Source organism: Sminthopsis crassicaudata, chromosome X (genome assembly GCF_048593235.1).
Source record: "Sminthopsis crassicaudata isolate SCR6 chromosome X, ASM4859323v1, whole genome shotgun sequence".
Taxonomy (NCBI): domain Eukaryota; kingdom Metazoa; phylum Chordata; class Mammalia; order Dasyuromorphia; family Dasyuridae; genus Sminthopsis; species Sminthopsis crassicaudata.
The window spans coordinates 51331770-51399369 of NC_133623.1; the positions used below are offsets into that span (position 1 = coordinate 51331770).

General features: G+C 45.2%; 1 protein-coding gene across 2 annotated transcripts; it reads left to right on the forward strand.

The window, feature by feature from the left end:
• The first annotated feature begins 24811 nt into the window (after positions 1-24811).
• ZDHHC9 (zDHHC palmitoyltransferase 9) lies at positions 24812-60718 on the forward strand. Of its 2 annotated transcripts, none has more exons than XM_074278272.1 (10): positions 24812-25033; positions 27100-27411; positions 48381-48541; positions 50337-50495; positions 53040-53177; positions 53884-53928; positions 54791-54897; positions 56130-56233; positions 57967-58063; positions 59153-60718. In XM_074278272.1, exons 2-10 carry the CDS (start codon positions 27245-27247, stop codon positions 59291-59293), a joined length of 1119 nt encoding a protein of 372 aa, XP_074134373.1. In that variant the 5' UTR covers positions 24812-25033; positions 27100-27244; the 3' UTR covers positions 59294-60718. The 2 variants fall into 2 exon arrangements, with proteins under 2 accessions (XP_074134373.1, XP_074134372.1); XM_074278271.1 differs by having other exon boundaries at positions 24915-25033; positions 53884-53932; positions 54795-54897.
• Positions 60719-67600: the final 6882 nt, after the last annotated feature.

Consider the following 67600-nt stretch of genomic DNA (forward strand, 5'->3'; position numbering starts at 1 on the left):
TCAAAAGGATGATTAGTATTGTGGATTTTATTGCATATAGCCATATTGCTATTCAAAATATTTATGCCAGTCTGTAGATCCGCTAACAGTGTATTAGAGAGCTTGTTTCCCTACAGTCAACATTTTTAACATTGAATTTTTTTTAAACTTTTTATTTTCAAAAAATATGCATGCATTATTTTTAACATTGACAGTTGCATAGCCTTGTGTTCTAAATTTTCCCCTCCTCCCCCCACCCTCTCTCCTAGATAGTAAGCAATCCAATATATGCTATACAATATTCAATATATGTAAACATATTTATACAATTATCTTTTTTTTAATAATATTATCCCTTGTATTCATTTTTCCAAATTATCCCCCCTCCCTCCACTCCCTCCCCCGAACGACAGGCAATCCCATACATTTTACATGTGTTACAATATAACCTAAATACCATTTTCTTGTTGCACATTAAGTATTAGCTTCTGAAGGTATAAGTAACCTGGGTAGGTAGACAGTAGTGCTAACTATTTACATTCACTTCCCAGTGTTCCTTCTCTGGGTATAGTTATTTCTGTCCATCATTGATCAACTGGAAGTGAGTTGGATCTTCTTTATGTTTAACATTGAATTTTGCCTTTATTTTTGGTTTTTTTTTTTTTAATGCCATTCCAGTGAGTATAAAATTAAGGTTGTTTGTTGTATATTTCTTTGATCACTGGAGAATTTGAGCATCTTTTAATGTAGTTGATTACATTTTGTATTTCATCTTTCCAAAATTGTCCATTAGAATCTTTTGACTATTGCTCCATAGGATAGTATGCAGTATTGGTCTTCTAGATATCTATCAGTTCTATATAGACTTGGAATGTCAGACTTTTATCTGAAAGATTTATCACAGATAGCTTTCCAATCTATTTTTGGTTTTTAATTTTTAGAGGTATTGGTTTTTATAGTGAAAAATCTGTAGATCTAGTCATCAGAGAAATCCAAATCAAAATAGCCTTAAAATAGGACCTTATACTTTCTGGTAAGGATAGACAAAAAAGTAAAAGTCTAAAATCCAACAGAATTTGTGATAAACAAGCTCTCTGCAATATAGTTAATGATGCAATAGTCAAATGAAAACATTTTTCACAGCAACATGGCAATAACGGTCAAAAAAATCACCATACTTTCTGATCCAGTGAATCTGTTTCTAGGACTTTTGCATAGAAACATCATTTAAGAAAAGGAAAGAGCGCTTTTCCCCAACGATTCCCTCTGCGTTTGCATCATATTTTTTCTCTCCATAACTGAGATAAATCTTTTATTCCTTTTCCTTCTATGGTTTTTATTTTTTATATCTAGATCAATGATCTAGCTAGTTTATTGTGAAATATGATATGAGGTATGAATCCAATACTCGGAAAAATATTTTCGACCGTCTAGTTTGTAGTAATGCAGAGGAATTTTGTTGGCAGTGGGCTGCTTTCTGTTCACTTTATCTCACAGATGGAGGTAATTTAGTTTAATTTAATTTTATAGGTATAGAATTTCTTTTCAGACACTAAAACAAAATTATCGATAGGTTTTATTCAGACACAAGAGACACTTCCCAACAAATACCCGAACAAAGCTTCCCACAAAGTAGATTCCTAAAACCCGTGAGTTTATTGATTGTTAACATAAAGAAAGGCTATTGATGGAGGGCATTTGAACAGATGTTCTGCTTGTGAAAAAACCAAATTCAGAGTACTCCTTTCTAACAGAAAGAATAAAACGCAGAGGCACTCTCCTGTTGCTAAGTAGCCTCAGCTTTCGGGGGTCCTCCCTGAACTTTTTTTTTCCTTAAGTGCCCAGGATATAAACATATGGCACCATTAAAAGCCAACCGATATTGTAGAACTCACATGAAAATTGAGAGGAAAAAAAAGCTCTGTTTCAGTAGAAATGGAGAGCGAGCTTTGTGTGAATTAAGCAGCCTTAGTAGGTCTGGACAATTATCGATTTCCTTTTTGCAATCTTTAATGTGTTTTCGCTGCATTTGAGGACCAGTAAAAGACTCTCCTATCTTCCTTTCGAACTACAAATTGCCCAAGGATAATAAACTAACCCATTCCGTCACCTAGTGGTTAAAATGATTACATCCTTAAGCAAAAGACTGGGGGTAGGGGGCAAACCTCTGATTATTCTGGGGAGGAATGAATGGAGGAGTCAGAGGATCTGAAAGACTGAAAGGATCCTAGAGGGCATCGAGTCCATTGCCCCGTTCCCAATTTACAGATGAGCAAAATGAGGCTTTCTGTGATGAAGGGACTCCACCAGAGTCACTTAGCCATTCAGGTAGTGAGACGGCCATTCAGATCAGGGTCTTCCCATTGCATAGTCAGGGCTCCATGTCCTGCCCCATGCCGGCCTCTCCCTGGGCACGTGTGGCTATTAGAAGAGAAGTAACTGGAAGGTGGGATTACCCTATAAGTAAAGTCTCCATTTTGATAGATGGGGCTATTAGCCCCCTTGGCTGTAAGGGGGCCCCTAGCCCAGCCCCCTATGTCTCCCCCTACAGATCTACCCACAACCCCCTACCAGCAGCCTCCCTCTCTGTGTGAATCGGCTTTATTCTCTCCCCTGCTTGTGAATGGTGATATGTTCAAACTATAGTATTCCAATGTTTCCATAGTAACTAATGCACATCCACGGGAGAAGGAGGAAAGCTTGAGAGAGAATAACATTCCCAGAAAAGAAGTGAGGGTGAAGGTGCTTTAGCGATGTTATTACCTCTAGTTTAGGAATATGAAGATATGAATCTCCTTAATAACAGGGCTGCAAAAAAGTTGCAACAATAAAACTTGCTGGTGGCCATTTCTGTTCTATCTTCCTATATAATCATCCCTATCCAAAGCCTTTTAGTGCTTGTCTGCCCAAGGCTATTGCACAGAGTGAAGGAAATGGCCATGGCCATGGCTCTTCTCCTTTGAGCCTATGATCAGGGCTGGAGCCTAGTGGCAGCCTGCTCTTTTATCTTGCCTGATTGCTGGCCATTTGGAGGAGGTTGGACCTTGAAGGTGGTCTGTTTTGCCATATGAAATATAGATTGGCTTTGCACCACATGACTTATAGTACTCACACCTTAAGGCCGTGTGTGTGTGTGTGTGTGTGTGTGTGTGTGTGTGTGTGACTGCGATTGGGAGGGACTTCTCTTTGTCTTCCTTCTTCCCATTCCCTTTCTACTCTTATCTTTCAGAGGAGTCAGTCTTGGAAGGAATCTCCCGGATCATATTTCCAACCATTTAATTTTCCCGAGGAAGGAGCTTAAGGTTTTATGGATAATAAAATCACAGAATCAGGATTTGAACCTGGGTTTGGGGAGGGCCCAAATCCAGAGGACTTTCCTTTATTTCATGCTGCATGTTCTAGTTTTCCCTCTTCCCTCCTTCCCCAAACACATCCTTTCTTTCCTCCAACCATTTGTTTTTTCCAGTCCAAATTACAGTATCCTATATACTATAACATATTTCACATGGATGGGACTGCCTGCCATCTAGGGGAGGGGGTGGAGGGAAGGTGGGGAAAATTCGGAACAGAAGGGAGTGCAAGCGATAATGTGGTAAAAAATTACCCAGGCATATGTACTGTCAAAAAAAAAAGGTTATAATTATAAAATTAATTTAAAAAAACAATGAACCCCCCCCAAATTACAGTATCCTAGACATGCCTGTTGAATAGAATAGCAGAACTGGGAAGACCTTAGAGGTAATCTGGTCCACCTTCTTCATTTTACAGAGCAAGACATGGGGCCCCCAGAATGAATCAACAATCCATCAGAGGATTCGATTAAGCACCTACTATGTGTCAAGCATTGCAGATGAAGGAAATGCAAGGCAGTGCCTTCAAGAAACTGACAATTCTATTGGGGAGATAAGAGAATGCAAAAATACATACAAGATAAATGCACACGGATGAAGGGGCCACTAAGAACTGGGGGGGGGGGTCCAAAAAAAAAGGCCTCTTGAAGCATTTGAGCTGAATCCTGAAGAGTGCGGGAGTTCCCGGAGGCAGAAGTGAGTGAGGAGGGAAAGCATTCTGGATATAGGGGGCAGTTTGTGAAAAAGCACAAACACAAAGTGAGAGCTGGAATGGCACATTTAGGAAGCATCATGTGGACCAATTTGTCTTGAATCTATAATGATTGCCGTGTCTGTTGGGCTTCTTTCTCAGACCCCATGCAACTTCCTTCCATATGGGTTGCTTTTAACTGTCTGTGGCTGAATAGATCTTGATAGAAGGTAGAGGAAACTGCTCACTTCTACCTCTGCTTAACAAAGTAATTGTTTACCTGAGTCTTCAGACTCCAAGGCAGCCATTGTGTCAGATAAAGAAACCCCCCTCCTGGGACAGTGAGTAATGTGTAATAAACCTGGAAAGATAACCTGGAACCAAACTGTGCAGGGCTTAAAGTGCCAAACAGCAGATTTTGTATTATAGACTGGAGTCAGCAGGGAACCACTGCAGCTTCTTGAGCAGAGGAGTGACATGGAGCTATATTTGAGGACTATCAATTGGCAGCTGTGTAAAGGATGAATTGGACAGGGAAGAAGCCATTAAAGACACCACTGCCATAGTCAATAAAGAATGGTGGAGGCCTGAGCAAGGGAGTGGTTGTGTGATTGGAGAGAAAGGGACGGATGTGAGAGATGGTATGGACAAGACTTGGTCATTAATTGGATTGGGGTGAGACAGAATGATGGAGCGTAAGGCACTAAGTGGTGCTGCAGGGGATAGAGCACCAACTTTGGAGTCAGGAAGACCTGAGCTCAAATTGGGCCTCAAATACTTACTAGCTATGTGACCCTGGACAAGTCACTTAACCCAGCTTGCCTCAAAAAAAAAAAAAAAATGATGGCGCAGTTAGGAGGAGAGGTGGATTTCATGGGTAAGGTAAGGAACTTTGTTTTTACCTTGAGTTTGAAATCTTTCCTTTTTCCCTCTCCCTCATTTCCTTAGTAACATCCAGTGTACCACCATGCTTCCACTTGCCCAGACTTGGTATCATCCCTGATTCCTTATTCTTTCTCACTACCCCATCCAATAAATTGGCAAGTCTCATATTATCTTCCTTTGGAATATGTCTCCTCTCTACCCCCTTCTCTTCCTGCTCAATCTTTCTACTGCATTCTGACTCTATCAAGTACAAGCCCTCATCACCCTGTAGCTGGACTACTGCAGTAGCTTGCCGGTTGGTTTCTGCCTCAAGTCTCTCTTTTATTCCAATCTATGGAAATCATCTTCCTAGAAGGCAGCTCTGACCATGTCAATGACCAGTCAGTAAAGTCCAGTGGCTCCCTGGAGCCTCCAGGGTCAAATAGAATAGTCTGTGTTTGGCTTTCAGAGCCCTTTATAATCTCTTCCTTTCCTATTTTCCAATCTTCTTGCACCTTATTCCCCTGATATACTTTATAATCCATTGATTCTAAACTTCTTGCTGCTCCTCACTCAGGACACTCAATCTCCCTACTCCATTTCCCTTCCTCCCTCCCTTCCTTCCTTCCTTCCTTCCTCCCTCCCTTCCTTCCTTCCTTCCTCCCTCCCTCCCTCCCTCCCTCCCTCCCTCCCTCCCTTCCTCCCTCCCTCCCTCCCTCCCTCCCTCCCTCCCTCCCTTCCTTCCTTCCTTCCTTCCTTCCTTCCTTCCTTCCTTCCTTCCTTCCTTCCTTCCTTCCTTCCTTCCTTCCTTCCTTCCTTCCTTCCTTCCTTCCTCTCTCCCTCCCTCCCTTCCTCCCTTCCTTCTTCCCTTCCTCCCTACTTCCTTCCTTCCTTCCTTCCTTCCTTCCTTCCTTCCTTCCTTCCTTCCTTCCTTCCTTCCTTCCTTCCTTCCTTCCTTCCTCTCTTCCTTCCTTCCTTCCTTCCTCTCTTCCTCCCTCCCTCCTTCCCTCCCTTCCTTCCTAGTGAGTCCCAATTCAAACTCAGGTCCTCCTGACTCCAGGACTGGTGCTCTATGCACTTCAACACCACCTAGCTCCTTACTGCACTCATTTTCACCCATCTAGAATTTTCTCTCTCTTTGATGCCCCTGGCTTACTTCAAGTCTCAGTTAAAGTCTTGCCTTCTGCCACAAGTCTTTCCCAGTTGCTACTTAGTTTTAATCACTGAATGGGTGTTGCCTCAGTTACCCTGAGATCTGTTGAAGACCTTAGCTTAAAAAGGCCAAGCTCTCCCATTTCATCCAGGGCCATTTCCAGTTGTCCTGATCTGTATCTTGACACTGGACCCAGCTGGCTCTGGAGAGGAAAGTGAGGCAAGTGACCACGCCCAGCCCTCCCATACTCAAATCCAATCTACTTGTAAGTCATAGCACCCCCTCCCTGATGGGATGGCCCTCTCCTAAAATGAAGAATAAACAACAGCATTCCAGTGCTCCTTGACCTTATTGTTTTCCCCCTGAAATTCTCTCCAATTTATCCTGTATGTGTCTTATTTGTACATAGGCGTCTGAATGTTGCTCCCCCATTGGACTGTGAGCTCTTTGGAAACCAGGACTGTCTTTCGCTTCCCTATCTCCAGCACTTAGTTCAGTGTTGGGCAAATAGTAGGTATTTACTAAGTGTTTGTTGATTTAATTTGCAAATCCAGTTGGAGATGTCTAAAAGTCAGTTGGAGATGCAGACCTGAAGCTTAGGATAGCAGTCAGGGAAGATAATTGAATCCATGAGAATTACCGAGGTCACCCAGAGAGACTGGAGAGAGACAAGAGGAGACAGCCCAGGCCAGAAACTTTGTGGTGATCCAGACACGAGGGACTGAACCCAGAGGATGATCTTGCAATGGAAGCCAAGAGAATTAAGAGACAGCAGTGTCAAGCAAGCCCAGGAAAGAGAGAGTGTGCAAGAGGAGAAAGGAGTCAGCAGTGGGAAATGCCACAGAGCTCAGGGATCACAGAAGTATCTTGGCCAAGTTGGGTATGGGCAAGCAAGGGCTACCGTGAGGTCTGCTTCCTAGCCTCTTGTGCTTTTCATAACCTGCTCGTCTCTCCTTCTGGTCCATTCTGAAAAAGTGTGTGTGTGTGTGTGTGTGTGTGTGTGTGTACATCCACTGTGTATACATAGATAGATGTGGGCATACATGCTAATTTATTAAAATAGAAAAAGGGCTATTTTTGTGGAAAACCAACACATGCTCACCCAACTAGCTAATCTCCTGCCAAAGATGAATAGATTTTATGGCGGTTACTTGTGAGTCTAGAGGAGCTGACTTTTTTTTGGGGAATTAAGCTAATGCTGTCTCTACAAAAGAAGGTAACTTGTCACCCCAGAAGCAGAAATTAAGGGTGGAGGCGTGTGTTGGGTGATGGGATCAAAGGCCTGTGAATAACTTCAGATAGCATTGGCCAGGACTGGGCTGGCCTGATGGCCTCACCGGACAGAGAGGGAAAGGAAGCCATACTCCTTATTTAGATGTGGCCACATCACCTTTGGAAATTTGGCTTGGCTTTAACTTCACTACTAATGAATTCAGAAAGCAGCAAGGAAATGTGGAGACAGACAGACAGATAGATAGATAGATAGATAAAGAGAGAGAGAGAGAGAGAGAGAGAGAGAGAGAGACAGAGACAGAGAGAGACAGAGAGAGAGAGAGAGAGAGAGAGAGAGAGAGAGAGAGACAGAGACAGAGACAGAGAGACAGAGAGAGACAGAGCAGAGAGTCTAGAGATTGAGGTTCAGTGATAGAAATGAAGACTTCCTAGAGGGTCAAGGATCATACAGCTAGAGAAATATCTTACTTTTGGCTATGAGTGGCAAGGGGTCTCTAACTGCAAGAGTCCCCAAAATGAAGATGGTTCCCAAGAACAGACGTAAAAAGGGTATATCTTCATACTAGAGGATCTGCTTGGAGAAGGACATTTTATTTTTCTTTGTATATATGTTGATTAGCGTTGAAGAAGCAGTGGATTTGGAGTCAAACAATCCCTAGGGTCAATTCCTGACCCTGGACTAACTCTGGATAAATCACTTCATTTTTATGAGCCTCAATTTCCTAATCTGTAAAATGGGGATAGAATGACTTACACTCCTACATCTCAGCATTGTTCTGAAGAAAGTGCTTTGTCAATGTTAAAGTGCTAAGAAATGGGAGCCATTCTTATGACACCCTGGGGGTGAGGTAATATTTGCAGGACAGTTTTATTCTGTCTAGCATTCTTTGACCCCACACTAGCTCAAGGGAATTGAATCTATTGAATCTGACACAGAAGTATAAGATAGGAACAGTTCTGGAGTGGAGAAGTCTTCTGTGTCACCCCACCGTCAACCCCTCCTCTGAATCTTTAACTCTCCCATTCAGTCAATAACTTCTACTGATTTCCTTCTTGTCACCCAGGCTCACAACCTAGGGATCATCCTTGAAGTCTCACTCTTTTCATCTCTCATAGCCAATCTTCACCAAGACTTGTCTTTTCTACCTTCATAGCTTCTCTCCTATATACCCCCCTCTTGGTGAGAAGCAACCACCTCCGAACGGGCCTTCATCACCTCATCACCAATAGTCTGAACTGCTGAAATAGTCTTCTGCTTGGCTTTCCTCATTCAAGGCTCTTTCTACTTTAGTCCATCCTCAAGTCAGCTGCCAAAGTTATCTTCCTAAAGCTTATCTGCTGAATCACACCCCCCCTTCCACCCCAATTTAATAAACTCCAGTGGCTTTCTAGTATCTCCATGACCAAACAGGAAATTCTTGGTTTGATATTTAAAGTCCTTTATAAATTGTTTCCTTGCCTCTTCAGGTGCTTACATTTTATTCCCTTCCACAATTAGAATTGGAAAAAACTACTATTTTTTCTTTGTTTTTCTTCCTGCCTTTTTCTCCTCCTCCTCCTTCCCTAATCACCTCTCTCTACTTAGGGTGTCATACCTTTATATGTGAGTGCTCTGTCTAAAGGAATATAATTTATCTTGTAAAATATTTGGGGGCTTGGGGCCTAGATTATTTAATTTTTTTTTTTATTTTTCTCAAAAATCTGGGAGAAGTCACTCTTCTTTTCATTTATGAATTCTTGAGACAAAGCCCTGAAAAATCAGGCTTTAAAAAAAATTGATTTATATTGGATTAGTTGCCATCTAGGGGAGGAGGTGAAGGGAAAGGGGGGAATTTGAAAGGTTTTACAAGAGTCATTGTTGAAAAATTATCCTTGCATGTCTTTGGAAAATAGAAAGCTTTAATAATAATAATAATAATAAAGCTTGATTAAGTCTTTAAACCTAAATCACCTCAGCTTTCATTGAATGGCCAACAATAGACCTCAGCCTAAGTCTCTATAGCCCATTGTTTAGTCCTACAGTGAGTGCAAAATAGCAATTGTTTTCTGTCCTTGCCAGAAACTCTGAGGATCTTCCCCACCCTGAATGATGCTTTTTGTGATGCTAAAGTAGGCCATCTTTTGTCTCAATTCTTACCTAGTCCTTAGTCATTGAATGGGTGTTGCCTCAGACAAACTGAGACCAGGGAAAGATCTTAATTTAGAAAGGCCAAGGTCACCTACTGCATGCTGGGTGATGCCAGTCATCTTGATTTTTGTCTTGACACTGGACTCTGACGACTTTGCATGGCTCTGCCTCACTTAAATCTCTACTATATGATGATCAATTCTGATGGACGTGGCTCTCTTCAACAATGAGATGAACCAAACCAGTTCCAATAGAGCAGTAATGAACTGAACCGGCTACACCCAGTGAAAGAACTCTGGGAGACGACTCTGAACCCTACATAGAATTCCCAATCCCTCTATTTTTGTCCGCCTGCATTTCTGATTTCCTTCACAGGCTAATTGTACGCTGTTTCAAAGTCCGATTCTTTTTGTACAGCAAATAATTGTATGGACATGTATACATATATGTAACTTATACTTTTAATGAGGGAAAGGAAAGGGGGAAACCCCATTTCTCGGCACATAGTAAGATAATCCCACGAGGCACAGTGTCCCCTGTAAATGAATTTACAAGCCCAAAAACCTAGATTGATAAATAAAAGATTTATTGTAGAACTTTGGAAGTAAAGCTCAGTTAAAAAGACGCCAGGGCTAGAGGTGGCCGCTGGGCAGGCAGGAACCCTTACACAGTCGGTAGGATACCATGTGTTGGCTGGGAGGGCTCCTACAAAGAGAGCATTCTGACTCGTTTCTTTTATGCCTAGAAGATGATGGGCGGTACCCCTAAATTCTTGGCGGGCTTTTCAGTTAGCTCAGATCAGGTGAGGGCTGGGGGAGGCTGAGCTGATGGTGGGGCTGGGCCCGGATATTCAAAGGGTGCCTTTGACCAGGATTTGTGAATCAAGGTCAGCCATTCCTTTCCATTCCAAAGTCATTCCTCTAGAAAGGAATCTTAAAGGGACCTCAACCTCCATCACTTTAACATATGTAACATATATTGGCCTACCTGCCATCTGGGGGAAGGGGTGGGGGGAAGGAGGGGAAAAGTTGAAATAAAAAGTTTTGCAATTGTCAATGCTGGAAAATTACCCATGCCTATATCTTGTAAATAAAAAGCTATAATAATAATAAAAAAAGCAAAAAAAAAATTAAGGCTAACTCATTTCTAAAATATATAGAGAATTGGCTCAAATTTATAATAATCCAAGCCATTCTCCAATTGATAAGTGATCAAAGGATATGAACAGACAATCTTCAGATGATGAAATTAAAACTATTTCCACTCATATGAAAGAGTGTTCCAAATCACTATTGATCATAGAAATGCAAATTGAGACAACTCTGAGATACCACTATACACCTGTCAGATTGGCTAAGATGACAGGGAAAGGAAATGATGAATGTTGGGAGGATGTGGGAAAACTGGGACACTGATACATTGTTGGTGGAATTGTGAATACATCCAGCCATTCTGGAGAGCAATTTGGAACTATGCTCAAAAAGTTATCAAACTGTGTATATCCTTTGATCCAGCAGTGCTACTACTGGGTTTATATCCCAAAGAAATCTTATGAGCAAGAATGTTTGTGGCCAGAAACTGGAAACTGAGTGGATGCCCATCAATGGGAGAATGGTTGGGTAAATTATGGTATATGAATGTTATGGACTATTATTGTTCTGTAAGAAATGACCAACAGGAGAAATACAGAGAGGCCTGGAGAGACTTACATCAACTCTGATGCTGAGTGAAACGAGCAGGACCAGGAGATCGTTGTATACTTCAACAACAATACTATATGAGGATCAATTCTGATGGACGTGGATATCTTCAACATAGAGAAGAGCTAATTCAGTTCCAATTGATGGACAGAATCAGCTACACCCAGAGAAGGAACACTGGGAAATGAAGTAAGCTGTTTGCATTTTTGTTTTTCTTCCCAGGTTATTTTTACTTTCTGAATACAATTCTTCCTGAGCAACAAAAGAACTGCTTGGTTCTGCACATATATATTGTATCTAGGTTATACTATAACATATTTAACATGTATAACACTGCCTGCCATCTAGGGGAGAGGGTGAGGGAGGGAAGGGAAGGGAAAAATCAGAATAGACGTGCATGCAAGGGATAATGTTGTAAAAAATTACCCATGCATATGTACTGTCAACAAAAAGTTATAATAAAAAAAAGAGGACTTTATATACACTTCAACAACAATACTATATGAGGATCAATTCTGATGGACATGGCCCTCTTCAACAATGAGATGAACCAAATCAGTTCCAATGGTTGTGATGAAAAAAGCCATCTGCACCCAGAGAGAGTGACGGGGGGTGACACTGTGTCCCCTTTAATCTGTAAAATAATCACTCTGCCCCTTTGATTCCTGGCCTCCATAGCGTCTATGAGAGAGCTTATTTCCCAGGCTGGACTTTTCTAAGGCAAATCATCCCCTCCTCCAATAGATCTTTTGGAGAGCAGGATCCACATTCAGGAAGTCTTCAAAGTGATTTTCATTCAATTGGGAGATCTGGGTCTGATGTTGAGTGGCTTGAAACTCCAATATCTAGGCCTGGGAGCTTTAGCTTCAGACTCCTATAAAGGACGTTTCTAAACTCCACATTTTTTGCAGCAGTCCTAAGCATTATGCTTTGCTCCTAAACTGCCTGCCAGGACTCTTGTCTGCTGTGAAGAGACCCTCTTCTCAGTGCCAATAAACTGCCTTTTTTGCCACTAATATATTTTGGGTTCATGAATTCTTTCACACTGAACCTGCACTGACCAGAAGGGGATTCCCACCTCAACTCTCTGCACTGCCCCTAGAATAGCATCAAGAGGACTGTGGGAACTGAGTATGGTTCACAACATAGCATTTTCACTTTTTGCTGTCATTTGCTTGCTTTTTATTTTCTTTCTCATGTTTTTCCTTTTTGATCTGATTTTTCTTGTGCAGCAAGAGAATTGTATAAATCTGTTATGTGTATATTGGATTTAACATCGGGGGCAGCTAGGTGGCGCAGTGGATAGAGCACCAGCCTTGAATACAGCAGGACTGGAGTTCAAATCTGGTCTCAGACACTTAACACTTCCTAGCTGTGTGACCCTGGGCAAGTCACTTAACCCAGCCTCAGGGAAAAAAAGGATTTAACATAGATTTTTACTATATTTAATGGGATTACTTGCCATCTAGGGGAGGGGATGGAGGGGAAGGGGAGAAATTGGAACATAAAGTTTTGCAAGGGTCAGTGCTGAAAAATCATCCATGCATATGTTCTGAAAATCGAAAGCTTTAATAAAGAAAAAGAAAAACAAAACAAAACAAAAAAGAAAAAGCTTTAATAATAAAAAAAATGAAGGTCAAAGAAGAACAACAATACACATGCCCTTTAATCCTTTAATACACTGACTTCCTGACTTGCTTAATAGAACATTCTATCTCCTGACTTTGGCATTTTCCCCATACCTGGAGTGTTCTCCCTCTTCACCTCTTCTTCCTGACTTTCTTCAGAACTCAGCTTAAACCTTACCTTCTGCAGGAGGCTTGTATATTCTCCTCCACTTCAAGTGTCTTTCCTATGAGATTGCTTTCCCGCTATTCTGTATGTATTAATGTATGCACTTAATTTTTTTTTTTTTTACAAGGGTGATGTTGCAGTGGGTAGAGTTCCTTGTCTGGAATCAGGAAGATTCCTCTTCCTAAATTCAAATCTGATCTCAGACACTTACTAGCTGTGTGACCCTGGGCAAGTCACTTCACCCTGTTTGCCTCAGTTTTCTCATCTGTAAAATGAGCTGGAAAAGAAAATGGCAAATCATGCCAGTATCTTAATTAAAAAAACAAAACCTAACTCAAATGGGGTCACAAAGAGTCAGACATAAAACGACGGAAGAATAACAATGATTATTTTATATGCTATTTCTTCTCTCTCACTGGAAAGTGAACTCTTTGAGGTCAGGGACCCTGTTTTGCTTTTCTTTATATCCCTAGCACTTAATCTTGTTCCTGGCACATAGAAATCCCTTAACAAATGCTTCTTGACCGACTCCATTTATTTTTCTGTGTGTCCAGGGAACTCCTAAATACCTCCCTTCCCCTTTGTATTTTTTGAGGTCCGTTGTGATAATCTATTCCACCATAAACCAAAGCGAATTATGATTCTATATTTCATTGGTATTGGGACCTCTAGTGAGAAAATTCTCTTCCAATACAGACAAACAACTATTCTGTAACTTGTAATGTCACCCATGACCCTAAGAAATGTAAATGACTTACTTGCCCAGGGTCATACAGTCCACGTGTCACAGACCAGACTGGATCCCTAAGTCTGATGCTAGCTTTCCAGCCTCTTGTCATAAAGTTTTTGTTCCCGACACCTTTTTTTTTTTTTTTTTTCTTTTGAGGTAATAGGGGCTAAATGACTTGGCCAGGATCACACAGCTAGTATCTGAGGTTGGATTTGAATCCCTGACTCCAGGGGCCAGTGCTCTAGCTACTACACCATCTAGCTGCCCCCATATTTTGTGGGAATGCACTCCCCCGCTTCCCCATACATTAAAGAACAAGTCCCCCTCTGGATTCCAATTTCCTCTGCTGGAAAATGAAGGTTAGATGAGGTGAGTTGTGGGGTCCCTTTCATATCTAACATTCTCTGTGTCTGATGTTCTCCTGAAAATGGATACTTTCATGAGACGTGTAGGCACTGTGGGTTAAAACAATTTTTCCTCCTTTATTTCAATGCAATTTAGAATAAATCACATCAGTTGAGAGCAATATCACTAGAGAAATGGATTTCCCCTTACTTGAATATCTGGTTCATATTTGGAGTCAAACAAATTGCTAGTGTATCCTTCACACTTAATTTTGGAAACACATAAGCTACATTAAAACGGGGCCTATTTAGAGCTCGTACAGGGTTGCTTTGAGAGACAGATGCTGTAATTTTATGCGGTACATGATGTTCCGGCAGATTTGCCCCACTCTCAAGCAAATTGACCTTAGGTGGTAGCTGTTGGCTTAATTAATTCATTCATTTGGTTGGCCTTTTACAGTTATGATTGCTGTTCTGGACAGGGCCATTGGGAAATGATTGCTAGTGCTATCTTTGCTTTCCCTAAACTCCATTACCCCGGTAGGCAGGGCATCAGGTATTTGTCCAAAGCCTGATGGGTAGGCTAATCCATTTATAACCGAAGAAAAGACAGCAGTAACACTGGCAGGGTGAGAAAGGCCATTCAGAAAACTAAGCAAACAGTGAACAGGCACAGTGATTGAATAAGTAAGTATTTACTCTGCTGCCAAGTGAAGAGGGAGGTGCAGTTTGGTGAAGACCATGGTTTGTTTACATAGGGTGGGATCTGTGGGCGTTTGTTCACTCTCCCAATTTAGGAAATGCTTCATGGAGGATGGAGCTTCCCAAGACTGTGTGATTGATGGAAGGGAGACCCTGGTTCCCTAATCCCGTAAAGGCTGGCTAACATGAGGTCTTGTTTTCTAGAAGTGCTGGAGACGAAGGAGGATGAATAGAAAAGGGCCATTGAATGGGATTGCTGAGAAAGAGGGGAAGGGCTCCTGGGGGGGAACCGGAGGGGTGGAGTTGGACCCTCTGGGGACCTGGAGCTGCAAGGAACCTTAGAGATCTTAAAGTGCCATGAGATTTTTCACCATGATCACTTGAAAAAATAATTAGATAGCTGGATTTCAAAATAATTCTAATTCCCTGGGTTTTATTTTATATATTTAAAGACATCATTCTGAGAAGAGATCCTCAGTCTTCAGATGGCCAAGGAGGTACCCGACACATTTTAAAGAGGTAAAGAACCTCTGATTTTACTCCCCCCATAAAGCGGGGCTTCTTAAACTTTTTCTACTCGTGACTCCATTTCACCTGAGAACCTTTTACTCGACCCCAAGTCTGTAAAATAGGTTTACAAATCAAACATTTACCGCTAATAAATCACAATTTCACAGCCTCCACATTTGTTCCCTGACCCCATGTGGGGTTGTACCCACAGTTTAAGAAGATCTGCCAGAAAGAACCCCCCATCTTACCCCACTGTAAACAACCCCTCATTTTAGGTAACAGAACCGGAGAAATGACTTGTCTAAGATCACACAGGGAGTAATTAGAGCCCAAATTCAAACCTGGGTCTTCTCCAATTAAGTCAATAAGCATTAAGTGCCTAATATATGCCAGGCATCAAAGCCCCCACTGGGAATACAAAGAAAGGCAAAAGTAGACACGCAAACAACTAGGAAGAACAAGCTATATATAGAATACATTGTAAATCATCTCAAGGGGAAGGCAGCAGAATTCATGGGGATTCAAGAGGATGGGATTTTTGCTGAGACACTGAGGAAGCTGGGAAATGGATGGAGGTGGGAAGGGAGAGAACTCCAGATGTGGGAGAAAGCCGGTGAAGATGTGGAGCAATGGGTATAGCACCGAAGGAGTGCTCTGTCAGTACAGGAGAAGGGCCAAGAAGGGACAGTCAAGTGCAATCCCAAGCATTTCTTCTCTTTCAACGTTCCCTCTATGTCTACTTGTAGAAGTTATCCCACAATTTTGCAGAGCTCTTTTCCCCCCTCACTCCTATCCGCAAAGTTGCAGCAAGCCCCCCAGGCCTCTCTGGTTTGGAGACTTGGCTTTTTTGTTGCTGGCAATCCTTGAGCAGACCCTGCTCCCTTCTTTTTTCATTTTTATTTGTTTTTCTTGAGGCAATTGGGGTTAAGTGACTTGCCCAGGCTCACACAGCTAGGAAGTGTTAAGTGTCTGAGGCCGCATTTGAACTCAGGCCCTCCTGACTCAGGCGGGTACTCTATCCACTGCACCATCTAGTGCCCACTTATTTGTTTTTTTAAAAAATTTATTTTATTCTGAACTTAAGAAACAAGCATTTTCATAACACAGTAGAATAGAAAAAAAATGATTGCAATGAAACTGCAAATCTCTTGTTTATAACTTGCTATTCTTTTAAAATTGATATTAAAGTTATCATGTAACTTTTTTCTTCCCCTCCCCCCCACCCACTCATGCAGACGCCCCCTTCTTCCGGTTCCCTACTCTTACCCTGCCCTTCTCCAGAGCCTACTGGAATCTTGTATAACTACAATGCAATTCCCCCTGCTTATCTGTCTGCTCATAAAAACGGAGATGGGAAACCAACTAGTCTTCCCCTTCCAATGAGCCCCTGGCCCATTTTATTGAGCAACCCTGTTTTGGAGCCGCTTTGACCCCAATTGGACACCATTTTGACTCTGAGGAGTGTTGGAGAGCTGTCCGGCCTGACCTCTGATCTGAAGGCGGGCCATTATCAATCCATTCCTTCTATCACTATGGCTTAAAGGCCATTGTACTTGAGATCTGGTGATGGCCCTGCTCATGATGTGCCCTTGTTGCACCTGTCTTTCTACCCCAACATGTCCCCTGTTAGGTTAAACCTCCCTTTGAGGAAGGTTTTTACCTGTATGGTAAAAGCAGGCCTTTACCTGTAGGGAGGCATTAGGGTTGCTGAGATGCCTTGTAACGCTCAAATTCTGGGATTCCGTGGTACTCTGCAAGTTCTGCTGACTGAGTAATCCTCCTTTCCTATGGCCAGGGGTCACTCCTGCCTATTCTGGCTCTTCTTCCTCTTCCTCTTTTTTGGGAGGCAATGAGAATTGTGATTTGCCCGAGGTCACACAGCTAATAAGGCTGGATTTGAATTTAGTCTTCCTGACTCCAGGACCAGTGCTGCCATCCCCTTCTCAAGCCCTATCCCCATCTAGGCCAGTTCTGTCCCTCTTCGACCCTGTTCTCTTCCCACCAAATCCTCTCGTGCCCTCTCTCACCTCTTTCACTCTAAAGGGACCTGGATTTCTACTAAGGATACCACGCCTGTCATAACATGGAAAACCATTCTTCCCATTCCCTGTGACAACCCAAAAGGAAGGAGTGAGCCCGCGCTGATCTCTCAGCGCCACTTCTAGCCCTTAGCTTCCACAACAGCCTCGCCTTAGTTAAGAAACGCTCCTTTGATTTGAACTGAATTATTGAACGATAGAGAATGGGAGAAAATACCTTGCGACACAGCATAGCAACCCATGTCTTGGACAAAACCAGATATTGGAGAGGGTGAGGGAAACAGATGTGCTGAAGAATGCCTGCTGGCTGGCTGGGAGAAAGGGGAGCTAGGTAGAGAGGAGAGGCAGAAAGAGAGAAAGGAGAGAGACACACAGAGACAGAGGCAGGAGGGAGACAAAGAGAGACAGAGATAGAAAGGAGAAAGAAAGACAGAGAAGAGACACAGAGACAGAGACAGGAGGGAGAGAGACAGAGACACAGAAAAGCAGAAAGAGACAGAGACAGAGAGAGACAGAAAGGAGAGGGAGCCAGGGAGAGAGAGAGAAACAGAGAGACAGAGACACAGAGAAAAGAGAGAGAGAGAGAAGAAAGACAGAGACAGAGGAGACACACAGAGACAAAGACAGAAAGGAAAGACAGAGACACACACATAAACAGAAAGGAGAGAGAGATGGGGAAAAAGACAGAGACAGACACACAGAGACAAAGACAGAGAGAGAAAAAGAGACAGTAATAGAGATAGGGAGACACAGAGACAGAGATAGAAAGAAGAGAGAGAGGAGAGACTAGAGGCAGAGACAGAAAGAAAGAGACAGAGACACACACAGAGATAGAAAGGAGAGAGAGAGAGACAAAGGGAGAAGATACACACGGACAGAAAAGTAAGACAGAGACACACAAAGATAGAGACAGAAAGGAGAGATACAGAGAGAAAGAGAGAATGAAGAAGAGAAGAGAAAAGGAGAGAAAGTAAAGATAATACCTTGTTCTTATGTAGCATTTTACATATTGTTAAAAATGTCCTTTTTTAAAAATAGATATTTTCGGGTTTTGTTTCAACATCATCTAGTTTTCTTCTATAGCCTTTCTCCTCCCCCTCCCAGAGAGGCAACCCTTATAACAACACATTTTTAAAAATAGAAAAAGAGGGAGAAGAAAAATATTCAGCAAAATTGATTCTCCCCCCCCCCATTATATGCATACTCCTGGACCCACCACCTCTGTAAAGAAATAGGAGGAGGGGCCAGCTATTTTTCACATTTCTTGTTACCAAATTTGTCTTTTATAATTTGGCAACATTCAGTTTTGATTGTAGGGATATTTGTTCTTTCCATTTATATTGTAGTCATCATTAAGTTTATTGTTTCCCTGGCTTTGCTTGATTCATTTTTTTGAAAGCATTTTCAATCAAGAGCTCAGAGGGAAATCTAGCCCAACCTGCTTATTTGAGAGATTAGGGGCCGGGGGCCCCAACAGATGCATGAAAATCACAACTTCAATAACTTGAAGAGCTAGGAATCAAGAGAGGTTCTTTGAACCCCCACAGATCATGGATCCGTCTGTAGAGTTTGTGTCCGATGGGATATGGTGTAGGTGACATAGTCCGGGGAAGGCCCCCTGGATGAAGGGAGCCCAGCTATGACCTGCCCGTCAGGCCGGGGGTCTCCCCTCGTGGTCAGTCTCGTAGACTCTTGGTTCCTACCAACTGACCCCTAGAGGTAGCGATTAACTCGAGAGGGTCGGTGAATGATTCCAGAAGTGAGACGGAACAGAGCTGATAAGACAAACGTCTATTAGTGAGGAGCAGGGCTCCAGATTCCTCCTTTGTTGCTTGGATTCCTGTGTTGCCTCCGGTGGCCGGGCTGTAGTGGATTGCTTTTAGAAGAAACGATTCCCTTCGTTTGACATCATAGTATAATTTCTGGTGATATTTTGTTATTTCCCTCCTTCCTGGTCACAGCATCAAGGTTTTTCTCAGTCAATCTTATACTTGTTAAAAACAACAACAACAACAACAACAACAACAATAAACAAACCAAATCCCAGCTCACTTTCAGGAAAAAATACCGGGCCGGTGATGATGCCAGTGATCTAGCAATACTCGAGTGTGTGGTAGTCTCCTTCTAAGGCCTCCTCTTGGGCACTGCCCTCAGTGCCCCAAAGAAAACCAGTCTCGTGCGACATTAGAGTGGCACCTCATTTTTCAGCTGGGTTCTTTCCAAAACTCAAATCAACTCCCTGAGGATGAATATTTCTGCAGATGAAGGGGATGAAAGTGTGCCAAAGACTCTGAAATATATGTGTGTGCGCACACATATAATATAGAAATAATTTTATGATTGTGTCAAAGGATGTGATTATGAAGAAGGAAGTGCTGCTCCATGCTTGCCAATTTAAATTTTATGTCATTTGAGTTGAGTGCTGGGCACAAATACTGAATGATGGGAATATACTAAGCCCGTGCGGCTGCATACAGAATTTCAGAAGGGAATGTGGTCCAGAGACAAGCAGGTACAAAAAGAAGAGGAGCCTCCCAATATGTTGGGGGCCTTTTATTCCGGGACCCCCGGGTTCTCATATGGACCAGATCTCTTCTTTAATAGCACAGAGGAAGTGTATCTGAAGATGGGAGACTTTTCCTGAACACTAGGGCAGAGGGGCAAGCATTTTTCCTTTTTCCTGCTTCTCTAGGATCCTAGTGTTATGACACAGTTCTCTTTTATTGTCCTGACTCAGTTTCCCTAATTATCCTGACCCAGTCCCACCTCGGTTTTCCTAAGTGTTCCGCCTTAGTTTATAATTGTCTGCTCAGTTCTGAGGAAACCACCCCTCCCTCTTTATCAGAATATTTGGTAAGGATAAAAGATCTTATGTTTTAGAATATCTCCCCATCTCCGAGGAGCCTCCCTCCATTAGGTCATCCCATCTCTGGAGGCTCACCCCACCTGTATTCCTATTCCCGCTCTCAGCACCCTGACTCTGCCCCTGCCTCAATCTACCCCCTGAGTCTGAGCCATGTGTATATAGATCATTGAGAGCTCACATTGTTTGGCGGATTTTTGGAAACGATAGTCTCATTCAGCCCTGGGACCAAACCATGGATCCATTTGGTCCCAGTAAATCTCTCCCTTTTAAATAAATTATTAAATACTCCCTAATCTCTATCTTGCCTCAGTTTCTCTGGAGATATACTAGGAGCTGAATTTTGTAAGCATTGATCAAGTACCTACTGTTTGCGGAAGATCCAACCCAATTGCTCATGGGGCATGTAGAAAATTTCCTGGGGCAGAGTGAGGGAGTGCAACTTACATGTAGTCCTCATTATTGTTGTAGTCGCTGGTGGTCCTTCATTATCGAAGAGGAGCCATGTGGACAGGAGGGTGATGTCTTGATTTGCAAGTGAATCGGATTTCAGGGAGGCAGGGCTGGGCAATGTCATCAGCCTCCCCCTCTCTCCTCCAGTTATCAGAGTCCAATGGCAAGACACAGGTCAAGATGCCTGGCAATGGTCCAGGATGCAGGGGGAGACCTTGGCCTTTTAAATTAAGGTCTTACTCAGGTCTCAATTCGCCTGAGGCAACCATTCAGTAATTAAACGCTAGGTTAGAACTGAGACAAAAGATGGCCTAGTTTGCCTGGAAACAATCTGGGAGGGGAAGACCCTTGGAGTTTCAGGCCAGAACAGAAAACAATTGCTATTTTGCACTTACTCAGAGCCATCAAAACCCAAACAATGGGCAACAGTGGCTTGGGCTGGGACCTATTATTGGCCAATCTGTGAAAGCCAGACTGATTGGGGTTTAAAGGCATAGTCAAGTAGCTCTATTTGAATCACAATGGGCTTTTTCAAAGCCTATTTTTTTCCCCAGCTATATTTCAAGAAATAATCAATGAATTATCAGGAGACAAAAGAGTTAATTGTCCCAGGTTTTTGAAAAAAAGATTGGAAAAATAAATAGGGAAAAAAAATCTAGCCCTCAAATCCCCAAATGCCTTGCAAAGTACAAGGGAATCAAAAATTAGATTCTTTGGACAGAGCACCCACATGGAAGGGTATGGCTGCACATGTGGATAGAACAAGAGAAAGGGGAGGAGGAGGAAAAAGAAGAAGGAAAAGGAGAAAGAAGGAGAAAAAGGAGAAGAAAAAAGAGAAGAAGGGGAAATAATAATTATTATAGCAGCACTGGTCAATTCAAAGTGGCCAATTGGGTCCCCAGGGGGGGCAGCTACTACTACTCACAGAACGTTGTTCATCCTTGGTTCAATGAATTAGATTTGAGGCAAGGGTTATGCAACGTCATCAGAGTCCAGTGGCAAGACATAAATCTAGATGACTGGCAACGGCGGTATCTTAGCCACATACACATATAAATCCATGACCTGGTGGTGTGGTTTAGATTATAGGGACCATCTGAAGGGACCCTTTCCTTTTACAGAGGTCCAGAGAAGTTGTGGAGTGTCCAAGGGGGTCATCCAGATAGTAAATAGAAGAGCTAGAATTTTCCCCAAGATCGTTGGACTTCCAGTTGAGTGTTTCTCCCCCACCTCCCCCACACCATTACATTCACCAACTCCAATTTGTTCAACTTGTCTCCAGTTAATGGTAGCCTTCTTGTTTTCAGAGTTTTTGCTACCACAAAACAAATTCTACCATGAATATTTTGGTATATGGGAGACCTGTCTGCTAAAAAGATTTCTTTGATCTCCTTGGGGATTCATGTTCAGTAGCAGAACCAAAAGATCAAAGGGTATCAACTTGTTTCAAAGCCCAAATTATTTTCCCCAAGAGTAAGGCCAATTATATAGCTCCATCAGTAGTGTAGTCGTGCTTTTGTCTTCTTGTAGTCCCTCCAACACTGATTACTTTAGTCATTTTGCCAATTTGATTTGAAGATGAAACCTCAAAATGGTTTTATTTCATACACCTTGTTATTAGAGATTTGAAGCATTTTTAATATAGTTGTTGATAGAATGTCTTTCTTCCTTTGAAAAATTGTCATATTTTTTGATCTCTTATCTATCCACAGGCCAGGGAGTTTAGGGAAGGCTTTTTAAAGGATGTGACTTTTAAGGTGGACTTTAGAAATTTGGAAGAAAGGCAACTGTTGGGAAGGAGCTGGGCTTAGGCATGTAATAAGGGAAGTAGGGCTTTTACCTGAGACTTCTGGGTAGAACTGCCCTGGAGAATAGTAGGGTGGGGCCTGAGGGAAATCTGTTCTCCCAACAGCCAAAGGGATATTTGTTGGATTTTCCCTTAAATAATACTGATCATGGAAGAATAAACAGATGATTATCACCTGTAGGAGTTCCAAGAGGCATCAGATGTCAGTCATCTAGCATGTATTTAACCCTACTATGTGTTAGGACCCAGGGTTCTCAAACTACAGCCACCAGGTTATGGCAAATGGGCTGAGGGGCGGAGACCTCTGTGAGCTTTTGTTTTGACTATAGTCCGGCCCTCCGACAGTCTGAGGGACAGTGAACTGGCCCCCTATGCTGGAGAGAACAAAGAAAGGCAAAACCCAGCTCCTGGTCTCTAGGAGTTTTGTGAAGTCTAATGGAGGAGATAACTAGGCTATGGGCAGAACGAATTGGGGGTCATCTCAGAGGAAAGGCACCAAGCTTCAAGAGGGCTGGGAAAGGCTTCTTGCAGAAGGTGGGACTTTGGCTGAGACCTTCCTTCAGGAAGCCATGGAATCCGGGAAGTAGGATGAAGATGGAAAGCTTTCCCGGCTTGGGGGACAGCCCAGGAAATTCTTGCTTCCCAGATGCCGAGCTTCTCCTTCTATAAAATAGGTCAGACCATTTTTTCACGGGAAACAGAACTACCTAATAAGCTCTTTGTCTTTTGGAAATTCTTGAATGAAAGCTGTCATGAAGGAACCGGATATAATTATCCTTATATGGCTCTTTGTCATTCCAGCTGAGATGAAAATACTATAAAGGAGAAAAAGGCAGTGTGGTTCAGTAGTAAGGGCCCTGGGCTTGGAGTCAGAAGCCAGAGAGACCCGAGTTCAAGCAATGGCCCTGCCTGGTTTGACTGACCTTAGACTAGACAAGACACATCTCTCAGCTTCAGTTTCCTCTAGAGTGAAACTGGGGAATTGGACTAGTCGGTTTCTAAGTTTTCCTCAAGCTCTATCGATGAAATAATTCTCAAACTTGTATATAGTCTCCAGAGCAGCATGGTAGACTTCCTCAACTTGACCGTTTATGAAGTGCCCAGATATGGGGGAGGGGGAACAGACTACAATCTAATGGGGGAGGAAAAGAAAAAGAAATAACTGTGATACACACTATTTCATGCTCAGTAGGTTAGACATCTGCCAGACTGCATCATGGGAACACAGGACATTCATTGGAAGCCCTCTCAAATCTGGGGAATTCTTTTCCTCGTTCCTCACCCCCCCCTTGCACCCCAAGGGCTGGGAGCATAGATATTCTAGTCTCCTCACAGTGGGGGCAGGGCGGGGTGGAAGAGCTGGAATTCAGCCTGTCTCCTTCCTTCTCCTTTGGTGATTTCTTGATGTTCCATGCTTTATACAAGTGGCAGAAGGTGGGGTGCCTTTGAGCATCGAGCTGAAGAATCTTTCCGGCTAAACTTTGATTTTGCTTACCTGCCCTAAAGCTCATACCCTCTGAAAAACTTAGCTGGGAGCCTTGGCTTTGGCGGCGGTGATCATGCACACACTGCACTGTGAACTCTTCCCTCCCGTGTCTTTGGGCAAGCTTTAGCTATATTTAGAGGGGGGGGGGTGCAGATTGGAGAATGGAAAGCAGAGCCCCAGGCCCATCTAGACATAGGATGGAAGAAGTAGAACTGGGAAAGACTTTTGAGGTTGTTTCCTCTGATATATGTTAAAGATGAGGAACGGGGGAAATGACTGGGGTAAGGTCACACCGGCAGTAATTGGAAGAACAGGGATTGGGGTGCTCTTTGCTCTTTCCATAGGTGCTTTCCAAGTCCCTCCATTTTTCAGACACAGAAAGTGGCGGGTGAGGAGTTTAATGCCCGGCCAGTGGGGAGGAACTGGGACCTCTCACTTGAAAGTCGGGGCTGTTTCCTGCTGTTCTCCGGGGCTCCTCAAGGTTGAGGGAGCCTCGCCTGAGAAAGGACTCGAGATGATTTCCTTATGTTTTGCAAAGTGAAATTCCTGGGTATCATTTTCCAAACAAGGAGGAGGCCTAGAAGAAGGGAGCAGGGAGGGGTAGAGGCCCGATGGGGGGGGGGGCTGGTCTTCAGTGTTCCATTCGCTGCCGACTGAGGGGCCTCCGCTCACTCGGTGGTCCCGGTCCCGGCGTGCCCATCGCCAGATGCTCCCCCCCCCCACCGCGTGGGTTCCGTGACCAAGTGGCACTTCACGCCCATTGGCACTAGGACCCGAAGGGCAAACTGGCACTGGGATGGGGAAGGGGGCGGGGGGAGCGAGGAGGGGAGGAGGAGGCGCCGTCGAGTGGCATGCCTATTAACTAATAGGAATCCGGGGCAGGGGGGCGGGGGCGTAGGCGCCCGGAGGGGCCCGGCCAATGGCAGGCGGGCAGCCGCTGGAGCAGCCGGCTGACGTGCGGAGCTTTCCATTCCTCCAGCGGTGGACTGCTGCCGCAGCTGGCCGTGGCTCCCGACGGCAAAGGTCCATCCCCCCCCTCCCCCCCGGCCCCCTCCCGGAGGAGGAGGAGGCGGAGGCGGAGGCGGCGGCAGCCCGGGGCTCGGGGCGGGGCGGAGGAGCCACCACCTATCCCTCTGCCCGCTGCCCAGATCGCTCGCTCCCTTCCGGAGGAGGACGCCACCTTTCCCACCGCAGTCCCGGTCGCCAGGTAAGCAGGGGGTCGCGCCCGCCGTGGCGGCTCCCCGCGGCGCCGCTGCTCCCCGCTCCCCCCGCCCCGGAGGGCCGGCCGGCCCGGGACCCGCCTGTCCCGGATGCTCGGCGGCGGCTCGCGGAGCCCGGGACCCGGACTCGATGGGGGGCTGTGGCGGTGGCCGTGGCCGTGACCGTGGCTGTGGCGGCACGTGGCGGTGCGTCCCGGGGCGCGCGGCTGTGTGTGTGTTGTGCGTGTGTGAGGGCGCGCGTGTCTATATGTAGGGATGTCTAAGCGAGTGCGTGTGTCCGCACGCCAGCCGGCTGGCGGGGGGGGGGGGGGGGAAGGAGCGGCTGGGGGGTCGGGGGGCCGGGGGAGGGCTGCGCGGGCTCCGCGGTGCGCGCGCGCGCAGTTCGGGGGGCGTCCCCTCCTCGCCTCGCCTCGCACTCGAGGGGGCGCTCCGGCGGGTGGGGGTGCTGGGTGCGGGCGGAGGGCGGAGGGCGCTCGCGCCTGAGGCTGCTGGGCCTCGGGCCGGGCGGCCGCCGTCCGCTGGCCATTTCTTCTCCGGCTTCGGAGCTTTGTTCTGCTCGACGCCACCGGGCGGCCGCCTGCTTCTCCGTGGTGCCCGGGGCCTCCGCCCGGCGGGGCCCGGGACCGCGGAGCCCGCGCGCCCCTCTTGCTCCCCGGCCCCTCCGGCAGCGTCCCTTACACCATGGCCTGGAGCCGTGAGCGCCTGCTGGAGCGGGGCCAGCCCCGCGGCGGCAGCGGAGAAGGAGGAGGAGGAGGAGGACGAGGAGGACGAGGAGGAGGAGGCCGCCTCCTGTGGGTTGTTTCTCCTCGGCAGCCTCGCGCCCGCCCTCCTTCCCTGGCTCCTTCTTTGGCTCCTTCCCTGCTTCCCTCCCCGGCTCCCTCCCTCTCTTCCCAGCATGTGGCGGGGGTGGCGGCGGCGGCGGCGGCGGCGGCTGCGATGCTCCGTACCTCGGAGGAGCGGGGCTGGGGAGGGAGAGGGTGGGGATGGGGGAGGGGGAGGTTCCCATCGGGAGCGCGCTCAGGGCCCGGGCAATGGAGACGGGCCACTCCCGACTGTCCCACATAGCACCTTGCCCATTTCGTGGCTGCCGCCGCCGCCGCCGCCGCTGCCATCTTTGCTCCTTCCTACCTCCCAGCCCTCCCCCACCCTCTCTCCCACCTTAGTGAGTCAGTGCCCTCTACCTAGTGGTCCCCATCTTCAGGAATGTGCTTTCATTCAGCTGCCATGAAGGCTGGACGAGCTAGCCAGACTCCTGTAGTTTCCGGGACCCGGCGAGAGCTCGGCCGATGTTTGGTTAGGGCAAATCTGGTTTGTGCAAATACATTGTGTGTGCATCGTGTGGCCGGGGCCAGAAATTCCTCTCCATGCCAGAGGGTGACTTATCCCCTCAAGTGAGTCATGTTTGGTGGTAAATAGAAAGGAGGTGAAAGAACGGGGACCTGGGCCCTTGAAGGACAAACTCTGGGCTTGTTTACCCCGGGCTTTGGGTAGATGGTTATAAAACCGGATAGTCGGCTGCAGAGAAGCACCTGGGAAGCAGAAAGCCCGTTCCTTGGCAACTCAGTTCTGGTGTGAGTGGGCCAAGTCCTCCAGGTCTCCCAGTTTGGGCCACCGAGATAAAGCTCCCCATTTTCTAGTCGGCGCTAACTGGGGCGCAGAGGTAGGAGGCAGAAGAATAATTCCTTCTGAGAGAGAATTTTCCAAAGCGTTTTCACATGGCTTGTCAATTGAGCTTAACTGCTGCGGGGCGGGTAACAGAAGCATCTTCATTTTGAAGAGCAGGAAAATAATGCCCGGGGAAGTTGCTGGGAAATTGGGACTTGGGCCCTTTGCCTCCAAAGCTAGCTTTCTACTAATTCCATGCTTGTAAGGCACTTCCCTCCCTCTCCCCTCCCCCCTCCCCCAAATGAACTAAAACCCTCCTGCTATCTTAGCAGATACAGATTAGGGCTCAAGCACTCGCCTCTCCCCCTCTCTTGGAAGCACAGCCTCCCGGAAAAGGATACTCTGATTATCTCCTTTTTATGTTTTCTTGTTTCACTTTTTTTCCTAGGGTTGAAAGTCAGATTTTTGATGATGTCTGGCTTGACAGAAGCAGCAGCCACCGGTGCCACCAGAGCTGTGGTTCTGAACCTGGACTTGACCCAAATCCCATTTCTCCTGTGACTGAAGGCAAGCTCAGGAGGTGTATTGCAGCCATGTCTGTGATGGTGGTGAGGAAGAAGGTGACTCGAAAATGGGAGAAGCTCCCGGGCAGGAACACCTTCTGCTGCGATGGACGCGTGATGATGGCCCGCCAGAAGGGGATCTTCTACTTGACCCTCTTCCTCATTCTGGGAACCTGCACGCTCTTCTTTGCTTTTGAGTGAGTTCCCCTTAGGGCAGACTTGCCTGATTCTAGTACAGCGTGGAGGCAGTGGAGGGGTCTTCACCGGAGAGAATGGCAATGGATCATTCCCTTGGTTTTTGGCCCTTGGAGGAGTAGGTCTCAGAGCCACGGCAATGGGGGGAGGCAAAGGAGGGGAGGATCTTGTTTTTTTACTGCTTTTTTGATTTAAGAAAAATATTAAGATGCTAACTCCCACAGTGCCGGATCTGGGTTTGTCCTAGCACCTAAGTGAAATGTATCCTTTGACTTGGGCGACTGTTTCTTTGTTAAGCAATTCATTCCTTGTCCTTTCGTCCCTTTCCCAGATATCTCTTGGCCTCATGGTGGCATTTCTGCCTCCCTGCCCCCCTGCCAAGTTCTAAATCTTCTTTCCCACTTGGTCCTTTTTTCTCTGCCCCTCTCTACAAAACACCAACCCTTCTTTCCCCACCAAAAAATTACCCTTTCTCTAGCCTTGGCTTTAAGTAAGTCCCAACCCTCTTCTTTCCCCCCCCAAAATACCCTTTCTCTATCCTTACCTTTAAGTCCCAAACCACCTCTTCTCCCCCCAAAAAACCTTTTCCCTATCCTTACCTTTAAGTAAGTCCCAACTTAAGTCCCAACCCTCTTCTTCTTACCCCCTAAAATACCCTTTTCCTATCCTTACTTAGCTTTAAGTAAGTCCCAACCCTCCTCTTCTTATCCCCCCAAAAATACCCTTTCCCTATCCTTAGCTTTAAGTCCCAAACCACCTCTTCTTACCCCCCAAAAAACCTTTTCCCTATCCTTACCTTTAAGTCCCAACTTAAGTCTCAACCCTCCTCTTCTCCCCCCAAAATACCCTTTTTCCCTATCCTTAGCTTTAAGTCCCAAACCAACTCTTCTCCCCCCAAAATACCTTTTCCCTATCCTTAGCTTTAAGTAAGTCCCAACTTAAATCCCACCCTTCCTCTTCTCCCCACAAAATACCCTTTCCCTATCCTTACCTTTAAGTAAGTCCCATACCTTTAAGTCTCAATTTGCTTCAAGTCTGAAAAGCTTGTAAGTGTAGACTAAAATGCAGTTAAGTCATTAATGGGTGACATTGGGTTAGTGTTGTCAGGATATTTGCACTGGAGTGGAATGAGCCTTTATTAAGCACCTACTAAGTACCAGGCTTTGTGCTAAGTGCTTTAATCCTCATAGCAATCTTGGTTGTTACTTTTCATTTTAACCTGGAAAAAAATCCTTAACAGAAGTAATCCATAACAGACTCTTGGCAGTCAGGAAGGGAAGATGTTTTTGGGACAGGGAATTTTACTAGTTCCTTTCTCCAGAAGCACCTACCTCTTCCATCTATATCTGAGACCATTCTGAGTAGATTTTATTTCCTCATTTAGGCAATAGTGGGTACTGAACTCCTCCAGGATGGTAGCTTATGTGATATAGCTGGGGCATCATGGACCTGCCTTACTCTTGCTGAGGCAGTTGCGGGCCTACAAGAGACTTTGGCTGTAGGCATGATGTCCAGGATGGGAGCCAGCTATGGCCACAGTGATGTTTTGGACTCATTTTTGTAGATAATTAAAACTGGTGTTCTCTTGGGTTCATTTTCTGGGTCTACATCTTCCAAAGCTCTGGTTTCCCTCAGCACATTTGTAGGGACACTCAATGTCTGAGTCTGAGGCTTGCTTTTGTCAGTGACAAACATGAGCCCGAGGAACGATATTGGATGAATCAGAGCTCCTTTCTAACTGAACTGGATGGGTGAAATCTTTGAGCCTTTTGTTAAGGGTTCCTTTGCTACTGCTCATAGGAACTGTTTAAAGTACTTGGGGAAGTAGGCTCTCAGGTGACGAGATTGTAGCAAGCTCTGAGTTTGGTGATTATTGAGCAGAAATATATACACTCACATTTTCTCTTCCCTCGTCCCTTGTTATTGCTCTTTCTGTCTCTGGTTCTGTTTATTCTGTGTCTACCTTGTTTCACTATGTTACAAGAGTGGAACTCTTGTGGATCCTGTCGAATTACCAGCTGGTGTGTGTGTGTGTGTGTGTGTGTGTGTGTGTGTGTGTGTGTGTGTGTGTGTGTGTGTGTGTGTACATTTCCTGTATTAAATGTTATGGTTAGAGCCATTTATGGAGGCTGTTTTCAGCCCTTGAATAAGCTGATAGTCTTTAGCCTCCTGAGTCTCTGGTTTGATTGGTTAAGAGAACTAATAGCCCAGAGTTCCAGCCTGTGCTTCTCAGCTTGACAGACTTTGGCCTATGTTGCAGAGCACCTTCCTGCTTTGGTTCCCAAAGGCCTTTGGGCAGAGCTACAGCATATAATTAGCAAAGTTATTCTTTGACTGAGGCGGGTTGAGTATAGTCCTTTGGTTCACTGAGATGACATTCTTTCCCCACCCCTTATCTCTTGGGATTAGGGCCCAGGTATGAAGATTAGGCTTGTGCAGAAACCCTTCCGAGTTCCAGCTGGCTATGTCAATATTTTTCTTTTGGAGAGGAGGTTAGTACCTGAGGGGAAGGAAGTAAACACAGCAGCTGAGAAGGAGAATGGGGAAGTTAGGGCTCTAACAGGCAGAAGTCAAGCCTAGAGCCCTTTCTTAGGTTTTTACGGAGTCTGGGAGGGCAGTGGGGAGAGAAGTGAGGTCTCTGCTCCCCTTGCATGTTGACCACGCTTGTAACCTGTGAGTGTCCTCTTCAGGACAGCTTCCATAGTCATTTATAAAACTCTTTCTCCACAACAGTCCTGTGAAGTATAAAGCTTCTCATTTTGTGTATTGGAAAAAACAGTCTCAGGAGGGAAATATCAGATCTCTGTTCAGATCTTTACTCTCTTACTAGCTGTGTGATCTTGGATTTTGGGCAAGGTAATTCTAAGTCTCAGTTCCCTCCCTTATAGAATTCAGAGACGAGTGATCTCTGAGATCCCTTCCAGCTCTACGACTCATCTCTGGGCACAGTGGTAAGGAACAGAACTAGGACCTTAATCCAAGATTTCTTACTCTGACTCCTTGTTGACCTCTTTCTGTAGTACCATTTAAGCCCCGATCTTTTAATTTCTGTATTCTGTAGAGTTCCTGTCCTGCCCCTTAAGATTCTGAACTCCAGATTCTGGGGTTTAGGGAACAGACTCTGTTGCCTTTTTTTTTTTTTTTTTCTGAGGGTGAGGTTAAGTGACTTGCCCAGGGTCACACAGCTAGGAAGTGTTAAGTGTCTGAGACCAGATTTGAACTTGGGTCCTCCTGAATTCAGGGCTGGTGCTCTATCCACTGTGCCACCTAGCTGCCCCTCTGTTGCTTTCTTAGCATGATAGAATTCTAGAACCTGACAGGTTCTAGTGATAGCCTGGTTTTCCTGCCTTCAGGCAGGTGAACATGTTTAAACTATCTACATCAGATAGTTGCCTGTTTTTATCTTCAGATTGTCTGCAAACAGGGACTCCGCATTCTATGCGATATTCCATTTTTACCTCTTGGTTTTATGGAGTCTTGAGTTTAACAATTGTCCTCTGTCTTTGGTGGCTGTTGAAGGGCGACTGTAAATGGCTTGAGTGACACTATCCTAGCTGTGTGTCAGTCCAAATGGACAAGACCACCCTACGTGGCTTTTTGGCTTTACTGTTCACTGCCACGAACGGGCAGCTTCAAAAACAGTTTTCTGAGAACAGATCCTGAAATTTCTGATGGGCAGCTTGGAGATATGTCCTTTGTTCTTTCTGCCTCAAGAACTTTCAAGGTGTGTGGAAGAAAGTTTCCCCAACAGTCTTTTAAATTTAAAGGTGAAAAGCTTAGTAATGTTTAAAAGAAGGGGATTTCCAAGTCTATTTTGGGGATGAACTGCTTGTGTGTATGTGTATACAATTCTAGTTTTGAATCCATAAGAATCTTTGCTTGTTTCTCTCTGCCCAGACTAGATTTGGTATTAATGTGTTAAAGAGCACATGACCCCAGCCCAGATCTCAAAATCTGAGTTGGAAGGGACTTTACTGTCCTAACCTATGTCTGAAAAAGAATCTCCCCCTGACATCTTTAATAAGTAATTCTGCCTTCATTGAAAGACCCCAATAAGAGGGAATATACTACTTCAGCTTTGTCATTTTTCTCTTTTTGGGGTGTGTGGGAAGGGGAGGTGGAGGTAGGGCAATCAGGGTTAAGTGACTTGCCCAGGGTCACACAGCTAGTAAGTGTCAAGTGTCTGAAGCTGTATTTGAACTCAAATTCTCCAGGGTAGTGCTCTGTCCATTGGGCTGCCTCGATATTCTACCCTGTCATTTTTCTTTATGTGGATAAGAAATTTGCCCTTTTCAACATCTTCTCATTGCTTTTACTTCTGTGTTTTGAATAGAACAAGGGTTCAGGTCAACTGGTTGCCTGTGAGCTGTCCAGCTCCTGGGTCAACCTACTTAGGTACATTCAACCTTGAGCTGGCCTTGAAGGTTGTGTGGTGAGCTCCCTTCTTTCAGAAATGGGCCCATAGAGGGAAAGGGTCTTTCATTCAAGGTCATTTAATGAGTCAGGACACAAACTGAATTTTGAACTCAGGTCTTTTAACTCCATATTCAATGTTCTTACTACTACATAATACCCTTCTCTTAGGAGATGATAGGATGTTAGATCATGAAATGTTAAGAGGACTTGGCCAAGATCACACTGCTGGCATAACTGAGAATAAAACCCAACTCTGATGCCATTTTCTACTATCTAGTCCTTGGGAAAAGAGCTGTCATCCTATTGACTTTGAGATTAGACAATTGGGAAACAAAAACAAAAAGATTAAAAAATTGGGAAGCTGAAGACTCCACAAACTTATTAGAGGCCACATGTCCTTCCTCAAACTAAAGCATTTGGCTACTGTTAAGCATGGCTTTGCCCGTGTGGTGGCAGAACCACACAACAGCTGACTTTGGGCGTCGCCTGGATGAAGCACCCTGACCTGGATATTATGGTGGGACCTTTGAGTGCCACTAAGAACAGCACTCAGGAAGTTGAGTTGTAGTCTTAGAAAGCTCTCAGTGCTCAGCTCAGTGTTGACTCACTGAGGTAGAGTGAGACACTCCCCTTTTCCAAATCATCATCTAGCTCCAATCCCAGCTGCCACATCCAACCCTTCAGGAGCTGTCAACTCTGATGAGAACACCTTCCTCTGAGCTTATTTAACTTCCATTGCTGAGGCTTGTTTTGTCAAGGCCATCTTTTAAAGTGAAGGGGATATGTCTACTGCCATAGGTAGTCTCCTACCAAGGAAATCTGAGTCCCTTGAAGTATTTCTTTTCTTCCTTTTCCTCTTCCTCCTTCATTTCAACCCCTTTCCCCACACTGAGAAGGCAAGTAATATATCAATTAGACATATGAAATCATGCAAAACATTTTCACATTAGTTATATTACAAATACAAAAATAAAGTGGAAAATTATACTTCAATTTGCAATCACAGTTTACCAGTTGTTTCTCGAAGTGGATAGCATTTTTTCATCACAGCCTTTGGAATTGTCTTTGATCTGGGATACTGATTAGAGTAGCCAAAATCATTCACAGTTAATCATCATTGCAACATTTTGTTCTTATATACAATGATCTCCGGCTTCTCCATTACTTTGCATCAGTTCATAGAGGTCTTGCCATGTTTTTTCCCCAGAACCCCCCCTCCCCCTCCTTGTTACTTGTTTGATCACAATAGTCTTCCATCACAATCACAGCAACTCATTCGGCCATCCCCCAGTCAATGACCATCTCTTTGATTTCCAATTTTTTGCTACCACAAAAAGAGCAGCTGTAAATATTTTTTCTTTTCCTTTGATCTAGTAGTGATATTACTGGGTCAAAGAGCAGGTGCAGTTTTAGAGCCCTTTGGGTATAGTTCCAAATTACTCTACAAATGGTTAGACCAGTTCACTGCTCCACCAACAGGTCATTAGTGTCCCTATTTTTCCCTCATTCCCTGCAGCATTTATCATTTCTGATAGGTATGAGTTGTTTTACTTTTCCTTTCTCTAGGCGATAGTGATTTAGAGCTGTGATTTCCCGCCCCCCCGCTTGAAAACAGCCTGTTTAGATCCTCTAATAATATATCAGTTGGGGAATGGATCTAATTTTTTGTAAATTTGATTCAGTATGCATTTCAGAAATGAGAACTTCACCAGAGAAACTTGCTGTAAATTTTTTTTGATATTATTTCATTGTTTATGGTACCTTTTTAGTAGAATGCAGTTTCCCTGGTTATCCCTTTTAGTTTTCTTTTTACTTTTGCTTTGTTTGAGATGATTAATGCTACCCTTGCTTTTTTTTTTTTCTAGCTAAATCCAGCTCTTCATTTTAACACTGTGTGTCCTTCTGTTTCAAGTTTGTCTCTTGTAAACAACATATTGCTGGATTTTTGTTTCTAATCCATTCTGCTATCTGCTTGTTTTATGAGTGAGCTCATCTCATTCATGTTGACAGTTATGATTATTAATTGTATTTTTCCATATCCCATTTTATTCTGTTACTTTTCTCAAATGATTTTATACTTTCCCTCCTCAAAAGTCTATTTCTTCTATCCACCTTAATCTGTCCTTCCTTTTATCATCATTTCCCTATCCCCTTGTCTTTTATCCCTTCCCTTTCTATTTTCCAACTAGGTAAGTTATAATTCTATATACAACTGAGTGTGTGTGTGTGTGTGTGTGTGTGTGTGTGTGTGTGTGTGTGTGTGTGTGTATTCTTTCCTCTTTGAACCAATTCTGTGGAGCATGAGGTTTTAAGTATTGCTTGACAACCTCATTTCTCCCTCCATTGTAAAAGCTCTTCCTTGCACATCTCTTTTATATGAGAAAAATTTCTCCTTTTTACCTCTTCCTTCCCTCTTTACCAGCCCTTCATTTTTTGGCCACCATTCCAAGATAATCAACTCACATCCATATTCTCTATGCAGACTTTTTCTAACTGCCCTCGTAGTGGTAAAGTTCTTTGGAGTTACATGTATCATCTCCCCATTATAGGAATGTAAACATTTTAACTTTCTTGAGACCCTTGTGATTACTTTCATGTTTACCTTGTTGTGCTTCTTTTGAGTCTTATGTTTGTCAGTTTTTCTATTTAATTATGATCTTTTCATCAGGAATGCTTGAAAGTTCTTTATTTCATTAAATATCCATTTCCCCCCTGAAAGATTATACTCAGCTTTGCTAGATAGGTTATTCTTGGTCTGTAATCTTAGCTCCTTTGCCTTCTAGGAATATCATATTCCAAGCTTCCTGCTTCTTTTAATATGGAAAAGTTGCTAAATCTTGTGTGATCTGGCTGTGGCTCTCTACAATATTTGAATTGTTTCTTTTTGGCTGCTTTCAAGTAGTTTCTCTTTGACAAGGGAGTTCTAGAATTTGGCTGTAATATTCCTGAGAGTTTTCATTTTGGGATCTTTCAGAAGGTGATAGGTGAATTCTTTCAATTTGTGTTTTACCCTCTGGAAGAGGGTAAAAGATGTTGAGGCAGTTTCCCTTAATAATATAGAGCCTATGGAGGCTCTTTCTTTGATCATGACTTTCAATAATTCTTAAATTGCCTTCTTGATCTATTTTCCAAGTCTGTTGGTTTTCCAATGAGGTATTTCACATTTTCATTCTCTTGACTTGATTTTATTGTTTTTTGATGTCTTGGGGTGTCATTAGCTTTTTTTTTTTTTATTTGCCCAATTATAATTTTTAAGGAATTCATTTCTTCAATCAGAATTTGTGCTTCTTTGCTTATTTTGTCAATTCCCTTTTTAAGGAGTTGCTTTATTCAATGAACTTTTATACTTTTTAAATACCATTAGGTCAATTTTGTTTTTTAAGGTATGTTCTTCAGTAATTTTTATGCCTCTTACCAAGTCAATTTTCTTTTCATAATTTGCTTAATATCACTCTCATTTGTTTTTTCAAGTTTTCCTCTATTAGTCTTATCCCTCTCTTTAAGTCTCCTAGGAATTCTTGTTGAGTTTGTCCAACCAGCATTTTTCGAAACTTTATTTGTAGCTATTTATCCATTGTTGTCTTTTTCTGAATTTGTTATGGTCTTCTGCCACTCCAGTAGCTTTTTATGATCATTCTTTTTGCTGTTGTTGTTTGCTCATTTTTCTTGCTGATTTCTTGACTTTAAACTTTATCTTAAAGCTGGGTTCTACTCTCCTGGGAGTGGGAGGGACTATGCCAAGCTTCAGGCTTTCATACCACTGCTTTCAGAGCTAGTTCCAAGGATCTGCAAGTTTTTTGGTGGGGCTTTCAAGATGATGTGATCCTCAGAGAAATACGGCTTTCCTGTTCTGAGCTCTGGTCTTTATCTAGGAAGTCCCTGGTGCCCTGCATCCATAGGTGGTAGTGCTTCTCTTTGCCACAAAACTACCACCAGTGCCATTAATCTCCTGTGACAGATCCCCAGCATTCCTCTCTGCTCTGGAAGCATGAGCCAGAACTGTATATGGGAAATAGGATTGTCTGTGCCAGCTGTATCCAGTACCATCAGAGGGTCCCCTGCGATCTCTTTCTGATCATTTGCTCTGATCACCTTTACTACCTCTCGGCTGAGAGCTCCTGAAGCTGTGGCCGCTGTTGCCGCTGCGTGTGTAGGCTCTGGACAGGCCTCCATCCCTATGTCACAAACAAATTTTTCCCTCATTCCTGCTCCTAAGATTTTCTTAGATTGGAAAAATATTTCACCCTGACCTTTTGTTGCCTCTGTTACTCCAAAATTTGACTTCAGAAATTATTTTCAAGCTGTTTGGAAGGGAATGTTCAGCTGGGTTGCCTCTAATCTGTCATCTTGGCTCCACCCCCTCATCTATTCATTTTAGGCAGTGGGGAGAAAGCTGGCCTTTGGAATCTATCTGGAAATACTGTTAGTGAAGGGATAATCATGGGGCTAGCAGGCAGCTGGCACCCCCATGGGCACTGCTAGCTGGCACCCCCGTAGGCACTGCTAGTTCTCCCCTGTAGGACTGGTTTGATGAGGATGACTTGGAGTAGTCAAGCAGTAATTCATTATTCCTCTGATTAACCCTGACTAACAGTGGTAGTCCATCATGACAGATGGACACATGCTTATTCGACCAAGCTCAGCTTGCCGAGTCCGAGGAGACACAACTGAGCTCTGATATATTTCAAGGAGTTGTGCTTTCCTCTGTATGAGAATTCCGTCACGTACCTCCAATCAGAACCCTTCTCCCTCTGAGTAGATGATCTTCAGGAGTTGTTGGGGCCCAAACTGTCCATCAGTCCAGTCCTCTGGGGATGAGTCTCTCTCTCTCTCTCTCTCTCTCTCTCTCTCTCTCTCTCTCTCTCTCTCTGCACCTGGGTAGGCCTGTCTCCAGGCAGCAGACACAGCCAGCCTATCCTTTGCCAGTGTAGACCTGGACCCTTTGTAAATTAAGAGGAACACTGAGCTTGTTTTTTTTTTTTTTTTTTTTTTAAGTACCATCTTGAAGAGCTCACAGTGAGGGAGCCGAGAGGGGGGGAGAATACATCAGTGGAGGGGACCTTGAAATAGTTGAACTAACAAGAGAAATCTGAGGTCTCTGAAAGCCACTTGTTCCCATTGAATGCAAGTAGTGACATAGAAGAGGATTGAATGGCTTTAGTAGTGATAAAAATAAGTTACTCCAAGATCTCAAACTTGTGGTCTGTTCAAATTTAGGGTTTAGCCGGTCTAAGATTGTGTAATACTAAGGGACAACCTGAAACCTTATGCATTAGGACCAACTGTCCTCCCCCCAATAGTTCTTTAACCTGTTAATAGGACTGTCATCTGGATTTTTAAAGTATTTTTAGCTTGTACTACCCCAGAGGCACATCAACCCCTAATTCCTATAGACCCTGCCCTGTGTAAAATGCATTTTCCATAATTTTGAGACAGTTTCTAACAAGATGAGTAAGCCAAAATAAGAAAGCTTTCTAACAGTTAAGCTGTACAACAGCTGAGTGGGCTGTGGTCTTAAGAAGGTCTGTGTTCCATGTAAAATGTATGGGATTGCCTGTCATCGGGGGGAGGGAGTAGAGGGAGGGGGGGGATAATTTGGAAAAATGAATACAAGGGATAATATTACAAAAATATATAATAAAAAAATAAAATTAAAATAAAATCTCTTTCCCAGGAAATACTTCCAGTGTCTAGCTTTCTCACCTTGCATATAGTAGAAATTTAATAGATGTTTATTTACTTAAACTGGAAGTATCCAGACAATGGATTTCAGGGATGCTAAAACATCTCGATGATGAGCAAAGCTTCTTAAACTGTGGGTTGGGAACCCATCTGGAGGTCTTGTAACTGAATGTGGGGGGCTTGAGATGATGATTTATTTGGTCATATTAAATGGTCTATTTGGAGACCTATTTTATAATATATATATATATATAATATATATATATATATATATATATATATATATATATATATATATATATATATATATATATACACATATACACACACACCTGGGGAGTCAAGTATACATTTCTCTGATGAAAAGGGCTCTCAAGTGGAAAAAGTTGGAGAAGGTCTGCTTTAGAGGAAGACCTTCCTCAATTGGATGGTGCCTTCGAAGGTTCTTTATGGCTCTTCTAAGTGCAGAGAGACTTGATTTTTGTGTAAGCCCCTCACAATGAAGAGAAACTGCATTCCCCACCCCGCCCCTTCCCATCCTGCTAAGATGTTTAACCAATGCAGGGTAGTAGTGGCTGCTTGCATTTCTCATGTGAGGTCCAGGGATTTCAAAAGATGCCGACGTTTATAACCGTCTTCAAGAGCGAAGGAAGCCTCTTGTGCCTTTCTGTGTCCTTGGCAAGGGCCCAGTCAAAGCATTTGGGGCAGAGGGCTGCTTGACTTAGTCAATAGAGTTCCTGGAATCTAGAACGTGGCTTGAGGCTACAGTGTGGATCGCCAAGTATGAACTCAGCTTTTTGGTGGATCCAGATGTGCAGGAAATGACTTAAGAACCTCCATATGCACTGTATTTGTGGGCCTTATGAAAGACTGGTCTGCAAGTATTGAAACAGTCTGAAACTGTATCGAACCGACTGCCGGATTCTGTGATTTAGACAGAAATAGAGGACTTTGGATATTAACGGTCAAAAGGACTGATACCGACTGTATGGAAAAACTCTTAGAAACTTGTTTCCTCCTCCCTTCCCCCCCCCTAGTTTTATTTCTAGGGATTTTAGTTTGGGCGGGAACAATATATATAAATGGCAAAAATAAAGGTCATAGAAGGGAGAGGTAATGGTGGGCCAGAGAATACAGAATCTCAGAGCTGCTAACTGAACAGTAATCCCTTCTACATCATCGTTGATAAGTGGATAACCAACCTCCATTTAAAGATCTGTCAGTGATGGGAGACTTTGTGCTGTTCCGAGGTGGCCTTTGGCGAGGAACATTCCTGCCCGTATAAATCTAGCAAAGCTTGGAGGGGGGAGAGAATTCATTCTTTGGGGTTCCTCGGTGCTTCCATAGTCTCTGACTTTGCAGTGCTGAGGACAGGTCACTCCCAGATTTCTCAGAGGCCACTGGCACAGTGGGAAGGAACACTGGGCCTAGGGATTATGAGGGCTGTTTTGATCTAAGCTAGTAGTAGCTCCTGCACTAATCTGGGACTGAATTTTCTCATCTGTGAAAGGGACCTAATAGTTCCTAAGGTGCTCTGAGGAAAGTACTTAGTGTTTAAACCTTCAGGGGCCACTGAAACGAGAGAGATAATGCTTTTAGTAATACAGCTGGAGGGCACCAGCTGATTTCCAGTGTTGGCAAGCCATGGAGGATTTATAAAAACAGCACACTGAGGCAGGCCTGTTAATGCAAAGCAGAACGGGATTGACTTCGGGCAGAAGGGGCCGCAGGGACTCGGAGGAGTGCAGTGACATCTAGCAGCACACGTCAGCTGGGGACACAAAGCCGAGGGGGGACAGGGTCGCTGTCTGTGTGATCATAACGGGTTCGAGTGAGGAGCCTGGACTTGCTAGGATGGGGAGTAGAGCTAGCTCCTTAGCGCTCCAAAGCCCAAAAGGCAATTGGCCCATATCACCCTCCAGGGTGGGACAGCTTGGGTGATGGAGTGGAAGGAGCCCTAACCTCGGGCTCCCCTTGCGTGCGTCTTCCACTGTGGCCCGCTGGCCCGCTAGCTGCTTCCTGAGCTGGGCCGTCCATCTGGCATCTCTGTGCCTTTGGCCTGGGATTTTCTCCCATCTTGTCCCTGGAGGATTTTTAGCTTCCTTTTAAGGTTCAGTCTAGGTGCTACCTCCTGATCCCTCTGGTTTGGGGCACTTTTCTCCCTTCTGCTGAGAAACAGCATGGTCTACTCGGTCTGCTTCTGACCCCTACTGATCATGTGACCCCTCTGGGTCCTCTTGGTTATGGATGTCAAACTCCAGTAGAGATGGAGACCTCTAAAGCATGTAGAGGGATACCTGCAGGCCACAAATTGACTTAATTTTCAAATGTAACACAGTTTCTGTTTGATTGTATTCTTATTTTGTTAAATACTTCCCAATTACATTTTAATCTGGTTCTGGAGCTCTCCTGTCTGACACTTGTGCTCTGGGCAATTCTCTGAGACCATAAATTGAAAAGAAGGTGCTGACCTGCCCTGGTCGGGGATTTTGCTTCATCTGGCATTTGCCTCTCCAAAAGGGCTCAGATTTACTCAGCTCTACAAATGTGCGGGGCTCCTCAGTACCGTACAGTCTCTCCCCTTGAGGTGAGCACCTCCGCCATTTTTTCTTTGTGTTTCTATTGGCCAGCCTAGTGTCTTGCACAGCTCAGGACTTGAATATTGGAATGGAACTGAAGTGGGGAGTTGCACCCCAGCTCTGCTGCTTTCCAAGCTAGGTGACCTTGAACAAGTCCCTCCCAGCCAGTGCTGGAGTGGCTTCAGACTGCTCACAGACCCATTGTGAAATTGTCTGGGTGAGAATTCACATCCTTGGAAAGCAGCTACAATCAGATCTCCTTATTGTTCTGTTGGTGGGCTGGACTTAAGAAAGTATCAGAAAACGATAATACCTACAAACTTGAAAGGGTGGTCCCCTCCTCCCTCCCACCCACCCAGCCTGTGGTTACAAATTCACTAGCCCCATTGTCCCTTCCCCTCTGCAGGCCTCTGTTTTCATTTACAGAGCTAATAATACTTGAATTACCCAGAAGTATTGAGAGAAAAAATGCTTTAAATATACAGAAAGGAGAACTATTGTTTTGATTAAATCGAGGCTGACTTATCCAAAACAGATTTTTCAGTTCAGTTTAACAAATGTGAAACACCTACTGTGTGCAGAGCGATGTGCAAAGTGGAGAGGTGCATAGTTCAGCTCAAAGCCCACCCCTTGCTACATTTTAGCTCCAACACTACTTCCTGCTCTTCAAGAAGTTTACTCTCCAGTTGGGGGGGGGGTTAAACTTACTTTTACAAAGTATTTTGTGGTTTACAAAGTAATAAAGATGAAGGCCAGCCCATGTAAAATGATACAAATAAAGTGCCCTGTGAAGTCAGAGAGGACATCATTTGTTGCTGATGGGTGGAGGGAAGAGCAGGGAAAGTTCCCTGGAGGAAGTGACATTTGATCTGGGTTTTTAAATCTTGGAAGGTATTCAATAGGGGTGTGTGTGTGTGTGTGTGTGTGTGTGTGTGTGTGTGTGTGTGTGTGTGTGTGTTCATTTGCATGCATTGGGTGGGGGGCTGGGAGAAAAGTCATTCCTGTCATATTGACCAGTATGAAGAAAAATTTTATTTTAGTTTTTTAAACATATGCAAGGATGAATTTTCAACAATGACCCTTGCAAAACCTTGTGTTCCAATTTTCCCTTCCTCCCACCCCCTCCTCTAGATGGGAAGTAATCCAATATATGTTAAAACATGGTATGGGGGGGGCAGCTAGGTGGCGCAGTGGATGGAGCACCAGCCTTGAATTCAGGAGGACCAAAGTTCAAATCTGGTCTCAAGACAGACCCTGCGTGACTGGGGGGGGGGGGGGGGGGGAACCATGGTCTGTTAAATCTTTTTTTTTTTTTTTTGATTTTTTTTGATCAGCATTGACCCTTGATCATTGATTTTTTGATCAGCATTGACCCTTGCAAAGTCTTCTGTTCCTTCCCCCCACCTCCCTCCCCCAGATGGCAGGTAGACCACTACATGTTAAATATGTTAAAGTATAAGTTATGTGCAATAATATGTGTTAAATCTAATATATACATATTTATACAGTTCTCTTGTTGCACAAAAAAAAATCAGATCAAAAAGAAAAAACATGAGAAAGAAAACAAAAAGCAAACACAAAACAACAAAAAGCTGAAAATCCTATGTTGTGGTCCACACTCAGTTCCCACAGGCCTCGCTCTGGGTGCAGATGGCTCTCTTCATCACAAGGTCATTGGAACCGGTCTGAATCATCTGTGAGCAAAAGTTTGAAGGGGCTATGAGTAATCTAGTAATAATCTAGTTGGAGTGCCCAGAAGGGAAACAGTCTGAGCTCTGAATGACAACAAATTGTGGAGGGCTTTGAATGCCAAACACCTGCTCAGACACTGCCGTGGCTTGAACTTGAGCTGGTGTGACCAGCTCTCTGGACAAGCTGTAAACCAGGCTTTTCAGGAAGGGTTAGCTTGGAGTAATCCAGCCTTTTTGTGGGGTTGGAAATTTAGTATCAGAGCAGGAAAATGACTTGTTCCGGGTGAAAGAGAAGCAGGTACTAGAGCTGAGATTTGAATTTTGATCTTCTGGTTTCAGGTTCAGTGCTTTTTCCTTTGTGTGGCCATTGGTCTTTTGGTTTTTTTAAACAGAGGCCTTAGGCCCTTCAGGAAGGTGACCACTAATTCCTTTGACCAGTTGTCAGGAACGCCGTTCAAGTGTGGATTGGACTAAATGGCTTCTGAGGTTCCCTTCCAGCTCAGTGGTTCTGTGATTCCCTGACAGAAGGGCTTCATGGGAAGTAGGGCTGAAGAGCCTTAAGAGGGGGCCACATGTGTATTCCTCAACCACACCCAGTCATTGGCAAAACAACTGCCCGACAATGGGCCTGTTGTGTGGCTGTTGCTACACGGAATGGATTGTTTTAGCAGGTGCAGGCGATGGCTTGAGCCGAAAGCGGGGAGAACCTCGCTCACATTCTTGCTGCCTCAGCGCAAGCCGAAGCCAAGCTAGCTTTTTGTCTGGTCTGTGGGCAGGTGTTGGAATTGGGTTTATTGGAGCTCTGGTCCTCCTAGGCATAGGGGTAGCATCTGTTTCAGTTTTGTTCCTTTGTTGGCCTGTTGTGCTTTCTCTTTTCCTTTTTAATTGAAGTATAGGCTCCCTCCAGTGGCTAATCACATAGCTCTTAATTCCCAAGGGCCACTATTTGGAGAAGAGCTTGAGTTCAGAGGTACCCTAGCAAGGCTGGGTGTTACCCTTCTTGCTTGCAGCCGGAGCCTTTCTGACCTTTCCAAAGCAGAAGGAAATTATGGCAAAATATTTTTTTTTCAGATACATATTATTTGGTTCAGTAATGAGCCAGAAGACGGACTCCCATGCAGGTTTGTTTATTGGATAGAATCTGTACTGAAGAACCGTGGCTGGAAGGGAGACCTGTCCAAGGTGGGGGCATGAGGGCAGAATGAGAGATCTGGGGCTTAGAGGATGAAGCATGGGGGAAGGGGACACTGCCAAAATTACCTTCACAGTGTCTTCTCGGGACTCCAGTTTCCCTCTATTGCTCTAATACTTTTAGTGTCGTATTGTTTAAAAAATAATACAGTGCAGGAGTCGGATCTGAATTTGAATCTTGATTTAGCCTTTGACCTGTGTGACTGAGCAAATTACCCTCCCTGAGCCCGAGCTTCCTTGTCTCTAAAATGAGGGCATTGGACTAATTGACGTGGAAGGGCTCTTCCCAGCTCCTGGGCTTCCATGACTAGGGTAGCGCTCTGGCTTTTTTTAGTTGATAAATTTTGTTTCAACACTGCTAAATATACTTTTTTTTTTCTTTCTGAGACTGGGGTTAAGTGACTTGCCCAGGGTCATACAGCTAGGCCGTGTTAAGTGTCTGAGATCACATTTGAACTCCTCCTGAATTCAAGGCTGGTCCTTTATCCACTGCACCACCTAGCTGCCCCCTGCTAAATATACTTTTGCAAAACACGACAGGGTTTTAAAACAATGGCTTTTGCCATTGACCATTGGCAAGAGGAAGGAAAGCTCTGAGCTTTTAAGCAGCTATTACCAATGTTGTCTTTGGGCTTTGTTTGTCTTTTCATATTGTCATATTGTCTCCATTGATACGGCTTTAGTCACCGCATGTGCTTTTGACTTTGCTTTCCTTCCCTCTCTGGCACGTCTTCATAGTCCTCATTCCTTGGGTCCCAGGAATGCTTGCCTTCAGCCACTTACTCACTGATTGACACATAGTCTGTTTCCGGTTTTTTCTCTGACGAATGGTGTTGCTATGAATGTTTTTTTTCCTATGGCGGCCTTTTGTTACCGACCTCCTTGTGGGCGTACGCCCAATAGTGGGTTAAAGGACGGGTACGATTTGATCTGTTCATTTATAACTTTCCTCCCGCATTTCCAAATTGTTGTCTAAAACAGTTGGGCTAATTAACAGCTTGATCAGAGGTAAATTAGCATATCTGACTTCCCCAAATCCCTGCAACACTGCTAATTTGATGGGTGTGATGTGATACCTCAGTGTTGTTTTAATGTGCATTTCTCTATTAGTGATCTTGAACAGTTTTTCAGATAGCTGTTGATCATTTTTCTTTTGATAGATGATGAGGCTTCTTTGGGGATGGTGGTGGGTGGCAAAGCTCATTTGTGAAACTGGTTAACACGTTTCCTCATTCCCTTGAGTATCTGATAATCAAGAGGTGGTCACAGAAGAAAAATCAGCTTCTATTTGTCTGCCCTTGTGGCAGGTAGCACCAGTGAAGAGAAAAGGAGCTAATCTTCAGCTCAGTTACAGTAACTCATCTGGAGAACTACATTTGGAAGGCATTTTAGAGACAATCTCACAATAGGCCTGTGAAGACCAGGGGAGTGCTGCTATTCCTGTTTTACAGATTGGTAAACTAAGGCTCAAAAGGAGTGGTTGTGGGAGGGGAGGGCAGAGCTAGAACTTTCCTATCTCAGTGGAGTCTCAACAGCTGCTTTATAAGGGGTGGCAAGGATTGTTTTTACAGGGATCAAGAGTCCACGAAGGTTGAAAGAAAGTCCTTGTAAACCCTCAGGTTGTTATTTGGTTTGTTTTGTTGAGGCATTTGAGGTTAAGTGACTTGCCCAGGCTAGTCAGTCTCAGGCTGGTTTTGAACTCAGATCCTCCCACTCCAGGCCCAGTGCTGTGTGTGCCACCTGGCTGCCTTCTTGGATTTACTTTTGGTTATGTTTTTTGGACTCATCTTTCAAGAGAAGGAAATAAAGTGGCCTGAAACCAGCCTCTTACGAGTGGAAAGAACTATGAATGTGAAGCAAAAGACAATTGTTACCAATGGGGGAAATCGTGGAAGACTTCTTGGAGAAGGCGGCATTTGAGTCAGGCTTTTTAAGGGATCAGTGATAAATGATGAAGCGGGGGGGGGGAGAAAGACATTCAAGTACAGGAAACAGCCTGAGCAGAGGTCAAGAAAGGAGAGCATAGTGTGCATTGGAGGCTGGGCAGAGGCTGCTTAAGCTCGGAGCAGGAAGCGTGTGGCCCAGAGTAATATGAGCTGAGGTGGAAAGGACCTTAACTCCAGGCGGGGGGAGTCGCTCCACAGACAATAAGGAATCACTGAATATATATTTTTTTATTGAAGTTTATTTTCAAAACATATGCAAGGATCATTTTTTCAACCTTGACCCTTGAAAACCTTGTGTTCCAATTTTTCTCCCCTTCCCCTCACCCCCTCCCCTAGATGGCATGTAATCCAATTGAATGTTTTTTTAAACAGACCTATAACCTGCCCATCTGCGCACTCCGGCTTTTTTAGGGAACATAACTCAATCTTTTGTTGATGACTCCAGGTCACCATTCTGAGCATCAACAATTATCATACTTGGCTCGAGCACAACGTTGCCCTGGGAGGCTCTTGAGATATGTAGGGCTCAACTTGCCCCCGGACTGCTGGGCTCTAACTGGCATTTTCCTCTGCTTTGTCAGGGCAATCTCCGTCCCCCGATGTTACTACTTTGGAAAAAATACCTCCTCCACCCCCTGCCATTGAATCTTCCCTTGTAACAAAGAAAAGCAGTTCAAACAAATCCACCCAACCATGTCTGACAGCATATGCACACAACAACCGAGTCTGACGGTGTGTGCACGGCTCTGAATCCAGAGTCCTCTGCCTCCCTCCCGAGAGGAGGGACGCGTCTTTCGTTATCTCTCGTAGGGGGGATTCTCGTACATGTCCTGCTTAAACTGGATGGCTCCCAGTTCTGAGATTGTCCAATGGCAGTGTGAGCCGGGAGGAAGGGACGGATGACAGAGGCCACAGAGGTACAATGGACAGCGCGTGGCTCTTTTGGATGATGGCGAGGGAAGGGCTAAAGCTAAACTGCCTAGTAACCTGCGCGGGCTGACACCGTCGCCGATAGGTGTCTGTGCCCTGTGTGGAGTGGGGGGACGTAGGGGGTGACTCAAGGGCATAAAGCGGGGGGCCATGGCTCATATCAGAGTGGGAGAAGTGCTGAAATCAAGAGAGGAGCACGATGAGTAGCTGGGGATTCAGACCCAGCCTCGTTTTGTTGTGGATGGCCTACAGGATGCATTTGGCTGCCATGAGGATGATGGAGAAATTAGTCCCCTTCTTGAGGATTTTTCTCCATAAGCCTTTCACCTCAATTCTTGCTTTTCTGCTTTTCTTTTTCCTCTTTACATTTTTTGCATTAAGAACTATAGAATGATGGATTTATACCGGAAGGGACCTCGGAAGTCCTCATTTTACAGATAAGAAAACTGGGACTCGGGGAAAGTGACTTGCCCAGAATCACCCCCCATGTAATGACTAGCCGAGATGGGATCTAAAACCAGGCCCTGGGACTCTCAATCCAAGAGAGCCTCTGTTTTCTTGTCATTGCTTTTCAGTCAACAACATTTTTAAACATTTTTTATCAAAATGGTATTTTTTATATATCACCTTGATTTATAAAGACTTCTCTTCCTCTATTCCCCTTTGTAACGAGAATTAAAAAAAGAGGAAACAAAGGAAGTGGACAAAACCAACCTTCACATTGATGTTTTTTAAAAGTAGCTTTTTTTGGGGTAGCACGCTAGGTACTAGAGAACAGAGCTCCAGAACCTCGGTGGAGCCTGGAGAAGCTCAGTGACATTAGGGATAAGATTAGCAGCAGCACTGTGACAGTTTGGGAGGAGTCTGCTTAGTGGGCTAGGTCCATCTGCTGCGTGGGAGCCAACATTTTCTAGCAGTAGGACCCTGGGCCAGGCAGTCGACTCTGTTCATCAGTGCCTTTGTCTGGAAAGTGAAGACAGTCTTGAGAGCACCTAGCTCCTGGCGGGGCTGGTGGGGGTGGAGTTGGGAGAGCTTCTGGGAAATCCAGTGCTCTTGTTGGGAACTGAAGCCAAGTCTTTAGAGCGCTGGTCTCACAATCGGCAGGGTTAGGGGTCAGCTTCTACCTCAGACCCATCTGGGGAAGTCACTTTAACTCACTGTGTCCTGAAACATCCCTCCATGAAATCCCAGCGCTGACCCAAGGTAATGATAACAATGGTGATGATGATGATCTAGAAGGAAGTCTTTGCCCTTGAACTTGAACTCTAGTTAGGAAGAGGGGGTTAAATTCAATGAACCAAATAACTTGCTCAAAGTCACCTAAGTAGCAGGACTGGAATTTGAATTCAGAGCACCTCTCCCTTCTCCCACTGTTTTTATTACTACCAGTTGCTTTAGAAACTTCTGGCTCCTTGTATTAAAGTGGCTGTGTGTGTGTGTGTGTGTGTGTGTGTGTGTGTGTGTGTATGCATGCGCATGTGTGTATGTGTATGTGTTGTAGGGGTGTGTATATGTGTCTTTAGGGGTGTGTGTATATATGTGTGTATATGTATGTTGTAGGGGTGTGTGTGTGTGTGTGTGTGTGTGTGTGTGTGTGTGTGTGTGTGTGTGTGTGTGTTTTAGCTGTTTTCTTCAGCTCTGGCCTCCTCTTCCATTAGCCTAGTTTCCATTGATTTCTATGTCACCAACCATCCATTTTCTGCTAGCTGGGGCTAATTCCAGGGGAGAAGAGGCCTGGATAAAGCGAAAGTGATGGGTAGCCCCAAATGTTTTTATTGGCTTGGAAATTCCTGCGTTAGCTCTTATTCTGACACTCCTACACACTGGCTCGCTGCCTAGCACTGACCTCCACCCAGTTCAACTTCCATGTTGGACTGCTGGGGCCTAGCCCACCCAGGGAAACCATGGGGTATTGAGTGGAAAGAACAGCGGACGGGAGATTCCCGAGTTCAGATCTTGCTGTCTGTACTTCCTTGTTGTCTGCGTGGCCTTGGGCCAAAATTTCTGCTTTCTCCTCTCTGGACCTCAGTTTTCTCCTCTGTAAAATTGGATCGATAATTCCCTGGACAGCCTAGCATCCAGAGCTGTTATCAAGAAAGCAGTCTCCCTGTTCCAGAAGGGGGTATTGTCATTAGTTGAGGAGGGATGATGTGCCAGATAAACCGCTCCCAGATAATGTAGCGTTGATTGTGTGGCCAGAGCTTGGCCATCCTTGAGAATCCGTGAACTGAATGCTTATGTGGAGTTAAAAACAGTACCCGAGTCCCAGATGTCATGCCCAGTTAAGTGGCCTAAGTAGTTCTGTGTGTTTACCTCTTCCTGGTTTTTGAGGTGAAGAGACATGGTCTTCCCACAGCTTTATGGGTAGCTGGTCTCGGGGCCATCTTGAGGCACTTGTGGGAGGCATCACTTGCGGTGTCCCCAGTCCGCCACCATCCCATTCTCTTGGAGCTTCCAGTCCAGCAGGGACATGGAGACCAAGGGCAGCAGATAAGAGAGCGTAAGTGAAACGGCTTTGATTTTTTTTTTTCTCCAGGTGCCGCTACTTGGCTGTTCAGCTGTCTCCTGCCATCCCTGTCTTTGCAGCCGTCCTTTTCCTCTTTTCCATGGCTACGCTGCTGCGGACGAGCTTCAGTGACCCCGGCGTGATTCCCCGGGCCCTGCCAGATGAAGCAGCTTTCATTGAAATGGAGATAGGTGAGCTGGGCTGGCCAAGAAGCCCCTGAGGGGGCGTAAGCTGCCAACAGGACACTTGTCACCGTGCCCTGAATGATTGTGCAAGGATCATAACAGCTAGCATCATCCCTGGCCTTCTCTATAGTCCATTTTCCTCCCGAGCCATTTCATGCCTATGTACTCATCCCCGTCTTTGTGCTATTCCCAGAAGGTGGATGTGGGCGGCTGTAGTAAAGCCTCTTCAAAATCTTCCCCAGATTTGGTGAAACTTGAAATAGGAAAAGAACACGGAGTTGGAGCCAGGAGCCTTGGCTTTCCATCTTAGCGTAGCCATTCATTAGCTCTACCAGCATTGGACCAATCGCTTCCTCTTTCTGGGTCTCAGTTTCCTCCTCTGTAAAATGAGATGTGACAACACTAGCATTTCCAGCTTCACGGATGCCTTCTAGGAGGGCTCCAAAGGAGATGGTGGATGGTGAGCTGGGAAAGTGCCTAAGCAGACAGTGATGGTGAGCCGGGAAGGCACCAAAGGAGACAGTGGATGGCGAGTATTTTGTTAACCCTAAAGCATCGTGAATGTGGGTTGTTCCTGTCCCTGTCATGGCGTGTTCTGCTATTCTGCTGGTGATGACAGTCATTCACATCTCAGTGAAAGTGCACGCTGCACTTTCCAAGAAGCTTTCCTCACATCAGCTGGGCATGGCACCGGCTGCCAGGGTGAGTGCTGCCATCTTACAAATGAGAAAGCGAAGGCTGACGAAGGTTGTGTTATTTGCTGATGCTCGCAGAGCTAATGAGCGGCAAAGCTAGACCCTGAACCCACATTTGATGGCTCAGACCAGGGCTTTTTCCACTGCACTGTACCATGTCCTACTAACTCTCATTTTTATTTTTCATTTTATTTTTATTTTTCAATTCCTGGCATCAATCTGGGATTGTCCTTTTCCATCCATTTTGCAGACGGAAAAACTGAGTAGGGTGGCAACAAGACTTGCTCCCTGGTTATAGTGGAAACTGTATCATGGTTGACCCTTGAATTTAAATCCCAAGCTCTTATCTGACTTCACTCTGCTTTCCTTATGAAGTATAAGTACAGACAATTCTCACTTTATGAAGGTTTGTATTATGCAGACTTGACCTGCCGGCTGGCTCTTGCCCAGGTACTGGCAACAGTACCACGCAGCCCTGCGCCAGGGGTCCTGCGCTCCGGGTATTAGTCGCTCCAGCCAGAGTGGGGGTGGAGAGACCACAGAGCTAGCTGCAGCTGGAACAGGGTGGTGAGGAGCCCCACCAGGGAAGAGCCAGAACAGGCTGTAGATTTTATGTATACCTCTAAGTCTTCTTAGGTTTCTCTGAAGCCTTCCCTTAAATAATAGTCTTCCATCACACTGATGGAACTAATTCAGTCATTTCCCCAGTTAATGAACACCCCCTTACTTTCAGTTGTTTTTTGCTATCACTGAAAAAGAGTTGCCATAAATGTTTATGTACGGAGAGGACCTTTTCCTTTTTATTTGCTCTCTGGGATGTAAGCTAGGCGTGGTATTAGAGGGTGGCAATTATTTTTTAAATCATAGTAGATTAGCATGAATTGTTTCTGAGAATGTTTCAGTGCTATCCCCCTGACATCACTTGGCACAAATCCAAGCTGTTGAAAAGCCAGGTTGAGAAATGCTGATTTGGGGGTTGGAGGGCCGTGCCAGAGAAACTCATCTCTTTTGAATGAACTTGCTAATTCCTATCGGAAAGGTGTCCAGGCCCACCGGGCCTCGTGGGTGTCGGCCACCTACAGTCTGATTCAAATCTTATCTTTCAGAGGCAACCAACGGCACGGTGCCACAGGGTCAGCGTCCACCCCCTCGAATCAAGAATTTCCAGATCAACAACCAGATCGTGAAACTAAAGTATTGTTATACATGCAAGATCTTTAGGCCCCCCCGGGCCTCCCACTGCAGCATCTGTGACAATTGTGTGGGTAAGTGGCGCATTTTGAGGGGTTACCCTGGCCAGCCTGATCCTAGGTGTGGGTGGGAGTGTTTGGGTGCCGAGAAACAGCTCTCGGGAGGATCCATCAGCCTCACTTTACGTAACAGGGTGACAATATTTGAGTCTAATTGAGATTTTAGAGACTGTCTAGTCCGGGAGTTCTTAACCTCTCTGTGTTTGGCATTCTGGTGAAGCCTCTGGACTCCTCTGAACGTTTTCAAAAATTCATAATTGAAAGAAATGCTCAATTTCAATTAGAGGTTAATAAAGAAGGGTCAGATTTTCCTCATCCAATTTCACCAAGTCCTTGGGAACTGGCGAGTCTCAGATTATTAATGCCTGGTCTAGACTAACCTCATTTTAAGGAAACTGAGAAAGCCCAGATTGGGCAAGGGGCTTGGCCAAGGTCCCACAGCTAGCTTGTCACGGAGCCGGAAATGAAACCCAAATCTCTGGATTCCCAAGCCAGCCTCCTTGCACGCCACAGATACCCCGGTGAACGACGCTTCTGTGGGGTTTCTGGCTTGCCTAGCTGTGGCTGAGAAGAGGTATTGGGTTATGGGAATTCTTATGGAGAGGGGAGACTCTTTTCCTGATTTACCAGTTGTGTAAATCTGTACTTTTCCTTGAACTGAATTTGTTCAGAGAATCAAATTACCAGTATCAAAAAGGAAAAGTGTGAACTTACCCCCAATGAAGAGGAAATTAAATCAATAATTAGGAGCTCTTTGGCCCAACTGGATGCCAGTAATTCTGATAATCTAAGTGAGATGGATGAATATTCACAAAAATGGAGATTGCCAGAAATGACTTAAAAGCAGTCCTGCTTTAGAAACAGAAATCGAACAAGTTATTAGTGAACTCCCCAAAGAAGCAAGGGGGTATGAAAGCCTCTGTCCACTGGAGGGCAGTAATACCAGGCTTTACCAGGCTGGCAATCATGCACTGTATGTCTGCACCCGAGAAGTCCTGTATGCCCTCTGTGCCATGGCTGGCTCCGCAGCAGGTAGTGGCGTGGCGGCAGTTCTGGGCCTTCCAGTTGGGTCATTGTCTAGAGGCACTTCCGTCAAATCCCTTTTAGTGCCACGTGGTGTCCCAGGGCATATTGTTGTCCTGTTACTCCCAGGTGTGTGCATCAAAGTTAGCTGGCCCAGAAGATCTTACTTTTGTAGTACATGGGAAAAGTTGCATGGATACTGAATCCGAATTCAGAAGTTCTAGGAGGGACATCATTTAACAGAGGCCTATGTCGAATCCTTTTTGGTAAAAGAAAGAGCCTTCTTTCTTTCCTTCCTTCCCCTGATTTATTTTTTGTATCTACCCAAATTTTCACGTTAAGACTTCTATACAATGCGTTTACTTCAAGTTCAGAGTACACCCAGGATCCTTGTAATATGGCAGAGTGCAAAGGCCAAAGGAATCTCAACCAGCTCTGATGCTTCCAGCTCTGTAACCTAGCTTGCTCAAGTCCCTTGTGTTTTCTGAGCCTTAGTTTGCTCATCTGTAAAATGGGGATGATAACATTTGCACCCTCTACTTTTGGGTGAGGGGGCAAGGAGGGTCAGATAAGATAATGGACATGAGGCGCTTGGTGAAGTGCTGGAAATGTAAACTGCTTTAATATTTCAGGATAGAGCCTGTTCCCTTGCCCTAACACAACAGCTTTATGAGAGAGGATGAACAAGTATTTTTGGGATTCAGACAAGGGAATTGATTGGCTTGTGCCAGCTCTTCAGTAACAGAGGCAGGCTTAGGACGCAGGGCTTCTGGGTCTGAGACCCACATGCCTTCGCCTGCAGCAAATGCTCCAAGTTGCTTGATGTGATTTCCCCTGGACCCCCAAGATCAGAGTAAACTTGGCAAACCTCTTGTTCTTCTCTCTGTAAAATGAGTGTGGCATTAGGTGATCTCGAAGGCCCAGTCCAGCTCCAGATCCCCTGGGCTTTAAGGCAGTCGTGCATGTGCTTTGCATGTGCCCACGAACATGTACATTCACTATGGTATATTGGAGCTGCTTTTGTTATAAATTGTTGGTTCTGAAGTCATCCCCATTGGACTCTCCTCTCTTGAGTTTTTTCCTTGTAAGTAGGGATGAGATTATTCACCTTGCTTACCTTAACCTTGAGCTGTTGTGAGGGTCAGTTGACATGGTGACAGTTTTTATAAAAATACAAAAGGGTTGGGTTATTTTTGTTTTATTTGTGCGTGTGTGTGACTTGACCAGGGTCACACAGTCAGGAAGTGTTAAATGTCTGAGGTCAGATTTGAACTCAGGTCCCCCTGACTTTAGGACTGGTGCTTTATCCACTACACCACCTAGCCACTCCTGAAAGGTTTTATAAAATTATGAAGAACTTACATGATTGACTGAAGTCTTAATGTTTACCCTTATTAAATGATGTCTTAGACTATGTAGTTTATTCTGTGAAAAGTGAACTCAAATAATGAGATTCTTCTAAGTTTGGGATAAATGTCAAGAAGGGGTGCAGGGGAAGATAATGTCCTGAACTCCCTTTCCTTCTGCTTGTCCCAGAACGCTTTGACCATCATTGTCCCTGGGTCGGAAATTGCGTCGGCAAGAGGAACTACCGCTACTTCTACCTCTTCATCCTTTCTCTCTCCCTACTCACCATCTATGTCTTCACCTTCAACATAGTCTACGTGGCCCTCAGTGAGTAAAGAATGGATGAACATTTGAACATTTGGAATTTCGGGGGAGCAGACGCCAGCCCCGGGGATCTGGGACAGAGCATCACTGTGACTGGCTCTCTGGATTTGGTGGAGATGGGAATTGCTGGGAATGCGATGGGCCTTCTCACTTAATTATTCGCTTTAACTCTTTGTTGAGGCTGACGCTTGGGGTCAGCCCAGTGTGGGAAAGGCTACTGGAGTAGCTTGGTGTATTAGAAAGAATCCTGAGCTTGGAGTTAGAATATCTGGTTGGCCTCGTCTGTTCCTTCTCACTTTAGACCTTATGATCAAGTTAAGATTTTTTCACTCTGCGGCCTATTGTTTTTACTCCCTGCATTAGTCTTACTGGCCGTCTGCAGGGGACATTTCTGAGGCCTGTTACGATTCGGTTTCCATATGTCCCAAGTCTAGTCCTTTACACGTACGTATTACAGCGGTGGGGGCTCAACCTGGGGAGAGAAAAGGAAGATGGAGTGGAGGGTAGATTCTGATTCCGTGGCTGGGCCCATTGGAAAGCCAAAAAAGTTATAGGAAGAGAAGGGAAACATTGACCTGTTGAGAGGCCGGAATAAAGGGGCCTCCACTCGTCAGAGCTGTGTCACCCAAGAAAGAGAGGGTCCCCAGAAGACAGAGTAGGCCACTTTGCTTAACCACATCACTAACTTTTCTCTACTTCTTTCTCACAGAATCCTTGAAAATTGGCTTCCTGGAGACGTTGAAAGAAACTCCTGGCACATATCCTTGCTTTGAAGAGGCTTTTGCTTTGCTCATTCCCATTTGGTTCCCTCTAACTCCTTATTGCTAAATTCCTCAGTCTGGGTCCCTTTTGGGAATTGCCAAGGGTAGAAGTGATTAAAGCCACGAATGTCAGGACCAGGGGAAGCTTTAGGTTCTCCATCAACCCCCCTGATTTTCCAGATGGTCAAAATGAGGCTTGGAAAAGGGGAGTGACTGGGTCCACATCACATAGCTAAGACACATCAAAGCCAGGATTTGACCTTCTGTTTTCTGACCCCAAACTTAATGGCCTTTTCACCACACTACTGCCTTGGTCTAAAATGGATTCCGATGGGAACCAGTGACACTGATCCGAGCAGAGCGTAGGAGAGGAACAGGAAGCTCCCTATAGGGAGAGGTGTTTGTTTTGTGCCCATTGGGGAGCCTCGGGGCTTTACCTTATTTGCAATTTTCTTTCTGATACCTTTTTGAACATGTAGAGACGAAAGGTAGCAAGACCCAGTGGGGAAAGAGCTTTGGATTTGGAGTTAGAAATCTGGGTTTGATTCTCGGTTTCTTTCATCTACAATTTACTAAGAAATCAAGTCTAACCTTTTTGTCACTAGGCCTTTCTTAATCTACTCCATCCCCTGGCACGGTATCTCAGAGGGCCTGTGTTCAAATCCTGACTCTGCTGCTTCCTTTGTGACTTCGGACAGATCATTTCCCGTCTTTTGTGCCTTACATTTGCAGTTTAAACGAAGGGTAGTTGGGCTAGCTTGGAGGGCCTTTTCAGCTCTATGGGCTTGGAACAAGAGAACCTTTCGTGTCTCCTCCAGCTCGATTCAGTGGTCTTCTGTGTTCCTTAACTTGGGCGCACTGTCCTGGAAGTGCTCATCTGCTTCTTCACTCTCTGGTCTGTGGTGGGACTGACAGGATTCCATACTTTCCTAGTGGCCCTCAACCAGACAACAAATGAAGATGTGAGTTAAGGCTTCTCAGCTTCATCGTGTCCCTCTGTCCCACAGACTCTTTTCTCTCAGCCCAACAGAAAATTTCAAACCCTCCATAATACCCCAGCCATGGAGAACTCTGCCGTACCTGGCGTTGTTGATTGTATTTGAAAGTATAAGCAGGTTCAAATCAGTGTAACGAGTAACGGTGGGGACCTGCAGAGTAGGCCATAGGGAGACAGAGAAAAGGTTCCCCATTAGAGATGATTTGGGCTTGAAAGATCATGGCTGGGCCTGACCTGGGCCCGCCGTTCAGATGACCTTATTCAGTCCAGCAAACATTTGCTTAAGCCTCTTGTGTGCACAGGACAATTAAGTCCTTCGGGCTGTCAGCACCAGAAACAGAGCGACCTCAGCAGTGGTAGGCAGTGGGAGGCACGGGCCCAAAAGCAATATGAGGGAGGAAGGGCCTTTCCTTCAAGGAGCTGATAATTCCAATTTGAAGAGAGCACCCCCACGGGAAAAGCCGTGTCTATATACAGAGAAACATGAAGCCGCATAACTGGAGGGAATTCCCGAAAGGGCAAAGCTAAAGGGCTGCAGCTACACGGAGAAAGCTGAGTTCTGAAGAAGGGGGATGGGTGTGAATCGGTGGCCACCGGGAAGGAGGAGGGTGTTCCAGCTGTCTTAGGGAGTGTGTGAGACAGCATACAGCATAATATAGTTAGGTATCATGTTCCCTCCAAAACCTTGAGCTGCTCTGTAAAGCTGGGGATGTTGGGTTAGCTGATCATCAGACACACGCACAAGTACACACGGCACACAGATGCACACGTGTTCGCATGAACATGTACACAGACATGTACACGTGTCTGTATATAACCCCAGCACCACGTTTAGTACACAGTAGGTGTTTTAATGAACAGATTTCCAAAAAATTATCTAAACTTTTCTAGGGGACAGAAAATATTTGATTATCCAGTTCAGTGAACATTCAGGGACCTACTATGTGCACCACAGTGCTCACTGTGAAAAACAGTACAAGACATAAGTGCTTAAATCAATGTCGGATTTAGTGCTGAAGCACATTAGGGTGGGTTCTAATCTACTGAAAGGGAGTGGGCAAAGGGTCTAGGGAAAATGAAGATGGAAAAAATTTAAGATATGGGACTTTGGGGAGGAGCTCAGCCACACAAAGTCCTCCAGAGGCTGGTCTGGGGTGTCTGGATCTGGCAGATTAATTCTGTGCCCTTCTCTTGCAGATTAAAGGTTCCTGGACGGGGAAGAACCGAGTGCAGAACCCGTACAGTCATGGCAACATCCTAAAGAACTGCTGCGAGGTGCTGTGTGGCCCCTTGCCTCCCAGGTATGAGTGGGGCGGGTGGGAATGGACTCTTTTCTGCAGGCCTCTTCTGAGGGTGGTCTCCGCCCTAAACCTCAGTCATGTTGCCGCTATGTGAGCCATGCTAAGTTGAGCATAGGCCAGCTCCCATTTCTGCAGCACTTTGAGGTTTTCCAAAGCACTTTTCTTGAAATGAGGCTGGGGGGAGGGAGATAAGGTATAATCCTGGTGTACAGCCGGAGAAAGTGAAAATCAGGTGATTGACTTGTCCAAGGTTATACAGCCAAGTTGAAGTTTACAAGTGCTGGAGTTTGCAGATTGGGTAGCCCTGGCCCCCTTTGGCAGGCAGTCTTTTTTTTTTTTTTTTTTTGAGGCAGTTGGGGTGAAGTGACTTGCCCCGGGTCACACAGCTAGAAAGTGTTAAGTGTCTGAGGTCACATTTGAAGTCGGGTTGTCCTGACTTCAGGGCTGGTGCTCTAGCCACTGCACTAATTAACTGTCCTGGCAGGCAGTCTGGTGAAAGCTGTGGATGAGCTTTTTCAGAATCATGTTTGTAAATTTGAAAAAAAAAATGCAGAAGACGCCAGAGGGAAAGGGGTTCTATTGAAATGGAGTTATCCAGATGTACATTTTGGGGCAAGTTCAGTGACTGACCTTGCTTTGGTTGGGGAGAGACGGGGCCGCCGCTGCCGGTGACTCGGTTTCAAATCCAGGTTGGCCTGAACTAGACCCTCTGGTGTGGAAAGGATCAAAAGATAGAGGCTGAAATCAGAGGGAGGAGAGAGGGAAATGTAAGTGTGTCTCTCAAGCAGAGGATAGGCAGCCTAGGAACCTGAGGAAGCACCCAGAAAAGTCAGCTGTCTTTTCACAGTGGTGGCTTCCCGGGCTTCCTTCCCCCTCGTGGTGAGATGGGCTGAAACCGGACCCCTAAGGGAGCCCTCAGGCTGGGGGCCACAGACCTATGATTCACATTAGGGAGAAAAGGGATTCCCCAAATGGTGACCCTCCTCCTCTGAGCTTGCTGGCAGACAAAGCCTGAGAGGCATTCGTGGCACAGTGGGCGCTGCAGGTGGTCCTGGCTCTATTGCTTCCCATATTGCTCTGGGGACTTGGGTAGCTTTTTCCTTTCTTGGAGTTTTTCATCCTTTGTAAAGGGTGAATGTTGGAATGGATGATCTCTGAGGTCAGTGTAAAGGTCTAAGTCTCTGATGATCTGAGCCCTGGCTACCCCTGAACTCTGACCCCTGATGCTTGTGTCTAAGACTGGTTTGTGGGCATAAGGACCGTGACCCTGACTGAGTGGGGGGCTCTCATTTCGGGGAGCCCCAGATTTAGTCAGAAAAATTGGGCTGGACTCCCAATACTTTTATGCTATCTTTTATATAAAAAGAGGGGATGATATAACTGAACACAGAGGTCATAAAATTACAATTTCTTAGCAGTAAATGCTTAATTTGTATACCTATTTTATATACCTGGAGTCACAGAAAAATTTCTTGGGTGAAAAGGGGTCACGAGTGAAACGAGTTTAAGAAGCCTTGACCTAGGTGACCTCTTCACTCGCCAGTGAATGTCTCATCACCTCTTTACCTACCAGGGTGCTGATGAAAGTGGGAAATATTTCAGAGCTCGGTTTTGAGGGAAAAAAGATTTCCATTCACAGGGAAAGAGGGGTCTTAAGGCTAGCTAGACCTGTTTTTAGCCAAAGGCAGGGGAGGGGAAAGGAGAAGAGTTTCAGCCTTGCCTCTTCTTCGCAGTGTGCTGGATCGACGGGGTATATTGCCACTGGAAGAAAGTGGAACTCGACCCTCAAGCACTCAAGAGCCCGGTAGCAGCCCATTTTCACAGAGCCCGGTAAGTGTTTTTCTGTCTTGCCCGTAAGATAAAATAGCAGCTCCCATTTCCCAAGGACTTTGAAGACTTATAATGTGATATCACAACCCAAGGAGGTGGTTAGTATAAGTTTATTTTTCCTTCAGAAAAAGATGGCTCATTATGTCAAAGGGAAGGAAGAATGAATATCAGAGGTGCCGATTCCTTCTGGGTCATCTCCTTTATGGCTTTAGCAGCTGTAGCATCAACATTTGTCGTCATATAATTGCCCCAAAATGCAAGTATTATTTTCATTATACAAATGAGGAAACTGAGAGAGTCCAAAGAGAGAAAAAGGAATTCCCAAGTCACATGACAAGCATCAGAGCTGGAAATTGAACTCAGTCCTGCTGCTTTTAAGACTTACTCTTTTTTATTGCCTTTTGCGGTACTGCCTTGTAGCTGCCTCGGTGATAGCAGTTCTGGTAGAGGTGAAATGATTGAGGACAGATCTGGATTGATTTCTCCCCTTCCGATCTGAAGATCAGAAGTTATCATTGGTAGTCTCCCGAGTTCCTGTCCTGTACGCTGTCTGTTAACTATTTTTGATTGGATGTCAAACTTTTACCATGTCAAAACAGAATTCTATCTTTTCTCCCCAACTCCCCTCCTTTGCAAACTTCCTGATTTCTTTTGAGGACAGGTACCCGGATTTGAAACCTCGGGGTCATATCTCACTTAGCCAATAAGGTGCCAAGTCTCGTTGGTTCAACTTCCACATCTCTACCACAGCTGTCCCACTTAGCTTCTCAGCCGGACTCTTAGCGATAGCTTCCCCATCACTCTCCTTGCCCCCATTCTCCCTCTTCTCTAGCAGGTGTGCCAGACTCGGTGCGAGGGCCTGTCTGGGTCTCAGTTTCCTCCTCTGTAAAATGAGAGGCACTTACTCTGGCTTTGGTTTTGCTCTAAAGATTACAGTCACAGTAATAACGAAAGAAAATAAAGACACTGGACCTGGATGGTCTGTAAGGCGCCGTGACCATTAGGAAGTCAAGTGTGGTGGATCTAGAGTCAATCCCAATTCTGACTGGAGGAAACTTGTCTTTCAGCCTGTTATCTTTTCTCCCTCAGGTGGTCCCTACAGAGCCATTGAGCTCGAATGAGCTGCCCCTGAAAGTCCGTGTTCCCGAGGAGATGCAGTCCAGTGTTCTGACCCAGCAGGGTCCCGGGTCCCCGGAGACTCCCCAGGAGGCCTCTGGAGCCGAAAAGTAGCTTCTCTGCGCAGCAGAGAGAGAGAGACCTGTGTTTTTCTTTAATGAGAGCGGAGAGTAATTGAGAGGGAGAAGACGACCTTGAGACAGAGGGCAAGTGAGCCATCCCTTTTGCCATTTTAATTTGGTCTCTGTTCACCCAATTCTGGATTGGAATATTCTCTATACAAGCTATTTTTTCCCCTGGACTTCAGGAAGCAGCAGAGTGACATCCATTACATATAGTAGCTTGAAACCTGGGTTTCGAGGCCCGAGGCCTCGGCATTCCCTTCGGGTCACTTCTCTGGCTCTGCTGAGGGGACAGAAGGAAGGGAGAGTTGTTGACATCCCGTTATTTGTCCCTGGACCAGAGGCATCCTCACGGGTTTCTGCCCATCGAATCCCCAAAGGGCCCAACCGGAAGCGATTTGAGCCCGATTTGTACCCCGAGGAGGAGGAGAGGGGGATGGCTGGGGATGGGGGCCGAGCTGTGACTGGCAGGCTTTTGGTGCCATTGGTGCCGTGCCAGTTCCTGCCTGTGGGGTGGGATCCTTCTATCTGGACACTTGTATTTATTACCGTAGTTTCCTTCTTCAGTCTCCCTCCCCAATCTCTACCTCTCTGACCCCCTTCTTTTGCAATTAGCTAGAAGTCAGTAGGATTAGTTAGTGAGTTAACAATTTGCAGTTTTCATAGCCCAACTCCCAACTTTGTAATGTCTGTGCCACCCTCAGTAAGAAATTGTGTGATGATGCCAATAGCTCCAGCCCCACTGTTCTCTCTGTCTCTCTCTCGATCTCTCTGTCTCGTTCTTGAGCTCTTTCTCTCTGTCTCTTTCTTCTCCCTTTTCTAATCTCCTTTTCAGACTTTTGCTCCATTTGGGAGCAATAACAGTTAAAAAGTCTGCACTTTGGTGCCTCCTTTTCTGCAAGGGGTTTGCAAGTGTTCAGAAATGCTACCCCTTTTACCTCCCCTCCCCAACTTCAAGTTCAGTCCATGAGGCCTCCGGTGGTCTCGAGTGCACAAATGAATAAATTGAGGCACAAAGGAATGGCTTCCGAGCCGATGAGAAGGGGGAACCGGTTAACTCACGGGCCGTGGCCAGTGTTTCCTTCCTTCTCCCTCTTCCCTTAGGGCTAACTCTCATAGCACTTCTGCCGGTCTCTGTAAATGCAGAGGCCCAGGATGATCCCCCCCGGCCCTACCCCTCTTACCCCCCCAGTGGTGGGCTGGGTCCCCCGTCCAGCATTTGGGGGACCGGTTTTCTCCAGCCCTCAGCTGCGCTTCAGGGATAAGGATTTGTGTATCTAATGCAGCTGTGTTTCTGAGAGAGTCTGTGTTCTCCCCTCCCCTACTAAATGGGGTCCTGTGGAGATGACTTTAATGGGGAGAGGGTTAACCAGGGCTTTTTATCTGTTTGAAGGTGATTAAACTGTGTTGATGCAAACTGCCTGCTTCCTTCCATTTTAAAACTACTTCGGGGTGCGCACGGGTGTTGGGGTGGGACCCAGGAGCTGCTCTCCCTACATAGGTCGTCGTCATGCGGGGGAAGAAAAATGGCCCACGTGTTGCGGAGCCTTGAGTGAGTTTCCCTTAACCGGGGCCTGAGAAGAAAGGACTTTAGAGAGAGTTTGTAGTGAGCACAAGCTGACATGGACTTTGTTGAATGTCTAGGAGTAGAAATCACTTCTTTTCTGAGACTTGGGGAAAAATGGGGTGGGATTGGACTAGATCTCAAAGGTCTCTTGCAGCTCTCAGATCCCAACACATGGTCAAGGCCTCTGTGTGCAAGTGGACGCTCCTAATGACAAGAGCTTTTAGCTATTTATTAAAATAGGTCTATCAGGACCTTCCTTTGGAAACTGTAAGCTGTTCTCAAGAAGTAGAAAGCTGCATTTTCTTAAGGCTCTCATTGAGACTTTGGAGTCTTCTCCCTCTCTTTCCAGCTGGGGAAAGACCCGGGGTCTTCCCAAGAGCTTGCCTCCAAGTTCTCTGAATCCAGTCTCTTTTTCACATTACTGGACTGGACTTTATTGCCTCCTGGGCTTTAGCCTGTTGCCCATGTTATTCCCTGCTCTGGCTCCGGTCACCAAATCCCATTCCCTTAGTGCTTTGGTCGTCTCGCAAACCTTTGTGAGAGGAAGGGGAAGAGTGGGGAGTTCCCTCAGTCTAATGTCAAAGAAAGAACCTCTTCCCCTATTTGGTTTCTGTTCTTCCATATTGAGCTGTTTCCACCCCAACCTCCAACCTCCCCATCAGCCTTTCTCTTCCTTCTCGATTCTTTCATCTGTTTTTTTGAGCTATCCCATGCAGACTGCCCACTGGCTTGGATCTCAGGGGACACTGAAAGATTGATCTTTCCCACGGGAATAGGCCCAGAATTGTTTGGGTTTTTCAATAGCTGAGCCCTCTCTTCGGCTCCCTTCTACACTCTTCCCCCCCTACCCTCCCGCAAGGCAACTCCCAAGTGTCCCACTTCCCCCGACTGGTTGGCAACAGTCCTAAAATCCCACAATATGGAGAGCTGCAGCTATTCTTGACTATTCTCTTCATGTCCAAATGGCCTTGGGATCCTTGATTCTGATCAAGATCACCACTTCTTTTGTTCTCCCGAGCTCTCCCCCTCTCTAACCGGGGCTTGCTGCGTCTGGACTGAATTCCATGCCTGCTAATCCCCACCTTCCTATTCCGACCGGATTTCTACTTGTTGCTAAAGTATTTTTCTTTTTAACTGTATGTGCCGATTTAATGTGTATTCTCTGCACTTTGGCGTGAATTAAGATATGTGTATTGATTTCTGTTCTACCTCTTGGCAATTCTTCCTGAGGCAGTCTTGTTTTGGAAACCAATTAATGAGGCTTGAATTGGTCTGAGAAATTCATCGGGGTGTGTGTGTGTGTGTGTGTGTGTGTGTGTGTGTGTGTGTGTGTGTGTGTGTGTGTGTGTGTTTGTGCTTCTGCCTCATTTCTCTTGTGTGTGGTTTGAGTGACCTCCCCCACCATCTGGGGGCATGGCCCCCTTCCTTTTGGGGTGAAGGGCTCTTTATGAGATTCCCCTTTGTGTCCCTTCAACTCTCCCACTTTTCCAGGCCTTGAACCTTTGTAAGTCAGTTTATTCTAGTTTTAAGTAGTTTTGCTTTGCTTAGACCAGGAGAATTAATTTCAGGACGATGCTTTTGACAACCTGGCCCAGAGTCTCCAATGTTGACATCACTTTACCGTACAAAGGGCTTATACATTTGACCCTAACAACTCCGTAAAGGAGACGGGTATAGATGAAGAAACTGAGGCTCAGTGAGACACGGATTGAACCAGAGTCACAGCTAAGAAGTGACAGAGCTGGAATTCGAACTCCGGAGAAGCCAGATTTTGAGAAGTTCTAAAGTAGGAAGAGTACTTAGAAGCTGGGATATGTGGGGCAGGAAGGAAAGGACTTTGGTAATCCTCACAGATGGATCTCGAAACTTTGGGACCCTGTGCCAAGGGCTGGGAAGAATCATGGGTGTCAGCGGGGGAGCATGGTCTGGAATGCAGAAACGGGTCTCCTTCAGAGTTCCCTCTGCCTCCCAGAGCCTTGCTGTTGGGAGGGACAGGACTCACTTTAAAGAAGGGGAAACTGAAATTTGTTCAAAATCACAGATGCTAAGTGCCAGGATTCAAACTTGGGCCTCTGCTTTCCAATTCAGGACTTTTTCTAGTACTCTAGACTCTTCCTTCCTCCCTCCATCCACCCCCAATTGGGAAATCTCATTCTGAATTTCCTGACTGGCATTTTCTTAGTCCCAAAGGATCCCAGATGGTTAGGAATGAAAGGACCCTTACATATATAATTCAGCCCAACCTTCTCATGAGGAGGAAGGTGAAACTGAGGCTCAGAGAGATGAACACGTTCCCCAGACCTATCCTTCCTCCACTTACTGGGATACCCAACAAAGTGTGGCAGAAGGAGTCCTGGTTTGGCAATCGGAGAGCTTGGGTTCAGAGCCTGGACCAGTCCTGTATTAATGTGTCTCCCTCATTTTGCTTCCTCCAGGGATACATATCCCAACCCCATCTAGTTCCACAGGAAGTCTTTAAAAGTTCTTCCAGCCAACTTGGTGACAAACAAGCCTCTACTTACCCAAGTAGACTAGTTTATCTTGAAGATAAACTGGGTCAAGAACCCAGTGGTCACTTCTACTGCTTCAGCTGAGGAAGCCAGCATAAGGTCCTTGTTTTACAGAAGGGGAAACCGAGGCCCTCATTGAGGCTTTGAAGACAGCAATTTACCTTTGAGCGCTTGCTTATCAGAGTGAAGTAGAACTTTCTAGACCCACATTGGCCAGCGTTTTGAAAGCTGGCTGTACTAAGGGCCTGCCATGAGCTGAGAATTCAGTGAGAATCTCAACTGGAGATGCATTGGATAGAGCCCTGGGCCTGGAATCGGGAAGGTCTAGTTGCCTCATTTGTAAAATGGAAAAAATAACAGCAACTATCTCCCAACATTGCTGTGAGGATCAAATAAGATTTATAAAAATGTTTAGCCCAATGCCTGGCATATAATAAGCACTACATAAATGCTTATTCCCTTCCTTTCCCACCTTGACTCTCCAAGGGAGCTTACAGCTCTTGAGAAGAAGCTGTTTTCATCTTTGAGGTGTACCCCCTTTGAATGTGTCTCAACTTTAGTGATAATAGTATGATTGTATGGTAAATTATGTACCTAGAACGTGGGCGTATGCAGGTAGGTAGGTTGGTTCTGTTTTTAATAAATCTAAGCATAATATTGGCTCGACCTGTTGTTTTTTACAACAGTCACTATAAAGTCAAATCTATCTTGGTATGATGAGATCCTGGGGTATCTTGGCTGAGGGGGAATCAATCTCAGGAAGCAAGAGGCCTAAAGAGGGGAAAATACTTGTTGAAGGTTACACAGGTATTAAGTGGAGGCAAGATTTGAACTTAAGATCTCGCTTTCCCCTTCTTTAAAACTAGTTGGTGGGCAGCTAGGTGGCGCATTGGATAGAGCACCAGCCTTGAATTCAGGAGGACCTGAGTTCAATTCTGATCTCAGACACTTAACACTTCCTAGCTGTGTGTGACCCTGGGCAAGTCACTTAACCCCAGCCTCAGGAAAAAAGAAAAAAAAAACTTGGCTGTCCCTCCCAGCTCTAAATTCTCTTGACTTCATTATATTGCTGCATAAAATCTTCCTAAATTCCCTGCTTTAGGCCCATAGTGACGGGTGCAGCTTTGCCAAACATAGAAAATCAGGAAGTTGTCTCGTTCCCACAGATTGACCAGCTCCTTTGTGTGGGTCCATTGTCCTGGGGTCCTTCTGGTACTATATCTGGTGTGCCCCATCAACTGCTCCCAGTGGGTCACAAAGGCTCTATTGGAAATGTGGCCATTGCCGTTACGGGGAAGGGTGAAATCCGCTCATCAAGTGGTCTAGAAGTCTGTGTATTTAGGACTTTCCTGGAGGAGGAGACTTGATCTTGGTGGGTCTGTGGGTGTGTGGGGGGGGTGGTGGTGGGGGCAGTTCCTTCCCATTTGATTGTGTTGTGGCCTGAATAGCAGTTACCATTGCCCACTGTTGTGTGACTGGGTAAGGTCTTTATCTCTTCCCAGCTGGGAAACCTCATTCTGAATTTCCTGAGTCCGGAATTTTCTTAGTCCCAGAGGACCATAGATTGTTAGCAATGGAAGGACCCTTAGATAGCTTCCAGTCCAAGCTTTTTATGAGGGAGGAGGAGGAAACTGAGACCCAGAGAGGCCAGAGCCAAGATTCAAACGCATGTCCTTTCCATTACGTTTCCATTGCTGTTGAACTAAGAATAGCTAATGCAATTCCCTCTATATACTACTATAAGGCAGTCTAAACTTGGCCAAAGTCACAGGGCCAAGAACTGGGATTCAAACTGATCTTCTGAGACTAGGTTCCTAGTCTATTATAGGGAGCGTTTGTGTGGTCCAGGCCTAGGGGGACGGCAGCAACCATTTGATCATTGTGGCTTCTTTCTAAGGGTGTCCCACAGATTAGGCTGAGAAGATGAATAGTCACCAAGGAATAGAAGACTTTGGTAAAATGGGGGGGAGCTGCCTCATCTTACCAGCTCAGTAATGACTGCTTTGGACTCTTGTTAGAGCATTCTATAAAGCCTGGGCAATTTTACCTTTTTTTTAACCACTGTTAGAACAGTGAAAAGTGTGTAAAACTCCCCTCTGTCTTGGGTGGATCTTGGAGTGGGAGAGGAATGAGGCTAACAAGTGTAAATCCTAGAGCTGGGGATCCTTGGAGATCCCTTAGTCTAAATCTGTTGTTTTATGGAGACCAGAGAGGGGAAAGAAAGTCTACTTGCTGAAGGCTACACAGGTGGCAACTAACAGATTTAGAATTTGGATCTGGGTCCTGGAATGCCTCTTCTCCTGTCATTTCACCACCATGGCTTCAGGCACTAGTAACTTGAATTTATGTAGTATTTTAAAGTTTATATCCCCCCAGTGTAGGGCCTAGTGGGTAATAAGTGAATACAGTAGCCGACCTCCAAGAACCATGGGCAGAAGGCTAGCATTACTGAGATCAGAGTTTCCCAGGAATCACTCTCGGAGAATGTAGGAGCTGAAAGGGACCTTTGAGACCATTTAATCCAACTTCTCCCCACCCTTTTCCACAGAAGGAACCTTAAGGCCCAGGGAAGGGAAGGGACTTGGCAGAAGTCATACAATTAGTCAGTGGGATAGGGCTGGGCCTTGAATCCAGCTCCCCTAGGCTTTAAGCACAGAGCTCTCTCCACTACAACACATTGTCTCAGCCACCTGAGCAGAATTCGGGAATACCTTTAGATAAGTTCCCCAGGACCTAGAGAGAGCTGCTTTCCTTTTTTTCTTCCTATTTTGCTAATTTTTTTAAAGCTTCATTTTAAAAATTAATTTTTAGTTCCAAATTCTTTCCCTCCTTCCACTCCCCCTTCTAATCCATTCGAAAGGCAAGAAATATGATATCCATTGTACATATGAGGTCATGCAAAATATATTTCCACATTAGCCATGTTACTGGGAAAAAAACCCAAGAAAAATAAAGTGGAAAAAAATACTCTTCAATCTTCACCCATCAGTTCTCTGGAGAGGGATAGCATTTTTCATCATGAGTCTTTTTTGAATTTTCTTGAATCATTGTCTTGATCAGACGAGCGAAGTCTTTCACAGCAGATTATCTTTACAATATTGCTGTTCCTCTGCATGGTATTCTTGTCCTGCTCACTTCTTTTTGTATCAGCTCTAAGTCTTCCCAGGAAACCATCCTCTTCAACTGATTGCTGTCTTCTCGGTTTCCAATTCTTTGAGCTGATGGAAGTATTTTGGTACATATGGGTCCTTTTCCTTTTTTTTTGATCTTCTTGAGATGTAAATCTAGTAGTGATATTGCTGGGTCAAAGGGTAGGTATGGTTTTATAGCCCTGTCCAAATTGTCCTCCAGAATGGTTAGATTAATTCACCGGTCCACCAACAGTGCATTAGTGTTGTTTATTTTTCACGTCCCCTCCAACATTTGTCATTTTCCTTTCCTGTCGCCATCTTAGCTGATCTGATAGGTATAAGGTATCACCTCAAAGTTGTTTTAATTTGCATTTCTCTCATTCAGAGCATTTTTCCCTATTGATAGCTTTGATTTCTTCTGAAAACTGCTTGTTCATATCCTTTGACCATTTCTCAGTTAGAAAATGGCTCTAGTGAATTCTTGCTCCATTTGCTTGGATCTTTGGGCTTATCCAACCCTAGGTTGCTGTGGTCATTTAGTTCTGTATATTGTGTATCTAATCGATTCCATTGATCAATCACTCTCTTTCTTACCCAGTACCAGATTGTTTTGATGTACTCTTTCTTTGTAGTAGTTGGAGATCTGGCAGTGGGAGCTGCTTTCAAAGAGCTGTTGCATCAGTTTGCTACCCCCAGGGCCTTAGGCTGCTAGTCCTCATGGATTTACATAATAGGGGCTGTGGGCAGACTCACCTCTCAAGCAATTCCCTCTCCTGGACAAAGGCTCTGCTTTTGTCCACATTAAAATGTATTGTTACCTGTGAAGTGTAAAATGAGCCCATTTTAATGCTTTTTTTTTTGTCAGTCATTTCCAGACATACATTTCTTCTTCCCCCAGTTGAGCTCTTCTTTAATCTAGGTGAGTAAAATTGACCACGCTGGTCCAACAGCATTGTAGCATTCTGCATTTATAGTCCCCCACCTCCCCACCAAGAGGAGTGGACATGTTTTCTTTGAATTTTTGCACGGCTCTGCCTCGTGTTCTTCAACCCTGCAATAGATGTCACCATTCCCTGTGTATAAAGTGCTTC

Excerpts from the sequence above, each read along its gene's own strand:
- ZDHHC9 (XM_074278272.1), top strand. The coding sequence starts at position 27,245 with ATGTCTGTGATGGTGGTGAGGAAGAAGGTGACTCGAAAATGGGAGAAG. Across the intron at positions 27,412-48,380 it reads ACGCTCTTCTTTGCTTTTGA|GTGCCGCTACTTGGCTGTTC; the intron begins GTGAGTTCCCCT and ends TTTTTTCTCCAG. Across the intron at positions 53,929-54,790 it reads GACGTTGAAAGAAACTCCTG|GCACTGTCCTGGAAGTGCTC; the intron begins GCACATATCCTT and ends CTTAACTTGGGC.